At 42.2% G+C, this 57,871-nt stretch overlaps 3 protein-coding genes across 5 annotated transcripts; 2 read left to right on the forward strand and 1 right to left on the reverse strand.

The window, feature by feature from the left end:
• Nucleotides 1–19,269: 19,269 nt before the first annotated feature.
• Nucleotides 19,270–40,170, forward strand: ngfa (nerve growth factor a (beta polypeptide)). 2 transcript variants are annotated; one of them, XM_061270119.1, is made up of 3 exons: nt 19,270–19,454; nt 38,686–38,812; nt 38,887–40,170. In XM_061270119.1, the coding sequence occupies exon 3, from the start codon at nt 38,898–38,900 to the stop codon at nt 39,687–39,689; it is 792 nt and encodes a 263-aa protein (XP_061126103.1). In that variant the 5' UTR covers nt 19,270–19,454; nt 38,686–38,812; nt 38,887–38,897; the 3' UTR covers nt 39,690–40,170. The 2 variants fall into 2 exon arrangements, with proteins under 2 accessions (XP_061126103.1, XP_061126111.1); XM_061270127.1 differs by lacking the exon at nt 38,686–38,812.
• A 2,462-nt stretch (nt 40,171–42,632) lies between these two features.
• Nucleotides 42,633–52,557, forward strand: tspan2b (tetraspanin 2b). The gene is made up of 8 exons (XM_061272161.1): nt 42,633–42,869; nt 47,945–48,047; nt 49,980–50,077; nt 50,155–50,229; nt 50,311–50,394; nt 50,805–50,861; nt 50,938–51,030; nt 51,103–52,557. Exons 1-8 carry the CDS (start codon nt 42,801–42,803, stop codon nt 51,166–51,168), a joined length of 645 nt encoding a protein of 214 aa, XP_061128145.1. The 5' UTR covers nt 42,633–42,800; the 3' UTR covers nt 51,169–52,557.
• Nucleotides 52,558–52,935: 378 nt separating this feature from the next.
• LOC133149922 (mitochondrial glutamate carrier 1-like) lies at nt 52,936–57,603 on the reverse strand. Of its 2 annotated transcripts, none has more exons than XM_061272159.1 (9): nt 57,444–57,603; nt 57,015–57,140; nt 54,719–54,774; nt 54,341–54,431; nt 54,155–54,273; nt 53,867–54,062; nt 53,634–53,791; nt 53,488–53,563; nt 52,936–53,419 (listed from the first exon to the last, which is right to left on the reverse strand). In XM_061272159.1, exons 1-9 carry the CDS (start codon nt 57,464–57,466, stop codon nt 53,257–53,259), a joined length of 1,008 nt encoding a protein of 335 aa, XP_061128143.1. In that variant the 5' UTR covers nt 57,467–57,603; the 3' UTR covers nt 52,936–53,256. The 2 variants fall into 2 exon arrangements, with proteins under 2 accessions (XP_061128143.1, XP_061128144.1); XM_061272160.1 differs by lacking the exon at nt 57,444–57,603 and adding an exon at nt 57,224–57,368.
• Nucleotides 57,604–57,871: the final 268 nt, after the last annotated feature.

Here is a 57,871-nt window from a genome sequence, read left to right on the forward strand (position 1 = left end):
AGTGAGCAGGGGGCAGCCTCCTTATCAGATGACAAACAAACACACCACTGACACACCATTCAAGCGCCACTGCGCAGCACCGATCTGCAAATTTGGTTTTGTCTTGGCCCAGGTCCAAGACAGTCTGCTCCCCCAGAAAGGGTCAGTGCGGTTAAGAAGGCGCCTGCATGTTGTTTGATTGTCCCTTTCAAAAGGGGGACACCGGATCCTCATTTCGGGTGAGGCAGGTGAAGGACGGTGGGCAGTGCAGTTTTTTTCCGGCCCCTTTCTTTTTCTTGCACCCCCCCCCCCTCCACCACCACCACAAAGATCTTGTTTCTTATATACAGGTAAGGCAAGGTGGAGCTAGTGGCCCTCTCATATGTCAAGTTAGCTGTGAGCAAAGCTGTAAAATAATGAAAAAAATGGAAGTTTAACTGAATCAAAGCCAGACTATTAACCGCAGCTTTGATATGGTTAGCGTTTTTGCTTCTTACCAAGATTGAGCATGCCAAACCTCTTAAACATTTTGTGCCATTTATTTCACAACTTTGGAAATTTAACACTTCTTGTTTTAGCATCATCAGTATTTTTTCATAAAAAATTAGATTTTATTGATGGGCGCATTGCAAAACAAACGATTTAAAAAAAACAGTAATCATCAATGCCAACATTGGATGATTCGGGTTGTATAAATGATCCTCTGGCTCTAAAGCCCCGTCATAGGTTTCAAGTTGTTCCCTTTCCTTTATTCTTTGCTTCTGCTCTCTTTTTTTGGTTACATTCTTTTGGTATGTACAAAGCATTTTAATGAGTCACTGTGAGGTCAGGTTGGTCATGTAATAGTCACGCACCCCGGAGGCCAAATGTGTTCTGTAGGAATTTTTACAGTTTTAACACAAACCCAATTGACTTCCAAGCATATGGAATTCTAATCACCAGATGCGGCTTTTATTTTTTTATTTTTTTTTGCACTCTAGCTTCATGAATTCCAAAAAACGACCGCGGCTCTGATTGTGGCCTCACCACAGTAATCTCAAGTGCTTGTTTGGTCTGCCGGACGCCGTCCGTAAACAGATGATTATGTGTTTGATCGCACACAAACACAGATGCTATGTTGACTTGCAAATCTTTTATGCTTCCGTCCGAGAATCAAACATATGATGCAAGATTCTTTGTGCACATATATGTCAGACGGTCAGTCGCAGACATCAGATCTACACATAACAACATTTTATCAAGAAGGAATTAATTCAATTGAAACACCACAAATGTATTTTAAAAATTCTAGTAGCATATCAGTCACATACTGTACAGCGGATTGTGGCTATGGTACACATCCCACACATCTTTTTTTGTTTGACTCTTGCTGTAGACTGGCATTTCTGTGGTCCAGCAGTCAGAGTTGTGACTTTATGACATCCCCTCCCATTCATTACAGTTGCTGTATATGACTGTATAGCACCTTGAGGCCCAATGGATTCTGCACAGTTAGCAAAAGGCAGAAATTGGGGTTTCGCTGCGCTGGTGACCAGGCCAGGGGGTTAACCGGACACGGGGAGAACATGCAAACTCCACACAGGGAGGAATTGAACCCGCACCCTCGTAACTGTGAGGCGGACAGGCTACCCAGTGCATCACCAAGCCACCCAGACAGTCCCAAGCATATTTAAAGGTGGACAGGTAAAATTAGAAAATGCCTAAGTCAATTATCTGTCCTGGCACCTAGACAGTCCAAGCATATTTCTTTGCAGTGCCCCCGCGCCTCCCCACTTTCGCCGGCATTGACTACAATCCAGTCCGTCAATTTAGTCACTTTTGAAAAATGATTCAGCTTTATCTCCTGATTTCCAGCCACATCCCTCCAGATGTTTTTCATCTGCTCTCCAAGTTTTTTTATCTTCAGTCCATCATCTGGAATATCAAAGAACCTGGTTTTAGACTATTATTCTCACTCTTAGACCCCCAAAAATGTCTTGTGGATGGATGGTACACCTGCTGGCAGAAGTGAAGAACCCACATGATTTCGATCAACAGAGGTTTTGGGAAATACGAATGGTGTGTTAGCCTTTCCAAATTGAAACTCAAGCCCTACTAATGTCATACAGCCATACAAAGCAGCACGCTACCCATGCTGTGCTCCACATATGTGGGCTGGATTAGTTTACGAGCGCAATGTTTTATTTAGCACGTGTCAAAGCGCTTGCGCGTGTGGGTGTGTCACAAACGCACTGACCCCTGTCTGTAAAGAACCACAGAGGGATCGACAATGTACAATGTTCTGAACGTCACTGAGAAACATTTGGCAAAATCTGATAATGACGCATGAACATATGGAGCACATCAGCGTGTGTGTGTGCATATGCATGATCTCTTATTCAGTAGATGTCACTGCCTCGGTCACAACTCATCTGAACAAGGATGCAACATGACACCAAAGGGTTGAATGGCTCTCTTGTAATAACCCTGACATCATTAAAAATGAAAAGGCAACATGGCAATTACTACTTATTAGAGTTGGCCTCCCTCAGTCACATGTAGTGAGCGGTGAGTGTTTGCATCCATGTCAACCGCCAGAGCACATCCAGTCACATGTAACGTTTGAAAGCAAACACATATGGACAAATGTTTATTTGGTTGTAAAGTTGTAAATATGTTGTGCAACCAATCAATATCCAGGAAACCAACAGAGAAGTGGGAGGAAGTCATTTGGTCTCGGTCCTGTGTTATCGGGCCAAGTTTATCTCCCTGGGTTGACAACTCTGTTGTGTTTATTTCACTATGCACTTCACAACTCTGATAGATGTTTAACACTCATTATGGAGTCGTGGTGAATATTTGTACTCTACTTACGGACGGTGGGCTATTTGGCATTCAGGTGAAAGTTCATCTTTAAAAGTGAACTTTAGTTGATCCTTTCTGAACTTTTGAATGAGAGGGGAGTTGTGACTGTGGTTACCCTCACAGTTCCATGAGCAGGTTGCAATAGAGAAACGAGAAGAGTTAGAGAAAGGCATCAAACTTTGGAATATTTTGGTGCATTCATGGATCAAATAAATGCTGTAAATTTAGCTGGTTGAACAAAACAAAACAAAACAAAACATTGAAAGGTTGGACTTTATTCAAACGTTAAGAAGTCAAAATTAAATTACCGTATTTTTCAGACTATAAGTCACGTTTTTTTCATAGTTTGGGTGGGGGGGCGACATATACTGAGGAGCGACTTATTTTTGTGAATTATTTGAAACCGCGATAAACGAACCGCGATGTAGGAAGGGATTACTGTAATTTGAATTTCAAGTGACGTCAGCAGCGCGGCGCGGCGGTTGTTTACATAAAGGACAAAGATTCGATCACGGGATGACGAAGATGATGAAGGGCCCCACGTACTACCGGCATCATTAGCTACTTTGTTTGTAAGTGACACGGAGGACGAAGAGTTTGAAGGATTTAAGGATTTGGAGTGACACAGAAGGTTTGAAAAACTATTATGGCTTTTACGCACGCCCGGTCCTACTGTACGGAGCTCTCCTTCACCTCCGTGGGTGGAAGTCGGGGGCCGGCACTCGGCCGGGTGGCTGTCCGGGGACGGTGGATGGGGCTCGGACATGGCTTTTACTCACGCCCGGTCCTACTCTACGGAGCTCTCTTTCACCTCCGTGGATGGAAGTCGGGGGCCGGTTTAACAGGAAATAATTAAAGCACTGACATCTATAGATACACACATGTATATAAACATGCACATACATGATTAGAGCATATGATTCGTCTCTTTCAGGGCTCTTGGCAGCGAAGACGGACAGTAGGTCTTATTTAGTTAATCACCAGCGGGAATTTTGTCTCAGTAATTTTCCATGACCATTGGGAGACGTCCACCTCCGTGTGGGACACGTCTATAAACACCTGCTAATAGCCGCGGACACCTGTTAATACTTCACTGTGAGTTACACACACATGCGGTCTCGCTCTGAAAAGTCTACGCCTGCTACAGTCAGACGGTGATGCAGAGCACCTGGTCGCAATCTGTCAAGGTCAGGGGTTAAAATGATTGTCTTTAGTGTGTGGGGGGGAAAATGGTGCTTGGAGGGCCTAGGGAAGCAGGAAGGAAGCTGGACTTGGATTATAAAAAGGTTGGAACTTTCTAAAACTGTATTAATGAATTAATCCTGACAACTGTGACTAAAATGTCAGGATAATATGAGACTAATATAGAAAAGAAAATATTTGAATGACCACAAGACTGATTGGAAATACAGTCTCGGCATGACTAATTTTCGGAATGCCCTGATGCCTTTTTATCGGAAATGAGTTTGTTTGGAATGTTTAGACAAGAATGGAATCACCGTTTCCTTTTGTCCAAACGTCAGATGGTGCCAACTCAATAGTATTTAAGGCCTAATTGATCATCTGGGAAATGTTGTGGTCATACCAGTACAACTTGAATCTCTTTCCAGTAAAAATTGCTCGGATTAGATCACCATCAGCATATATGGTTTTGATTATAGACTCAAATTCGCTTTTCTTTTAAAACGTGTGGTTTCTCACACAGATGTGATTTTTTTTTCTAACACATTTTTGTGTGCAAACACTTGGACCAGCAAATAAGACAAACGGTGTAACTCTAAACTACTCTTGATACAACTTGTGCAGGTGGGCGTTAAATGGATGGAAATTCCAGAAGGATTCCAAACACTACGGTGATTTATGACACAATAGAAAAAGACAAATCTTGTAATCAGGACGCCATTTTATGACACAAAATCAATTCAAGTGATCCTATGCCCAGCCTCTTGGCAACACATCTTAAAGCTGACCTTTAACTCTGGAATGTAATGCTAAAGCCACACACACACCTCCTGTTATCTTTGCACTACCGATCTCCGGATAATCATCAGCAGCTGTCCGCTAACATAGTAAAACACAAACATTTGGAATTCCTTCTCACTTTCTTTGTCTATCAAACAATTTGAAGAGCGAGGCAGCGGACTGACACTGACAGCAGCAGACACTGGAACAAAGATGGCAACTGTGGAGGTCAATCTAAACAACTGCCGGCCCTTTGGCTGAAAGCCAAGTCCCATTTATACATTCCTGTAAACACACACAAACATAAACACACATCTTTCACAAATATAACATGAAGGCATTCAGACCCTGGCAGCATGACCTGTGTCACTCCATCCATCACTACCAGGCGATTTGGACCTGCCGGTTTACATAAGGAATGATGACCTAGTTTTGTTTTGGAAGGTAATGACTGGTTTTACCTCTCACATTTTGCATTTGACAAAAAATCTATACTATTCTGTTCTGTATTAACAGTTAGAATTGTAATTGGTATTCATTTTTGGTGGTGTAAGGTTAGATTTTCTTTGTGAAAAACGGGCCCCTTGGCTCAATAAAGTTTGACAAACACAAATTTAAATTTGTACCCAATTTGGACAAAAGCATAGGGGTAGCTGGAAATGACACCAACGGGAAGTCCAAAAAGATAAACATGTAGAGTTGTCACCCAACTTGCTTAGCGCACGTGCCGCACAGTCAAACGTGTCCGTTTCAGTTTCCAAGTAAGAGCAGGCTTTAGAATCTGTTAAAGCCAAAGTGAGTCTTCTAAACAGTTTGACAGCTCGAACCATTATTTCAGTTTGGTTTGCCCATTTCCTGTCAGTAGCAGGATGAAGTTGAGAATTAGTAACAACCGGATAACATAACATACATGCATAACATTTACCTGCCAGACGGATACTCTGCAATATGTGGATGAGATTAAACAGCAAGACTGAGTGGGGTCATTGTTGTGGTGTCATGTAAGATGCTCCCTGGTTTGTTGTCGGATTCCGAGACCGAGGCTACGTGCTGTCGCTGCCTCAGCCTCGGCCAACATTGTGCAGACCTGCGATGTGGCAATGGCAACACGTGACATCATTAATGAGTCGCTGGACATAATGCAAACAGGACATCCGTCATTCAGACACTGTTTTGTCCGGTTAATATTTGCGGAACTTCCTCCAACATTTTCCTTCTGGGCCCAAGTCTCGATTGCTCCCTATAAAGTGGGACATCGGCATGCACCAGATTTCCAAAAGGCGTGAACCACTTCAAGCCAGATGTTCCTCTGTACACAAAAGTGTCTCGGAATCTCAAAGAGGAAAATGTTGTCGTGTATCGTGTTTTGACGAAAACGTTGACTGGCATAAACCACTAATTTTGGCATCGTCAATAAAAACTACTATGTAAAAAACGAGGCTGCTGTATAATTGTGACTAAGACAAATACACCAATTTTCTGCCTCTGGTCCTTCTGCTCTGTGTTTATCATTTATTGTGTTACTGTAAATCAGTGCTTCTCAGTTATTTTCCGTAATAGAGCCCACAAGTACCAGCTGAGGAAATAGGTTGGAAAAAAATTAAGGCCCTTCCTCTGGATGACGTCAATAAAGTATGTGACACAGACTCAGTTTTATGAGATTTGGTTAAATGTGATGTCATTCAACAAGTATCTACCTCGTCCATAGGCAGAAAGGCTTGCAGTTCAATCACTTGCAGTCCAATCCTATTGTGATCTTGTTGTCATTGGTGGAGCTAGAGATTTTTCCTTGGGGGGCCAAGAATAAAAAAATAATTACAAATTACAAAAAGGTCTTCAAAAAATGGGGATAAAGACGAATTTTGTGTTCCCGACGGGGGAAGGCTGGAAATGTGGAAACAAATTCCTGGAAATAAATATTTTATAGGGGGCCAGTAACCCCACAAGACCCCCCCCCCCAACCGCCCCCCTCCTCGCTCCGCCAGTGGCTTTCCTGTGTGGTCCGACCGAAGTCAGACTATGTTAGTCAGACCTTTAAGTTTGAAGCTGGGGAGACATCTTTATTACTCTGAGGCCAGCGCTCACGTCACAACACTAAACACCAGCAGAACTTGGCCTAGCAGAACACCAGGACCTTCCACCCCCAGTTCTTTACATGCACTTCAATGTGTGAGCACATCCACTATTCTTAACTCCTCTGATAAGAATAATAAAAAATAAAAAAGCCATCTCTAATCATCGCTAAGATGATTCTATAAGTTGTAACAATAAATATCACCTTATAAAGCCAAGTGGAAAATTCAGCAGCAATTACTTTAATCGCAAACTCAACTGTTTTATAAAAAAACATCATCGGAGTAAATTGAGACGTGTCACCTTCACTGCGAGGAGTCAGACTCTGTCAGACATTGGAATCCAGTAGTGTTCCCCAAAAAATGAATTGTCTCCATCTTTGACCAAAGTGCTGTGCCGAGCACAAAGCCACCACATCTTTTCTCACTTAGAGAGGCTTACACAGCAGCCATCGAACTCCAGCGGCCTTCACTGATTGGAGAAATGTTTGGCACTGAGGAAGGGTGTGTTTGCCCATTCCTAATCACACACACAGACACACACAAATACACAAATGTATTTTTGGCCCATAATATACAGTTACACCCTTAGTTTGAAGAATTCATGACTAAAATCTCAACTGGGATCATGCAAACATTTTCACATCATTTTCACATTTTACAGTGACATTTCCTATCTTGATAATTAATTTGATATTTCAGGAAACGATTACAAATGAGACAAAGAGTTAATTAAATTGCTTGACACTGTTGCTATCGCACCTTTCATTCTTCTGGGAAGACTTTTGAATAGAGCTTTGATTTGTGGTGAAATTTTTATACAGTCATTCAAAAAGTTCCATCATGGGGTCAGGGTTAGTTTTGTTTTACACCACAGATCAGTTAGCTAGTAAAATGTACTGCTAAAGCTCTACTGTGCATTTATGGACCTAATTTGTTACAGTGAGGTACAGTCTAGCTGGAGCCAAAAATGGCTTTCTCATAACTTTTCCCACAAAGTTTCAAGGACATAATTGAAGCACTTAGCAACAATTTCACCTCAATCGTCTCGAAACATTCAGTCATTGTTTTTCTTTAGAGGTACCCGCATACATTTTAAGGCCATACATTTCTTTCACCCCATAAAGAGAAAACACAATAGTTTCTGTTCTTCCAGATTTCAGTTTTCCAACATGTTCTTTTTTAACTATTTCAAAAACCTTTCCCGGCTGTACAATGATGTGTTTTGTCCAAACCTTTTTAGGGCAAAGGGGGAAAAAACCTTACTGGTTGCATAAGTGTGCACACCCTCTAATAACTGAGATTCAGCTCTGTTTGCTATTAACAAATAAGAGCCAGTGTGCATACAGACAGTAAAAGTACAGGACGCTACACAGAACGGGGAAGCGAGTTCAGGATCCAGCACTGGATCCATGGAACAGCCTGGAGTATGAAGCTGTTTGAGAGTCTGGTGGTACGGGAGCGCAGGCTTCTGTACCTCTTCCCAGAGGGCAGAAGCTCGAACAAAGAGTGAGCGGGGTGACTCACATCACTCACAATCGTGGTCGCCTTGCGGGTGAGATGGGAGGTGTAAATGTCCTTCAAGGAGGGGAGCGAAGCACCAATAATCTTACCAGCCGTGTTCACTATGCGATGCAGGGCCTTCAAGTTGTAGTCAGTGCAGCCGCCACCCCAAACAGCAATACAGCTGGAGAGGACGCTCTCAATGGTGCCGCGGTAAAATGTAGTCATGACGGCCGGAGGAGCGCTCGCTCGCCTGAGTTTCCGCAGGAAGTACAGGCGGCGCTGGGCTTTCTTTGCCAGTGATGCGGTGTTGGTGGACCAGGAGAGATCCTCACTGATGTGCACCCCCAGGAACTTGGCGCTGCTCACTCTCTCCACCACAGCACCGTCGATGGTCAGCGGCAGGTGTTGGGTGTGACCCTTCCGGAAGTCCACAACAATCTCCTTAGTCTTGTCGACGTTCAGCAGGAGGTTGTTGTCCCTGCACCACGTGGTCAGAAGGTCAACCTCCAGCCTGTGTTGAGTCTCGTCTCCCTTGGTGATGAGACCCACCAGAGTCGTGTCGTCAGCAAACTTCACTATACGGTTGTTGCTGTAGGTTGCAGTGCAGTCATGCGTCAGGAGGGTGAAGAGCAGCGGACTGAGCACGCAGCCTTGGGGGGCCCCCGTGCTCAGCGTGATGCAGCGGAGATTTTGTCGCCAACACGTACTACCTGTGGCCTCTGACAGAGGAAGTCCAGTAGCCAGTTGCAGAGGTAGGTACTGAGGCCCAGCGTGTCAAGTTTGCTGATGAGGCGTTGTGGCACAATGGTGTTGAAGGCAGAACTGAAGTCCACAAACAGCAATCTCACATACGAGTCCCTTCTCTCCAGGTGGGTGAGGGCCGAGTGGAGGGCAGAGCAGATGGCATCCTCAGAGGACCGTTTGGCTCGGTACGCAAACTGGAAGGGGTCAATGGTGGGGGGGAGAACGGATCGGATGTGCTCCATGACAAGCCGCTCAAAGCACTTCATGATGATGGGCGTAAGTGCCACGGGGCGGTAGTCATTGAAGCAGGACGGAGCGGGTTTCTTCTCGTCTCATATTTTAATATTACAAACCCTTGTATTCAAACTGGGGTGTGTAGACTTTTTATACATACTGTACATTTCTATTTCATATCGTGAAGGTTTTTAACCAATCTTCCATTACAATTCCAGAATACTAGAATATACTTGCAGGCCAGACAAGGGATATTTCCTTCACTTTGTCTGGTTTTCAATAAGGCGAAGCTCATCTGATGACACATGGTCAGTGTTGAGAGACTGTAATCAACCTAGAGCCATAAATGTCTTTATTCAATACCCCACTGATTGGAAAGGTCTTCCCCACTCATCACCCATATTACCGTTTTTTTTCGTGTATAGTGCGCAAAATTTAACTAATTTATTGTCCTAAAATCTGGGGTGCGCATTATACATGGGTAAAAAAAAATCTAATCTTTTTTTTTTTTTTTTAAATTTTTTTTTTTTTTTTTTAAAGAAAGTCATGGTACAACAAAACCAACAACAGGACTGACCGACAAAGTCGTGGAACAAAAAGACAGGGTGACATTACCAAAGACAGGAACAGAAACCAAACAGACATCATGACAGTAACACATGCAATGATCCGACGGTGAGCGAGGGGCAGACAGGACTTAAATACAAAACAGGTTACATCGATTGAGGTGACACAGGAAGAGAGGGGCGACGCAAACAGAAACTATGGCAACCTAGACACATTGCAAAACTGGGGACGAGACATGACAAATCTCCCCCGAAATAAAACTTGAAATCACCTTTCTTCTTGTTTGTTGTCAATCGCGCATCGCATTCAGCCATCCTGCCCAACACACTTAGTAAAATTCATAATTGACGACACATCGTTTAATGCGATGGTGCAATCCTTGATGGTGTGTTATTGTCAAATATTGTTTGTTTTTTAATCTCCATCGCGGACCGGACGTCATACGGAGGCCGCCATTACAGATGCGCAGAACGGATGCGCAAGACACGTCAGCTATATAAAGAGCGAGAGTTCAGTTCTCCACCTATTAGTTTCAATTCACAGTTTAATTAGCAGTTTCAATCAGCAAATAACAAAATGCGTATTACAGGTAATATTCTATTTCACAACACTTTGCCTTGTTCCTTTCGTCTCTGCTGTTCACTTCAAACCAGCTCCATACGACCGCAATGCTCTCGTATCAGACGGTTGCTCGATCACCTGCTCGTTTGCTGTCTGTCACAATGTACCCTACACAAATCCGAAACATTTGTTGCGGCTCCGAGTCACGACGAGGGGCAAGTTTTGGTTTCCAAGGGTGTTTTTATTCCTCTTCAACGTCTCTCCCATACAGAGCCGCCTTTTTCACGTTCGCACGCCTTTTTCACATGCGCGCACGGAGCGCGGTGGTGCGTTTACGGGCAGTCGGAGAAATCAACGGCAACAAAAAAAATTGTGACAGCAAACGAGCAGATGATCGAGCAAGCCTTGTCTGATACGAGAGCAATGCGCTCGTATGGAGCGTGTTTGAAGTGAACAGCAGAGACGAAAGGAAAAAGGAACAAGGCAAAGTGTTGTGAAATAAAATATGACCGACCTGTAATACGCATTTTGTTATTTGGTGATTGTATTAAACCATCACATTCATTGTCAGTCAAGAAGAGAAGATGACTATATTGCTGAAGCCTTCGCTGTATCAAATTGATTTTTTTTCTTCCTCCAGAGTCTTATGTTTGACTCATCGACGTCAAATTGGCGCGCAGCTGCCCTATTGCCTAATTCTTCTGCCACTTCAATGACTTTCTTTCGAAATGCTACAGTATAACTTGCTCTCTTATCTTTTCTGATGAAACTGCTAATTAAACCGAACTCTCGCTAATTAGTAAATAGCTGACGTGTCTTGCGCATCCGTTCTGCGCAGCTGACCCATAGTGCGCATGCGCAGTCATACTGCTTTCGCGCATGCACAGTCATACTGCTTCCGCATGACGTCCGGTCCGCGATGGAGATTAAAAAACAAACAATATTTGACAATAACACACCATCAAGGATTGCACCATCGCATCAAACGATGTGTCGTCAATTATGAATTTTACTGACTAAGTGTGTTGGGCAGGATGGCTGAATGCGATGTGCGATTGACAACAAACAAGAAGAAAGGTGATTTCAAGTTTTATTTCGAGGGAGATTTGTCATGTCTCGTCCCCAGTTTTGCTATGTGTCTAGGTTGCCATAGTTTCTGTTCGCGTCGCCCCTCTCTTCCTGTGTCACCTCAATCGATGTAACCTGTTTTGTATTTAAGTCCTGTCTGCCCCTCGCTCACCGTCGGATCATTGCATGTGTTACTGTCATGATGTCTGTTTGGTTTCTGTTCCTGTCTTTGGTAATGTCACCCTGTCTTTTTGTTCCACGTCTTTGTCGGTCAGTCCTGTTGTTGGTTTTGTTGTACCATGATTTTCTTAAAAAAAAAAAAAAAAAAAAAAAAATTTATTTTTTTTAAAAATTAAAAAGAAATTGTACCCATGTATAATGCGCACCCCAGATTTTAGGACAATAAATTAGCTAAATGTCGCGCATTATACACGGAAAAAAACGGTAGTACGTTTTAGTACGACTAGTAAATTACAAGGTCGCATCGCTTTCCAACATTACGGTAACTGTAGTCAGGGGGCGTCACCGAATAGCTGTTGTACCTGCGAGGCTATTTCATTTCAAAATAGGCTGCTCCGTTAATGTTTTGAGTAAATCTACGGATCGATATGGAAGGGAAACATAGGTAAGTAGTACCAATGCGTTAGATCGAACTTTAGTCAGTTCTGATCATTTTATAGGAGATCGTTTGAGAAACGCGATTGTTTACACTTTGCTGAGGCTCATGGGAGATTGCGAGCTGAGGCTCATAGGAAATTGCCGATGGCTAATGCTATAACGATAGCTGCTATACGCGCGAGGCTATTTCATGTCAAAATAGGCTGCTCTGTTAATGTTTCGAGTAAATCTACGGATCGATATGGAAGGGAAACATAGGTAAGTAGTACCAATGCGTTAGATCAAACTTTAGTCAGTTCCAATCATTTTATAGGAGATCGTTTGAGAAACGCGATTGTTTACAGAGGGCTCGTTGGTTATTGGCTAGTGGGTGCATACCGCAACCCTAGTCAACCTCAGTTTGTTGCAGTAAAGCTTCTATTTTAATGCGCCTTATAGTCCGGTGCGCCTTATATATGGACAAAGTTTTAAAAAGGGCAGTTCATTGAAGGTGCGCCTTATACCCCGGTGCGCCTAATAGGGCGCAAAATACGGTACTTGTTTCACTCACCTTTACTCCAGCCATTTGAGAAAACTCACTGGTGCTGTCCGCTACAGCAAATTGCCCCAAAGAAAACCAGACGGCTGAACTGTACTATGTGTGAAGGGAACATCTGTCCATAGCTTACCGTGGCGTCAAGTCAAGTGCCAGATACAGTGAAAATCAAAGAAGATGTCTCTCACGGGATGGACCAAATAAATAACCCTCTTAAAGTTATCTCTTGACTTTATATACGTGATGAGCTCAGTCAGCCGGCGATACGATACGCATTTTCTTTCTTTCTGCATTTTCTCAACTTTTTGCTCTAAACCTTAGAGTCTAAGGTGTTCCATTGAGCAGTTGTAGTTCAGGCCTTTCTGTTTAAATGCTCTGGTTTTCTCTCACAGTCCAAACAATTCCTTTCCATGTCAAAATTGGAGATGATTAGCTGGGAAAAAAAGCAACTTTTTGAAAGAAACAATTCCCGTCATAATTGTTACATCGAGAAGTCTGGCGAGCAGTCCAATGTTTATGCTGCTTCTTGGCCAGAGTCAACAGCATTGGACACCAGCGTACATGCCACCCTGACCAGGATAAGCAGCAAAATAGAGATTTTTCCTCATGATACAGTGCAGCACCAAACAAAAGCCATGTGAACCAAAAAAGTTGCTATGAGACTCTCCAGAGTAATTCCGAGTGCATGTTTCTAAAGCAGGCCCAACATGAGCATCTGAAAAATTCTACAGAATATTCTACATGTCTCTGTTTATGACTGCATTGCGTTTGGCCTTTTCCAGGAAACATTGTGTTTTGGTTACTGGTAAATAAACAACAAAAACGGGTTCGCTCAAGTTGGATCATGTTAGAGTTCACGTGTAACCTTTTTTATGCACTCGGGCCCATGAAATCTCGAGCCGGCTGAGCTCATTTTCATGACGTGTTGAATGTGACAACGCTATTTTCTAATCTAATCCCTTGTGCATACTCACTCTGACATTGATCTCCATTAGTCTAAGCGCACCAAAGGACAGCTCAGGACAAAAGAACGAGCCTAAAAGCCAATAAAAGCTTTTGATAATGCTTTCTTCTCTCTAAATATTTAGTGGAGTGGAGCTCATTTCGTTACATTTGCTGTTGCTTTGAGTCATTAAATTAGGTTTTCCCAAAACATTTTCAACTCTGGGTCTAAATTAGAATGAATCCCACTAAATGTAAAAATATCGATATCTAAAAGGTGACGTAACGTGATGACAGAGGTGTCAAATCCAAGTCAAGAAAGAAGAAACCCTGCCACAGTTTGCCAACGGTACTTCTAATCAAACAAACAAGCCAGTAAACAAACTAGCAGGAGCTAACTAAAAAAAAATAATAAATGCATTTATTACAATCACAATTAAGGTAAAGTTATTTAGATATCTTAAGGGTGACGGAACGTGATGACAGGTGTCGAGAAAGAAGAAACCCTGCCACAATTTGCCAATGGTGCCACTAATCAAACAAACGAGCAAGCAAGTAAACAAGCTAACGAGGGCTAACTCGTTTACCTTCCATCCATCCATCCATCCATCCATCCATCCATCCATCCATCCATCCATCCATCCATCCATCCATCCGTCCATCCATCCATCTTCTTCCGCTTATCCGGGGTCGGGTCGCGGGGGCAGCAGCTTCAGGAGGGACTCCCAGACTTCCCTCTCCCCAGCCACTTCATCTAGCTCATCCCGGGGGATCCCAAAACGTTCCCAGGCCAGCTGAGAGACATAGTCTCTCCAGCGCGTCCTGGGTCGTCCCCGGGGTCTCCTACCGGTGGGACATGCCCGGAACACCTCCCCAGGGAGGCGTCCAGGAGGCATCCTGTTGAGATGCCCGAGCCACCTCATCTGGCTCCTCTCAACGTGGAGGAGTAGCGACTCTACTCCGAGTCTCTCTCGGATGACCGAACTTCTCACCCTATCTCTAAGGGAGAGCCCGGACATCCTGCGGAAAAAACTCATTTCGGCCGCTTGTATCCGGGATCTCGTTCTTTCGGTCACAACCCATAGCTCGTGACCATAGGTGAGGGTAGGAGCGTAAATCGACCGGTAAATTGAGAGCTTTGCCTTTTGGCTCAGCTCTCTCTTTACCACGACAGACCGGTACAGAGTCCGCATGACTGGCGACGCTGCACCGATCCGCCTGTCGATCTCGCGCTCCATCCTCCCCTCACTCGTGAACAAGACCCCAAGATACTTAAACTCCTCCACTTGGGGCAGGATCCATCCCCGATCCGGAGAGGGCAATCCACCCTTTTCCGATCGAGGACCATGGACTCGGATTTGGAGGTGCTGACCCTCATCCCGACCGCTTCACACTCGGCTGCGAACCGCTCCAGTGAGAGCTGGAGATCGCGGCCTGAAGAAGCCAACAGCACCACGTCGTCTGCAAAAAGCAGAGACGCAATGCTGAGGTCCCCAAACCGGACACCCTCCGCCTAGAAATTCTGTCCATAAAAATTATTAACAGAATGGCGTGCTGCTGACCTCGACTTGTGGAAGCAGGGCATGGGGACTCTGAGGCGGACTCTCTCCAATCTCTGGGGTCGAAGTCACTGAGGTAGTTAAAAAACTCCTCGGTGGCAAGGCCCCGGGAGTGGATGAGATCCGCCCGGATTTCTTAAGGGCTCTGGATGTTGTGGGGCTGTCATGGCTGACACGTCTCTACAACATTGCGTGGACATCAGGGACAGTGCCTCTGGATTGGCAGACTGGGGCGGTGGTTCCCCCCTTTAAGAAGGGGGACCGGAGGGTGTGTTCCAATTACAGGAGAATTACACTCCTCAGCCTCCCTGGTAAGGTCTATTTAGGGGTGCTGGAGAGGAGGGTCCGTCGGGAGGTCAAACTTCGGATTCAGGAGGAACAGTGCGGCCTTCGTCCTGGCCGTGGAACAGTGGACCAGCTCTTCACCCTCAGCAGGATCCTCGAGGGTGCATAGGAGTTCGCCTAACCAGTCCACATGTGTTTTGTGGACTTGGAGAAGGCGTTCGACCGTGTCCCTCAGGAGGTTCTGTGGGGGGTGCTTCGGGAGTACGGGGTACCGAGCCAACTGATAAAGGCGGTTTGGTCCCTGTATCACCGATGCCAGAGTTTGGTCTGCATTTCCGGCAGTAAATCGGATTCGTTCCCAGTGAGGGTTGGACTCCGCCAAGGCTGCCCTTTGTCACCAATTCTGTTCGTTTACCTTCCAGTTGATTAAAATTACACAATCACCTCTGGCTGAAGCTGATGTTTGGCTTTGTAAGAGGAGATATTAGGATAGTTTGAAAATGTTGCTTTTGGTCATACTTTGTGACCAAAAAATGGAACTGTGGAGTTGAACAATAAATAAAAGGTGACTATGTGGTCAGTTATGTTTACCACTCAGCACTTTACACTGAAGACAAAGTGTCTTCGTTTTAAGATGACAGGGGCATTTACTCCCCTTTTTACTCCAGCATAAGGAAGCAAGAGCCTCCATGTGAATTCCCAGGTGTGATTGCATATGTGGGAGTTCATCAACTAACACTGTTGAACCTCTGACAAAGACTTGCAAAGACGTTTTGGAGAAGTAAAGCCTCGCCAGCTGCTGCTTTGTTCAACCCCCAGGTGTCTCTTTTAACTCTCCATTGCTCTCATCTCTCCTTGTTCACCCGTTATATTTCGCCAATAATCCCACGCTTCACTCAGGCCAAGCAGGAATGTTTAACATCCGAGAAAGCCACATTTCAGGCAATGCGCGCATAGCCTATAAAAGCAGGATATTTATGGATCACTCACAAAAGTTGATGAGCTCTTCTTCCTTGGCTCATGCTCCACCCTTTCAGCCAAATCTGTAAAAGTCACTTGATTCCTGGTCATGGCTCATCTGTGGCTGGACATAGTCTACATTTCTCGACTGACACATTTCTGAACTCCTGCTCCCGAGTGGAGTAGTTGCATCGGACGGGATATCGTCTGATCCGAATGATGTCATGATTTGTGAAGTGCTTTTTTTTATTACAGTGGTGCTGGCAGGGTCAAGAGGCCACCGGTCTCAAACTTAAGCCTCGGGGGCCAGATTTGGCCCACCACATCATTTTATGTGGCCCAAAAAAGCTAATTGCGTTTGTCAACTTCCATGGCGCTCCATAAGATATTTGCCAAAATGTCATGTGCAATGTTGAGATTTTGCCAGGATTTATTTTTGCCATATTATAGTAAAAATAGTAGTTCAAACTGCAGCAGCCATTGCATGCCACGCGGTGCGTGAGAGTGCGTGCAGGGCTACGCTCTAGCTTGGGCATGCCACAGGCCGTCCTTGACGGGACAATAGCGGGATTCTACAAAGGGAGCCCGTGGGAGGAAGGCGACAGTGGAGTCAATGAGTGAGGAGGCTTCCAGATACGTCAGCACTTGGCCACCGCGAGGGTGTAGGAGGACAAGCCCGGCAAACCAACAATGTGCAGGATGTCACACATACACTATGCAAACAATCAAGCATGTTTGGTCTTTTGGGTGAGAACTTTAGGTTGAATCTAAAAATAAACAAAAAAACGTTTATAGGTGAACTTAATTTGAAGTCAAATTATTGAATGTAGATGTACTTTTTGTAGAAATTGCTCTTTTTTAAAACCCTTTTCACACTGCACTTAGTAGAGACACAACACAATGTATTCTGGCTTGTGGCTGTAGGGTGGCCAATAAATTTTCAGGGATGGCCATGGCCACCCTCTAGTACCACCCTTTGTAAAATCAGTGTTTTTAGGCAGCCTTTGAATTTTTTACTGTATCACATAAACTTAAACTTACTCAAACGTAAAAAGTTTCAGGTCCTAAATATAATTACGATGTGCCCTTTCATTCAAAGACAGCTATGCAGTGTTCGAGCGCATCAAGAGCAACTTCAAGTCCTTGCAAGAATTTATAGAGCAGTAAATTGATTATGACTCATCCTGATTATTTCTGGGAATTCATGTATGCGCATGCACTGTGATAATGATTAAGTTAACATATTCTGGAATAAGCACTAATGCACCTCGTCTTGATGTCAAACCATTGACAAACATTTTTGCCCTCCAACCTTTCCAACTCGTCCAAATGTGTTAAGATTAAAAACAGAAGATAAACTGTGTGCAGGTCTACGTGTGAAGCGGACTCGCTGACACCAAGTTTGAAATATGAGCATTTTAGCGCACTCCTGACCTCTACGACGCACCACCACCAGCCCGGTCCCCCCCCCCCCCCCCCCTCATAATTTCTCACCCTGAAACAACCTCAGAGTCGAGTGCGAGGGCAAAGTCCACCGTCTGGGGGTTTCCCCTTTCAGCCCTTGCCCCGATAACAAGGGCCTTGGCAAATCTGACAGCGACACGCTTGGGGCATTCGGCAAATGCTCGCCAGGGTTAGAACTCAAAAGCAAGGGTCAACATTCTTAAGCAGATACAAAGAAAAAGAGCGACAGACCCCTCTCAAGTTAGCACCTGTGTTATTTTTTCGGGTTTGCACCCTAATAAAGTTTCCTCATTAACACCAAAGCATCATCAACATATCAAGTGAAACTGAAGCAATTCTTTTCTCTCAAGGGGGAGGAGAAAGAGATGACACTGACACACAATCCTTCCTTTCTCTCATTTTTCTATCTGTCAGAGAGAAGCGAGGCGGGATGACTGCCTGCTCTGTCTGACAACGATACGGTTCGGGTCAAAGTGACGCCGTGCAAGACAGCAGCACTTTAGAAGCAAAAGAATGGAAAGTGACAAAATAAAGATGCCAGAGCAAGAAAGAAGCGGCACTGTTGTCTAGAGGTCCGAGCAGGGTGGGTGTGGCTTACCCTTAGAGGTGCGCGTGGGTTAACTTTTCATATTTCGCTTTGCCATCAAGCAGAAGTTGGGAATGAATATTGGATTGCATTTCTTGCATAGATGTTGCAGTCTGCACTACCTTTGCCCATCTGGAAAGGCATTTAAGATTCCAGCAATTATCTTGGGAAGGATTTGATACAAAAAGAGGGAACTCTGACATTGTGGTTTTGTTGTTGTTGTTTTTAAATTTCAGTAACATGCATTTCATACTTTGACTTACTCTTATGGCAGTTTGAGAATAAGTAAATATGGAATTCTGGTGATATAAACAATGTGTAAATTGAGACTTGGAGCAAGATAAATTTGTGCTGTTGTTTGCGCAGTACACTTGAAATTAACAAACATTACAACATTTAATGGAATAAAACACATTAGAGTTAATATATGAATGGGCTGCTAATACCGCTTACTGGCCTCAGTGAAGCCACCGGTGGCCATCTTACATTGTCACTCACCAAATTGAATACATTGATTTCGCCACAGCGTTTTCACATTATATTCTACTTACCTTTACTTTTGTAAATGCGCGTTTCACTGAAGATTTTTTAAAATCATCTGAACGCTTTTTCTGTAAAACAAAACAATCTACCTCTCAACACGACCTCTCACCTCCACACCTCCTCCATAAGGCAGCACATGGGAACAGACGGCACTAGGACCTGCAGTGAGGAACACCAACAGGGAGGGAGCGGTATTGGGACTCTTGTTACTAAAGTTTTAGAACAATCCATTTTCCAGGAGTGTAGGAGAGCGACACACACACACACAGAAGTGAATGGGCCTGGCTCTGGATGCACAGCTGTGATATCAGGAGCAAGGATCGGACTTTGGGATAATTTTGGCAAGAGAGTGTGCTGGAATATCAAAATAACTTTTTTTCTGGAGGTTTTCACTCACTGGGGAGAGAAGGAGCGCTAAGAGGGTGGTGAGTTTTTCATTTTAAATATAAGCATGTGTGGTGTGGATCTTGGATAGTCAAAAGCAGGAGAGAGTTTTTCTAGAGAAGTTGGCTTTACACCTTCTCAACACCTGTTATTAAGTGAAAGTGGAGCCTCTGAATTGACACTGAGCGTGAACCTTCTGCTGATGAGAGAAAATTTTCACCTCAAACACATGATTTCTTACTGATAAAAAGTGGGTGGGGTGGGGAAGTTATTTTTTTCTGGAATTTGGATATACAGACAGCTAAGACAACCTGAAGGGTGAAAATTGCCAAACTAGAGACTGGTTAGGAGAGAACTGGCAGGAACACGCAGCTTCTCCTAACTTCGATTAGAAGCTGCTTAGTGTTCCAAAACCCCCCGAGACATCAGGTTACCTTTTTTCTCTCGCACCCCTTTTTTTTCTGTCTCTCCCCCTCTGTCTGTCTGTCTGTCTGTCTGTCTGTCTGTCTGTCTGACTGACTGACTGACTGACTGACTGACTGACTGACTGACTGACTGACTGACTGACTGACTGACTGACTGACTGACTGACTGACTGACTGCTCATGTTACACAACCCTTGAAGGGCTTGTAGATTGGGATGAGCTCCAATGTCTTGTCTGAAATATGCCGTTGAGGATCCCCCTCACACATGTCTAGGTGGGGCCATGCCACTGTCATTGTTTATACCTTGACAGGTATACTGGATGTATGCGTTCCTTTCTGTGTATACAAGCGCATGCGTGTGTGTGTGTGTGCGTGCGTGCGTGCGTGTGCGTGTGTGTGTGTGTGTGTGTGTGTGTGTGTGTGTGTGTGTGTGTGTGTGTGAGTGTGTGTGCGTGTGAGTGCGTGCGAGTGCGTGCGTGTGTGTGTGCGTGCGCGCGCGCGTGTGTGTTTTCCTTTTTGGCTTTGACAAGAGTGGAATGTCAACCAAGACCCAAATTTACTATAAATCTTCGAGCAGTCATTACAAACCAAAGGCCTCCTCCAACCACTACTGACCTCTTAAGTACATACAGTTGTACCTTATATACAAGTTTTATTCATCACCCATCTTTCCACATTAAAATTCATAGAAATGTCATTTATCTGTTCCAGCTTCCACCTTAAAAACAAACATGTTTGTTTGTGTTAATATGGAATAAATACCACTCTCCCTTTTTTAAAGTATTTTATAAAAACCTAATTAAATAGAATGTAAAGAATTCAATTGTTTGTGACAGTGTTAAAAAAAAGTGGCAATTGTAAAAATGACGTTTTACTTTTTTGAAACAAACTAGTACAATTCCTTGTCAATTGATTTCTACCATGAACTTTCGGGGTTGATTTTTAACATTTATTTTGGTCATACTGAAAGGTCAAACTGACGTTTGGAATGTATTTTACTTTAGGACACAATACATATTGGAGACTTTTTTAATATTACACTTCACAAAAAATGCTTCTATTTCTACCGTAGGTAACTCAGAAAGATGCCGTAATATTCGTCGTTTTTCATAGAGGATAAAGAATATATGCCTGTGAGTACATGTAATGCTCCAGCACTGCTCCAGTTCAAAGTAAATTGCAAGGTGAATTGCTTAATTTTCCTTCAATATTTCTTTATTGAGCTGTTTCTATGATCACGGAAGTCTTTTTTTTTTCTTTCTTTTTTTTTTCGACCCCAAGTACAGTAAACACAAACTGGTGTTTGAATGGAAGGCAGATGGACAGTTTTCCAGTGCAGACAAAGATGTCTATGATTATTCATGACAGGCTCAGGTTTCCTTTGAAGCTGAATTACAGTTTTCCCTATGCTTGCGTGGGAGGGGGGTGGGTGGTGAGTCTAAAGAGAGAAAATGAGCTCCAACATCTATCTAGTAGTGGACAAAATATGCATTCATTATTTATATACGTAAATACAGTAGTCAAATCTCCATTCATATGCAGTTTAATCAAAATACGTAGGCTTGATGTGCAGGTTTTTTTTCTGTGCACTTGGTCTCCAGCCTCACGTTCCAAAGGATCTGTGACATTGGATGGATGGATGGATGGATGGACGGACGGACGGACGGACGGACGGACGGACGGACGGACGGACGGACGGATGGATGGATGGATGGATGGACTGATGGATGGATGGATGGATAGATGGATGGATGTCTTTGTTTGATTAAGTAGCTTGTTTAGTTTCACTCTGGGTCCAATGCTTTTAGGTTTCCACGGTTCTTTTTTCTTACCGAGCCACAATCAAAGTAGAAGACAGGTAATGTGACGAATTGAGGTCATGTCCACGCGCACAAAGCTGCCAAGTCGGATTTAGCACAGCAACAACAAGACATGAGGATAGAAAGGTGTGAGCCGTCTCGACTGACGTACGGGACACCTGGGCAGGGGACAAGCTGTGATAACACATTTGGACTGTCGATTTAACTGCGACAGTTTCACCTCAGGCTCATAGCCAAACTTTAAGCAACCTCTCACGGCTACAGTTGCACATTCCACCCAATAAATGAGATACAGAAAAGTAGCTGTATTTGCCCTGTAGTGTCATCTTGAATGGAAAAAAACTTTGCTTGCTTGCAAAAAACAATGTTCTTAAAATAATGAAAACTCACCTACATATAAATGTATTTTGGTAAATACGTTTTGAGGTCGTAATTACTTTTTAACAGTGTCTGGAATGTATAACTTGATGGCCACACTTACAGCCAAATAAAAACTTGCAGTACCAATTTAGCAAGTGAACCTAACTGCAATTTTATATGCATGACGCAGTCGAGCAAAATAGTATAATAGCTGTGCAACGCCTCCACAAACAGTTGCCACAAGGCCTTTTGATCAACTGGTGCCACCAGACAATTTGACATCTGGGGCAGTGCCAGTCGGCAGCGGAATTTTAATTCGGGAAGTGTTGTGTGATTACTTTTCATAACTTAAAGACATTGAATTAAAGAGATAACATCTTTCATTCAGAGAAAAAAAAAACATTCATATTGATGATTTAATTCAGCCTCTGTGGCGAATGAATCTAACGATTTATAATGTTGCCACAATGAATCACCTGTTACAATTGATCCTTACAGTTGTACTCCGAATTTAAATCCCAACTTGCTAAAGTGTCAGCACTGACATCTTTTAAGCACTCCTTGTTATTTTTTGCGCCACGTTGCTTTCAACGAGGCTGCCTCACTGTTTCCTTAACAGCAGCGGTGGCTACCAAAACAACATCTCGTACGTGCGGTAATTGCCTCGAGCTTTTTGGGGAAACGATTCCGTCTGAGGCATGTTAATGCATTCCAACTGAGTTTTAAGAGCATTTAGATAAGACAATAAAAACTGTGCAGTAATTCATTACTAGATCATTCATATTTAACTGAAACTAATGACAATGTATACTAAAGCCGTGGTTCTCCAACTTTTTACCCTTTTTACACTAAATAAAACAAAATATCAAAGTCAAAGTCAGCTTTATTGTCAATTTCTTCACATGCCAAGACACACAAAGAAATCGAAATTACGTTCCCACTATCCCACGGTGACAAGACATAGTTCACAATATACATAAAAGTAAACAGCACAAACAAATAAAAACAGGAAGGCACAAACAGTGAATAAATAAGAGTGATGAATAAATAATAAATAAACAAATAACATAAATAAGAGGAGCAAAAATGGAGCAAGTGTGCATACAGCATACAGTCAGAATCACATCGCGCAAAAGTACAGGACGCTACGCAGAAGGGGGGAGAGAGTTTAGGATCCTAACAGCCTGGAGTATGAAGCTATTGGTGAGCCTGGTGGTGCGGGAGTGCAGGCTCCTGTACCTCTTCCCAGAGGGCAGAAGATCAAACAAAGAGTGAGCGGGGTGACTCACATCGCTCACAGTCGTGGGCGCTTTGCGGGTGAGATCGGAGGTGTAAATGTCCGTCAGGGAGGGGAGTGAAGCACCAATAATCTTACCAGCCGTGTTCACTATGCGCTGCAGGGTCTTCCTGTTGTATTCAGTGCAGCTACCACCCCAAACAGCAATACAATCGGAGAGGACGCTCTCAATGGTGCCACGGTAGAATGTAGTCATGACGGCCGGAGGAGCAAAATATATTTTGTACCACCATAGTACCAACATCAAGTCATGTCAACAGGTTTTGTTTCATAATTATTGTACTACTGGTCAGTTCAAATTGATAAATACATTATTTTCACAGCTGTCACTGGCCAATGTTCAGTACTAACGATATCCTTTAAATGATTGGAGAGTGACTAAAGAACAAATACCAGCTAAAAAAGTTGTGGAGGCAGTTCAATTGCCATGAACAGGTGCTGTATGCGCGTGTCCAGCGCACATACACAAGACTGATGAGATGTCGAAGGAGAACGAGCTTGGCTTGACTAAGTCCTGCGACTATAATATTGAGAGGTTTTGACAACTTCCTCCTTTTTTGAATCGTAAACGTCTCCTTAACAGGGCTCCAAAAAGCCTGTCTCGGAAGGCGTTAGTCAGACAGTGTCAAAGTTTATCTGGTAGATAGACCCCTGATACTATAATGTTGAGAGTTTTTTTCCCATCTTTTATGAATTGTAAGCGTCTCCTTAACAGGGCTCCGAAAAGCCTGTCTAGGAGGATGTTAGATAGAGAGTGTCAAAGTATATTTAGTGAACTAAACCCCTGCTACTATACTGTTGAAATGTTTTGTAATAACAACTTCCATGTTATTTTTGCGTCATTGCTTTGGAAGCGAATGTGAGCGATAAACACCTGCCGGCCAGTCCCTCTGCTATGCATATATATCTATATATATATATACGTATATATATTAGGGGTGTAAATCGCGGGTTTACACGATACGATATAATATCGATATAAAGAACTACGATACGATATTTGCCGATATCTTAAAGCCTGCTGCGATTCATTCACGATATATTGCGATATAGTGCTCTACGATCGATTTTTTTTTTTTTTAATAAAAAATATAGAACAATATCCTGATTTATAACAATTCATACGCAAAATCAACAAGGTACTGCAAACTCTTTATTTAGGAAATTACAAGAGTATTGTAGTATACAAATTGCTTACTTTAACACTGAACTTTGATGTCGTGTTTTTTCTTTAAATGTGCGGCGAGATTTGTGCTCCCTGAATATTTGATCACCGCATGGCAGGATTTACAAACTGTGTCTTGTCCGTTGAGCCATCTTTTCTTTGGAATCCAAAGTGCTTCCAAAGAATGACTTGAAGTCAAAGGGGAGCCAATTTCCTCGTCTTTTTGGACACGAGCCATAGCACCAGGCCAGGAGCCGCGTACTAGTTGTCGACTCCCCTTTCATGTGCAGCAACGCCGCGCACTGCTCCCTGCTCCCGGAAAGAGGAAGCAAGCAACAATGAACTGGATTTCAAAATAAAGTCGCGTCTAATGTCCGAGGTCAAACACGGCGATATAAATCGATGTTTACCTTTAGCATCGATGCCAATAAATCGTAGAGCATTATATCGACTAATCGATGTGTATCGATGTATCGTTACACCCCTAATATATATGTATATATATTAGGGGTGTAAATCGCGGGTTTTGTCACGATACGATATAATATCGATACAAAGAACTACGATACGATATTTGCCGATATCTTAAAGCCTGCTGGGATTCATTCACGATATATCGCGATATAGTGCTCTACGATCGATTTTTTTTTTTTAAATAAAAAATATAGAACAATATCCTGATTTATAACAATTCATACGCAAAATCAACAAGGTACTGCAAACTCTTTATTTAGGAAATTACAAGAGTATTGTAGTATACAAATTGCTTACTTTAACACTGAACTTTGATGTCGTGTTTTTTCTTTAAATGTGTGGCAAGATTTGTGCTCCCTGAATATTTGATCACCGCATGGCAGGATTTACAAACTGCAGGTGTCTTGTCCGTTGAGCCATCTTTTCTTTGGAATCCAAAGTGCTTCCAAACTAATGACTTGAAGCCTAAAGGGGAGCAAATTTCCTCGTCTTTTTGGACACTAGCCATAGCACCAGCCCAGGAGCCGCGTACTAGTTGTCGACTCCCCTTTCACGTGCAGCAACGCCGCGCACTGCTCCCTGCTCCCGGAAAGAGGAAGCAAGCAACAATGAACTGGATTTCAAAATAAAGTCGCGTCTAATGTCCGAGGTCAAACACGGCGATATAAATCGATGTTTACCTTTAGCATCGATGCCAATAAATCGTAGAGCATCATATTGATTAATCGATGTGTATCGATGTATCGTTACACCCCTAATATATATATATATATATATATATATATACGTGTTTATATATATTTATATATACACATATCCATCCATCCATTTTCCGTACCGGTTAGTCCCCACGGGGGTTGCGGGTGTGCTGGAGCCTATCCCAGCCGTCATCGGGCAGTAGGCGGGGGACACCCTGAACCGGTTGCCAGCCAATCGCACGGCACACAGACACAAACAACCATTCGCACTCGCACTCACACCTAGGGACAATTTGGAGTGCTCAATCGGCCCACCAAGCATGTTTTTGGGATGTGGGAGGAAACCGGAGTGCCCGGAGAAAACCCATGCGGGCCCGGGAGAACATGCAAACTCCACACAGGGAGGGCCGGAGGTGGAATGGAACCCGCACCCTCCTAACTGTGAGGCGGACGTACTACCCAGTGCGTCACCGAGCCGCCTTACATATATACATATACCTAACCCTAACCCTAACCTGCTCAGAGAACCCTTCAATGTGGTCACACCTGGACCCCATTCAAGCAATTTATCCACAGAGCTGGTGTCTGTTTTTTTTCATCCTTTAAAAAGACTCTAGCTTGTCCTTGGGTCTGAATGTTAGTGTGAAACCTTATTTTTATGTGTGAGCCCTGCAGTTACCTGAGTGGTGATGGGTGGTCACCATAAGGCAGGGGTCACAAACTCAAGTGCGGCAATCCAACCTGTTTTAGGTGCAGCCCTACTACAGCACACCCGATTCAAATGATCAGCTCATCAGCAAGCTCTATGAAGCCCGATAACAATCCTGGTGAGGTAGCACGGTGGTGCACTGGTAAGCACGTCCACGTCACAGTCCCTGTATGGAGTTTGTATTTTCTCCCCGTGCCTGCGTGGATTTTTTCGGGCAATCCAGTTTCTTTCCACATCCCAAAAACATGCCTGGTGGGCTTATTGAGCACTTCAAATTGCCCTGTGTGCGTGCGAGTGCAGATGATTGTTCGTCTCTGTGTGCCCTGTGATTGGCTGGCAGCCGGTTCAGGGTGTCCCCCACTTACTGCCCGATGACTGCTGGGATAGGCTCCAACGCGCCCGCGACCCCGTGGGGATAAGAAAATGGATGGATGATCCTGATGATTTTAATCAGGTGTGTTGCAGTGGGGATGCATCTAAAACAGGCTAGATTGGTGCCAACGAGGACCAAACTTGGTGACCCTTGCTATAAGGCAAGTGGTTGACTTCACCACTCCAGTCCTTTTTGTATTGTCTCATATTGTTGATTTGTCACCCTTGCTGCTCCAGGTTTGTTTGATTGTCCTGAAAAAATATGCATTGATGGTCTTAAAAAAATGTGAACGGACTCAGCACATCTGGTGTTAAGTGAACCAGCTGAGCTGTTTGGTGTGGGCTCAGCAGAGAGGTGAAAGGTCGGGGTGTGACCTCTGGGTTACGATAGCTGTTGGTGGAGGAAAACTAAAATCTGGAGGTCCCTGGAACTCAGAATTGAAAAGCATGTGTGCCATTTTTTCTCTTGTTTCTGTATTAGCGCAATGCATCGTGGGAATTATACTTTACTAGTTGTTGCCCACTATTATTCTCGATGCATTGTTCAATATGTTGGGATAATGTTTGGATTAAATGACTTATTGCCTACTCCTTAATCATTACATAGAAATTTTAAATAGTGGACTAGTAACCCAACATTAGTTAGATTTAACATTCCAGACCACACAAGCATGAACACAGGACAGACGTCATCCAAAAAGTAACGACTCTATATTTATTTTTTTATTCATCCATATCCTAAAGCTTTGATCATCCATGATTCACTACTTTTCAAGATTCATTGTGAGATATATTGAGGGCACAATATAGGGCTGACCTGTCCAGCATATCCCCCGATATAGAGGAGAATCTATTCTCCTTCCACATCTAAGCAGCATTCTTAATTTGTAAACTCACTTTGATGGCACTATAATACATTTGTGGTGACGCAAATGGAACCAATAAAGCATGCAAACAACAAAAACAGAACAAGCTGGGGCTAGCGCAGCAACAAAGAAACACCTGGCTAAATTGGACACACACCATGAACCGATCAAGCTAAAAGCAAATGCAGGACAGCTAAATACACTCAGATTAATTGATGGAACGAAGCACAGTTGAGAAGAAGCCGACGGGATGGGAGGAACTGATTGGTTTGGGCAAGAGGAGCAAAGAAATGACACACAGTCAACCAATGCAAAAACAAGCAATGCGACTGAACAAATATTGAAAGTCTACATTGTAAATAATCAAATCCACGAATGGAAAAGCCCAATGTAAACGCGATAATCTGACTGTTTACAGATCACATTTGAAAGCCAATACAACAGAACGACGCCGTATTGCTTTTCAGCTTGCACTGTTTGCAAACTACATTAATAATCTAGCGTATCTATAGAAAACCAAGCAGTAATGTTGGCACATGTCTTTGCATTCAGACCAACTGACAGCTTTGACAGGTGCTTTGTCAAAAGAGATACATTTGCCTGTTTGTGCATGCTTGCATTTCCATGTGTGCAACTTAAATGTGCAGACGGGCCTGCTGAGTCCACATGCGGAGACGTGCAGAGTCGATGCAGAAATTAGCAAGATCAAATAATACTCTTGTGGTCTTACTGTGTCGGTTTAGTGCCGCAGTTATGTTCGAAATTGTTTCTGTAAATTTGTGTTGACATCGCCGCGGCCTCACTTTCATACCGTATCATCCATGGCTTGTTGGAACATGAAACTAATTTGCTGCTATTGAGAGTGCTGAAATGACCTCATATGTGCTTTGCCATATGCGTATATTTGTATATATATCGTATATATATATATACGATATATATATTAATACGATATATATATTAATTTAAGCTTAATTTAGTCCGATCGCGCAATGGATGGATGGATGGATGGATGGATGGATGGATGGATGGATGGATGGATGGATGGATGGACGGACGGACGGACGGATGGATGGATGGATGGATAAAATGATGAACTGTAGTCAGAGGCAACTGATTCTTTGTCTGTTCAAGTGTGTCAAATGTCAACGTGAGCACAATTATGTGTGTTTGTGTTGGATACGCATCAAACATGCACACGCCTTAGCCCCAAGTCGAGAATCCAAGCTGCTTATGATGCACTTATTCGAATTATGTCAATCTGGAATGCACACTACGTAAGATGATGAGTCATTGGACACAACTGCAAATTAATTTAAGCATAGACTTTTACTGACGGAAGGAAGCAATTTTTTGGCTTCTCCCCAGTTTTGTAGAGGAAGCAGTAGTTGTCGGATGTTTCCTAGGTGACGCCTGCGCTCACATCAATAAATATAAAACCATCTGCGCTTTAGTCATACTGGGAACTTTTGAGTGTAGATTCGCTCGCATGCCGCTAACAGACGGAGTGCGGGCCTGGGAGGTCTCACGCGGACAGGTGGTTGGCATTAGATCAACGGATGGTTGTGGGGGTGAGAGAGATTGCGAGGCAGCGGTGTGGACGCAGGCGAGAAGAGATGACAGAACGATGTGGGGACCACACAGAATTGAAAATGGCCTGCTTATGTCTTCGAGAGCCGGAGTGAGACCGAAGTAAAAGAAAAAAAGTATGAGAGAAGAAAACTCAGTGTAGATTGATTTTTTTTGTGTGTGTGAAAGAAAGCCAAAATTAATGTTTTAATTTACATGAAAATGTAGAAAATACAATCTGACAACGAGAAACTACGCTGAAGTAACAATGCATCAGGTACAACTAATTTGAGACCGAGTGCGATACTCAGTACAGATACTTGACAATTTCTGATATAGTACATCTTGTAATTGTGACGAAAATGTGTTTTGCTTTTATCAAATATTGTTCATAAACACAAACCTTTATAGAACACAGAATATGTTTTGCTCAAATGTAACAATCGTTATGATGACTGCCTTCATTTCAAGGGGCATTGCTAAGGTACCGATACCCGATACATCAGTTTATGAAACTCACGAAGGAGAACCAAAGAACACTAACACAAAACATCAGTGTCATAAACAATATTAAAGATTGGCAGATCAATTTACTGTGCAGTAAAGTTTGTGTACACAACTCAGAACAGTAACCCCAGCGCTAACAAAACATCACGTGTTACTTTGGAAACAATAGCGACAGTTTTTTTTTTTTTTGCCTCTGCCAGTAAAAGATTAATTTCACATCCATCAATCTCATGCATACTTTTTTTTCTCAGGAGAATCAATTGAAGAGAAAACAAACGTTAATTTATTAATTTAATTTATTAATTTTAAATTGGATGGATGGATGGATTTAAACTGATTTTTTTTACCATTTGATATGTTAGACATGCAAGCAAAGGCTTATTCTTATGCTTAGTTTTTCTCCCTTTGGTTAAACTAATTATTTACTGTATATAACATATTTCACAGAGCTTTAAATTGCATTAAAGAAGCCTTGCTGAGCACTAAACTTGATTTGTTACGATACAAGACTTTCAAGTCTGTGTACACTTAATTTCTTCAAAACGTAAATATCTTGTGTTTTATCTCCTCAGTGGCTCTGCACAGTGGGAATAATTCACGGTAACTGCTTAGTGCATTTACCTCTTCAGTTGTGAATATTCAAAGAAAGCCATGCACGCGTGCATGCATAACCCGAGGTCTGACGCAGAGCACACCTAATTCTGAGCACAGCGTAAGTCATGCGTCATGGAAAAATGACGTGTCCCCAAGAGTGAGATTTGGCCCTAAAGTGAAAGAAGGCTTGGGTTCAGTAGTCTTCCTCGGTGCTTATTATTTTGCTTTATTTTGTGTCCCTTTCAAAAATGTCATGTAGAGTCGACTTTAAATAAATGGGACCCTGGATTGTAAGGGCTACGCTTGTTGCTTTTCTAGAATCAGTCAATCAAGCAAAAAGAAATCATCCAAATGAATGACAGCAATATGTGTAACAAACTTTCAAATGTGGGGGTTTTTTTTGTATGACAACCCATTATTGCCACATCATTCTGCTTCAATTCAGTGGACATGGTGCTGCTTCTTCAAATTTGTGCAACTTAGCCAGCTGGGTGCAGTATATTACAGACATGGAGTTAAATGAAGGACATACTCTCACACTTGCTGAGTAAGTCTTCGCATAGGATAAATAATATATGCCTGTGAGTATTGCTGGATTATCTACATGTGTGACTGCAGAGTTTGCTTAGATATCCATGGAAAGGGTTATAACACTGCCAGACTGATACTATTTGTCAACCTGGCTATGGCATTTTTCATTGTTTGTTATCATTCAGCTAAATGGACTTGTGGTTAAAAAAAACAACCTCAAAATCGTTCTATTAGCTTTATGTTTAGATTCTCCGGAAGTTGCTTTATTCAGTTTGGAGTCTCATGCCAAACTACTTCTTGTTGAGTTGAGTTGAGTTGAGTTGAGTTGAGTTGAGTTGAGTTGAGTTGAGATGAGTTGAGATGAGTTGAGTAGGGTTGGGTTGGGTTGAGTTGAGTTGAGTTGAGTAGGGTTGGGTTGGGTTGGGTTGGGTTGGGTTGAGTTGAGTTGAGTAGGGTTGGGTTTGGGTTGGGTTGGGTTGGGCTGGGTTAGGTTCGGTCAGTGTGGGTTGAGGTGAGTTGAGTTTACACCCGCCATACAAAATTTAGATCTGAAATTTGTGCTTACAAGTCAAGGCGAAAAAATCTGCCAAATGATGGCTTATCTGAAAAAAAACTCCTAACTAAGGCTAACTGTATTATTTAAAAAAGAAAATCAGAGCAAGCTAAGAGAAATGGGGAGACAAATACCGTTTTTTTCCATGTATAATGCGCAAAATTTAACTAATTTAAAAAAAAAAATTTTTTTAAATCCGCATATGATACGGAGGCCGCCATTACAGATGCGCTTTCTTCTCTGCTGTTCACTTCAAACACGATCCATACGAACACAATGCTCTCGTACCAGACGCTTGCTCGATCACTTGCTCGTTTGCTGTCACAATGTACCCTACACAAATCCGAAACATTTCTTCGCTATTGAGGTTGCTAGCGCATGCGCAGTGATACTGACCGGCAGAATAACATCCGGTTGTTCCCAAAGATGATCTTTTTTCTGAAATAATTTTACGTTCACGGACTTAAGTAGGAGTCAAAATTTGGGTGCGTATTATACATGGGTACAGGCTTTTTTCCAGCATCAACATGCCATTTTTAGGGTGCGTATTATACATGGGGGCGCATTATACATGGAAAAAAACGGTAATCCCAAGAATTCTTCTTCGACTGCTGGGCCAAATCTCACATGCTCCCTCACCATGAATATGCTCACTGTGCAAATTCTGACAAGCCAATTCATAGCAGTACCAATATGAATTCGCAAAGGGCAAAAAGTCACCGCAATAAAAACAAAACTGAGTCACTGAGCATCAGTTAGTGAGCTTTGTCTAAAATATGCCCTTTGTTTTATGCAATCAGATTCCGGCGGATATTCCTGTCCTTTCCAGGAAGATTAGCCACACCAGTAATCAGTTGCTCATAGAGATTGGATTGTTTGCGTTGTCGGATTCCCTTACAGTAAATACGCAACATGTGCTGCAACAGCTTTGCTGCAGTGGGCTTTGCTGACAGGTGGAACAAAGATTTTTTTGTTCAACTAGATGAAACTACACAACTCCCTTAGTGCTCCAACTTCCCCCTGTCTTTGTTCTCAAAAGTTCCTTTATTTGTTAATCGGCCACCCTCTATAGCTCGTTGCCTCTCCCCATCCCTTGATATTGCCGACTTCTTCCTCTCCCTCCTTCGTCCTTTTCTGGGTCCCACAGACATGCCGGAGATTTTGGATTCTCAACAGCAAAGGGGAGTCATAAGTAGAGCCTTGCCAAAAGATTTAACACTTGTCTTGTGCGGATTGTTCAGCGTCAAGGTCATAAGAAAGTCTGGAAAACATGTTGAGGCATTGTCTTCGTCCCAGCTACGAGGCCTCCCACATCTGCCGGTCAAGTACTGGGAGGGTCATCAGGGAGTGGAGTGGGCTTGGCTCTAGCTAGTGAAGATGGATCATAGAAGGCCTCATTAGTGCGGTCACGGTGCTTTTAATGTGGTTTTGCTTCTCTTGCCAGAGGAACCTCTCATGGCCGGAGTGTTCCAAAACAGAAGTCAAGTTTATTATGGGGGATATAAATTGAGTTGCCTGTAACAACATCTTAAGCCAACATGTCAGGGATCAGTTTCATTAATGTCTCATTGCTCTCAAAGTGTGATAAATCCAAAGTGAGACTTTTGTGGGTTATGGAAGAATGACTGCTATTCCGCTTGATTGTAAAAGATCATTTCTTTTCCAGAGTAAGGAATAGTCCATGAGACATTATGTCATTATGTCAGCTAGGTCATTAATTTAGCAACTAAAAATATGTGCTTTGGGGTTTTATTTTTCCGACACACACCTGGGGAAGATAAAAAACCTGTTTTGAGCATTAGGAAAAGCAGCTGAAGGTAAATGTGAGTTGTTTACATGGAATTACAGATTGAAAAACAAGACAGTGTGGCTGTCAAATGAAGCACTGGTGGGACTTTGTTCAGCGGAGCTTCTTAAAAATTTTGTACAACTTTTGCTCTCAAAGTACCATCATTGAAAAAAACATTTTCAAACACAGATAATTCTTCAGACACTGCTGATGAGGATTCATTAGGTGTTTCCTGAAGGGGGTGTGTAGAAATCTTGAAAAATAAAATTGAACATCCAAGTCAAGTCAAGTCAAGTTTATTTGTATAGCCCTAAATCACAAGCAGTCTCAAAGGGCTTCACATAGACAAAAATTGACAATTATTCTCAAAGCATCCCCTGATTTTAAGCTCGTATAAAAAAAATCGGAAAACACCTAAAAGTCAAATATCTGGCCTGACACCTATAGGATCCAAGCATATTTCAGAGGGGGGGCAGTGCACCTGCGCCCCCCTTCCTATACCTCCGCCTGTGGATTTAATTCCCACAAAGTATGATTGTTTGATACTGTATCATTATGCACAGTTTGAATATTACCACGGCACTTAAAGGGTATGTCGACAGTCAGGTTGAGTTTTTATAAAATTTGAGAGGTTTTCTGACCGCACAACTGAGTTTACTTGCTGTGTACTACTGACTGACTGATTTTCAGATTCTCATGTTCATGGTTTCTTAAAGTTATTGATGTGAAAGTGAAGCCAGATGCAGAAAGACAAACGTCTAACTACTTCAAGGATTCCTGATTCAAGACAGATTCCTTTTACTGGGGGCTGTAAATGGCTTGCCACAACTTTGTTGACTTAAAATATTTGAAGCTGTCGACAATTATAGCATTATATCTTAAGCTTCAGGAAAAAATGAATACTGGTTTTTTTTTTTCAATTTTGTTTTTGGAAGATAGGAAGAAGCCAGAGTACCCCAGAGAGGCAAGACACGGCCAGATTTGAAAGCCCAAGCTCAGAATTCTGAGGCAGAGAGTCTAACCACTCGTAACACCATGCCGCTGGCCTATTTAATTCTGTGAAATTCTTAAATAATACCATAATACAATGATGTAATGTACAATTGATCCCCGGGCTTATTTTTTTTATGAAGGCACCATTTAGCAGGAAAATAAAAGTTTGTATGACATTTTATTTAAAATGTTAACAACAGCTTTGTTGGATCAAGATGGTGGTGTGTTTTTATTACATTTGACAGACTTGTTTGTCTGGTTTATTATTGTAAAATCCGGCCTGACAATTTTGTGAGTAGGAGTACAACGAAACTTGTTTTAATACCATTCATTAGTTCGGTTCACCCCTATGAGGTGAATTCCTTTAATTTTCAATTACTATGTCATTTGCCCCTAAAATGAACTTTCTACTTGTTGGCTTTGGAATTCTGGTGCAGTACAGATGGATTTGTTGTCACAGATTTGAAAGCGGGTGTGCTGACCTTTCATCCCTCACAATAATAATTTCCAGTTGAGGACAGAAAAAGGAAATGCGTTGGCCTCACTGGATGAGCGACACATTGAGTGAAAATGTTTAGCTTCCACTCCATTTGCTCGCTCTTTCGCCACAGCTGTCATGCTGACTTTCACACCTGCCGATTATCTGAAGCTGCTGTCATCACCTGCCGACGTGAGCTATGTTTGCTGGAGGAAGCCTTTTTTTTTTTTTTATAATTCAGTATCGCATGCTACGGGATGCTCAACGGACAACGGGTTTCATCACGCTTTTGACCCAACGTTTCGTGGTAGGAAAAGCCAAACATGAAATTGTGTCATCAGCTAGCTAGTATTTGTCAAATTTAGGCTGCCTTCTCCTGCCTTGGGGCCAAGTAATTACCTTCCTCTCTTGCCTCCCTAACAATTCCTTTTCCAGGTTATCATTATTATTATTATAGGCAATTAGCAGACTTAGATCAGAGGTGTCAAACTCTGGCCCAGGGGCCAAATTTGTCCCGCAGTGTAATTATATTTGTCCCGTGAAGACAAATTATCCATCGACTTTGCGTCAATACTAAAATGACAAATCCCTCACTTTTCAAAAATAGAAATGTTTCTAGCAATTTTTATTACCCTTCATCTTTTTAAAATTTGGAACAGTTCTTACTAGACTCTAGTTTAAAAACTAGTTATTCATCAGTTTATTGTGTAACCTACACTGTATATATTATGAGATGTTCATACATTTATTTGGGTTGACGGTCATAATGGCCCGCCGAAGGAAACTATGACTACGATGCGGCCGTCGACAAAAATTAGTTTGACACCCCTGACTTAGATGGTCTTCTCTTCAACGTTATAGAATCACGATAGACAAAACTATCCATTGATGGTAGAAAATGATACGTGACTCACAGGGAATGGTCTTGATTTACAGTGAGTGCAAGTCATCCCCCTATGGTGCTAATTTAGGAACCTTACAAGGTATGGTGGTAATTTAGGAACCTTACAAGGTATGACTCATACCATAAAAGCCAGATTGAATAACTGCGTTGTTTATGCTGGACTGTATTAATGTAATGCGAAGCATCGTGTGTTTGTCACTTGTGAGATGTTTTCACATATGAACCTGGAGACCCTTTTGGTATAATTGGAATTGCACGTGAGAGCAAAACCTTTTGTTTTTCTTGAGATTGCGGCCCGGGAAGATGCTCGCACACCACCCTGTCGCAGCTTTATGACTTCCATATGATTATATTGTGAAATTGAATATAAGAGAAACTCCCTGGACCCTTTTGGTTTTTTTTGCTTCAGATGAATGCAGGATTCTGAAATTGTGGTTGAAACGTTACACTTTTTATATTGTAAGAAGCAGACTCTCTCTGGAGTGAAATTATTTCTTTTTTCAGCAAACAATAAAACAAGCAACTGGCATCTTGGTGGACAGTCAGGCTCTAATTCCAGAAATATTTAAAGTTCTCAGGAGTATCTCACAAGTTTGTCTAACAGATGCGTTCTAGCAGAAATATTATTTTTGTAGCTTCAATTCAACTCAGCTTTATTCATAAGGCACTGAAACTCAACACTTTGGAGAACACGTTAACAATAACACAAACATAACAGGATCACAGACAGTCCACAAGGATGGGGAGTAGTCAGTAAACCGCACCGAGCTGTTTGCTCCCACAGCAGCATTCGTGCTGGCTCCACCGGCATTAAACACTAGTCACATATTTTTAACATTAGGAGTCTCCTGGCTCACGCCGGACCTTTTACAGAGATACTTTTTACACGTCAGCCTGGATCAATCAAATCAATGCCTGTTTGGACCTGCTCCATCTGCGTGCGTGCGTGCGTGCGTGCGCGTGAGCGCGCGCAGGCTTGTTCGAGCCAAAACAGTGGTTCCCCACCAATTCATCCCTTAATAAGATTATTCAGTATTGAAAATATCGAAGTATTATTGTGTATTGCAGCAACTTAGAAAAAAAGCAAAACGATTTGGATTTTCTCTGTCACGGCATTCGCTCACAAACAACTACTAAATGTAATCGAATATGTTGACTGATCTCGGAGCCATGAATGAGCTGACGTCACGCTGGCCTGCTATTTTTATTGTATTCCCACAAGGGGGAAAAAAATAAAAATCCCACTGACTGCAGTGTGAACATTTGACCAATAGAGGTTGCTAACAGAGCGTGTAAAGGTAATCAGTGTTTTATTTTATTTTTTTTGAGAAATGATTTATATCAGGAAACGATTGCAACCAATGTTGCCTCTAATTTTTCAAGTGTCTGTGCAAACACACTAGCTCCCTGTACACACAGTGGACCACTGTGCGCAACACTAGATTAAATAAATAGATAAATAAATAAATAAATGCATGCATGCGTGAATGAATGAATGAATTAATGAATGGTAGCGAGAGAGAGCGAGAGAGAGCGCGCGAGAGAGAGAGAGAGAGAGAGAGAGAGAGAGAGAGAGAGAGAGAGAGAGAGAGAGAGAGAGAGAGAGAGAGAGAGAGAGAGAGAGAGAGAGAGAGAGAGGTCTTTTGCGCTCTCCCGCAGTAGTGTAGCGATCCCCTGTCCCATCTTGAGTCTTTGTACAATTCCAACAGTTTTCAAATGTCATTTCTGCTGAATGTGATGCTTGAGGTAGCCAAACTTCCATCCAGTCCATATTTTTACCTCCGTAAACTCGCCCGCTACTTTGGTTTCACTGCATGTTTTGCATAGTAGACCAATCACACTCGAAAAAGAGAACGTCACACCCAGTTTTACCGTTTGCTCTTTTATTTGCACACACTCCGACAACCATTCCGTATTCAAAGGACCACCGTATCTCTTATTCATTTTGGCTTGGCGAGTGGATGTGTCGCTGCTCGTTCGTTTCGCCATGATAGGCGGTTAGCTAAATTAGCATTTGCAACTTTTGACTCCGCCGCACCTTTCTTAGCAAGCTAACTTGAACGGCACGGATGGGCAGGACACATTTTCAGGCACTGTCAATGCTATGAATGGCTATGTAGTATGTAGCGTAAGTGAACCATATTATATCATTGGCTGGATACCTGTCAATCACTAATTTACACTACAAAAAGGCACAGAAAGAAAATCATTCGTCCACTTAATTAGATTACGTCTAACATTAGATATTAATCAGTTTATGCTAAATTGTATTTTGTGTGTAGCATGGAGTTTCTTATGCGCAGAGACTGCGCGAGCAGTGCACAATTGCGCAGCTGCAGAGCTTAGACCAGGGGTGCTCAAACCTTTTCAGCTTACGAGCTACTTTTAAAATGACCAAGTCACAAAGACTTACCCACTACAATAAATAAAGTAAAATAAATGAATAAATAAATAAATAATATAGTGCGTGTATTTTTGTAACGCACTTAGAAAATGACATTGTGGGTAAAAAAGGCCAACTCCCATTTCGTATGAAAGTGATATGTTTTTGGCTTCTTACTTGATCCAGCAACCCCACTCATTTTTTATGGTCATAAACGTTTTGTTTAAAAGAAAAAAAACGAGTGCGTGCGTTGATTAGCTTATAAACTTTGGCGGTTTGTGCGTGCATGTTAAACATGCTGCGGTGACGGGTTGCAGTCACTGTCTATTGCGCATGTGCGGTTCACTGTGATTGCCTCGCGACAGGCCTACCTGTGTGTCAATCAAGCGATGGGCTGGATTCTAGCATACAGCATTTTATTTTATTTTTTTAAACGTCATGCGATCAACCAGTAGTAGCTTGGCGATCGACTGGTCGATCGCGATCGACGTATTGAGCACCCCTGGCTTAGAGGGAACACTGATTGCAAATTTGCAACCATATTTATTCTGTGATGTCACTGTGTAGATATTTTTTATCATTTGTCATTCTTTTGGATGATATACTCATTCATTTATAACTTAAGTCAGTATATCGCCTGTTTTTTTTCTTTTTCTCCATGACAAACAATTGTGCTTTTCAGACTCAAATTCTCATAAGTGTGCAGTAGATATATTTCAAGTGTTTTAATATGTAGATTTAAAGAAGGGATGCTAAATGTGTATACTGTGTTCCTTCTGTACAGTACGTGCGTGTTGCAGAGCTGTGGTTCAGGGGGATTCAGATGGCAGGCATAAGGGGGGCGGCCTGCACTGGCGTCTGGCTCTAGAGTCCACCGAGGGCTCCCCTCTTTAACTGGACACATTCCACAGGTGTGTCTTTTGGGGTGGAAAGTAATGTTGGCCGCTGTATCGCGCCGTCATTTGAACTCTGTGTTGATCCTCAGGACGTGTGCCCATGAGGTCGACACCACTGGTCCTGGTCCTCCTGATCGGCGTCCAGGCTGTACTGAACATGGGAGGTGGACTGGCCCAGAGTGCCAACCACAACGTGCAAGAGGAGACCACAGCCAATCAGCGGCAGACTCTGGCGGTGGCAGGGGACCGGCACGGGGAACTTCACAGGACCAGCCACCACAGGACCAAGAGGCGTCATCGGGTAGCCTCCCACACGCCCGACCCCTCCATCCCGGCGGTGGACCCCAAGCTCTTCGCCAAGCGACGATACCGTTCCTCGCCCCGCGTCGTCTTCAGCGAGGTGCCACCCTCGCATGATGCCCTGGAGGCTGAGGGCTATGACACTGAGGGGCGGAGAGGCCTACGGGTGAGGCGCAAGGCCGGCTCACACACCATGCACAGAGGAGAGTACTCGGTATGCGACAGCATTAACACCTGGGTGGGCAACATGACCCGAGCCACGGACATCGCCGGCAACGAGGTGACGGTGCTGCCCAATGTCACCATCAACAACGTCGTAAAGAAGCAGTTCTTCTACGAGACCACCTGCCGAACCCCAACACACAGAGCGAGGGCGGGGGGCCGAGGCGGCAAGCAGGGCTCCAAATCAGGCAACTCGGGCTGTCTCGGCATCGACAGTCGCCACTGGAACTCCTATTGCACAAACACGCACATCTTCGTAAGCGCCCTCACTATCTTCAAGGAGCGGACAGCCTGGCGCTTCATCCGCATCAACGCCGCGTGTGTGTGCGTGCTCAGCAGAAAGTCTTGGGCGGGGCGACTCGGACACTGACTAGGAAGGACAGCCCCCGCCCGGCCAGCTATGAAACTAGCACACACATTTCCCCCAGACGACCACTACAGCTTTATTGCCAATACTGTAAACCTTGTCCCCGTCTCACACACATACACACACACACACATACACACACATTCACATACATGGCTTCATCGTTCCAGCCCCATGGCACCCCTGCCCCTCACCCTACCTCAGCCCGAGAAGTCCTGGTCTGGACTGCATGCTATATTTATGACTTATACAGTGAAATATGAAATTATATAGTACGTGTGTAAATGTGTGTGTTTGTGTTTGTGTGTGTGTATGTGTGTGTGTCTGTTTGTATACACACAAAATGAGCTTTTATTGTTGTCGTTGTTTTGTTGTTGTTCTTATTGTTATTTATTCAACACATCTGTACTTGCCTGGTTTGTTTTGTCAATTTTAAATATGCACATTCAGAATTTCTACATGATGGATAAAAGGAAATGACCAACTCTACAGTTGTTTTATTGACTTCCTGTGCTGATTTTCTATTCTGCTAACCAGGTTGTTCTTGGATTCAGGTTTCTGGATGCATCATATCCAAACTCAGTTCATCTAAAATACATACTGAATTTTCATTACATATGTTTATTACACATTGCTCAATTCTAGAAAAGAGATCGCTTAAAAAAACGTGGACAATAGAGAGCCACCAACAGTTATCATATAACGTTCGTTAATTGGCCATTTTTCACTTCTAGTCAGGTGTTAGAAAGTGGCTCATAGACAGGCGCGCATGTGCTCAGCGTCAAAATAGGCACATCTTCATGCCAGGCCAAGTCTCGCTTACCAAAATTGGGAATTCGGCATTGTGTGATGCTGGGAGCCTTAGGTTGACCAAGGGGATTTCCTTGTTAGCTGCCTCCGGTGCACTTTAGAATTTGTTGACAGAGAGTAGACTAGAATTTGGACTATCAAAAAGCGGGACCAAATTGTGGTGTAACGCAGTTTCGGCAGATTTGATTGAGGTGCTGGCAGACAGATTCAAAGCTCTGCGAATGTCTTTGTGGATATCATCTTATTTCAATTATAAATATGTCAAAAGTGTGCATCAGTTCCAAACGGGCAAACAGGTCAGCTCAGTTCCCTCCCGCAACGTCGCAAACACCCCTTTCTACCCGCGCCCAAAAATTACACAGACAATAGAAGTGAAAAGGTAGGTGAAAATGCAAATTGTTTTTTCCATGCTCCCGCTTGGAGGAAAAAGCAGCGAAGACATCAGTGAAATGTGAAACAACACACACAGTACACTAGTTATGAATCACTACTCTGGCAAATATTTTAATCTGGCTAAAAAGATCATCTGCATTTGTAGAATTTCTCATCAGCAGAGAAGTTGCAAAAACCCGTCCCAAGATTCTAATCTGTGACCAGGATGACAGCAGAGGTGAACAATACACTAGTCCTGTATGTTTGTATGTTTCTAACCCTCCATCAATTTTCTCGCCTTAAATCAGCTTCAGCTCACCTGTGACCTTTTTGAGGATACGCAGCCCAAAAAAAGTTAATGGATGAAAGACTAGATTCACTCGACTGTAAATACTGTTACCGGAAACAAGGCCACGGACATGCAGCAGTACTACCACAAGATGACACTGTACTACCACAAATGGGATCTCAACCTTTTTTTTTTTCCCCTACTGTACAACAGTAAAATACAGCCATTTAGATATTGACATGTTATTAATTGGTCTTCTGCCATTCCACGTTGGCATCTGTACTGAAATTAAACTGTTACTACGTCCCTGCACCCATTTTGGGGTACAATAAAAAGGCTTGATGTATATTATCTGTAAGTTAGGGGTGACTGGACCCCAAAACTGTGTTCAAGGTGACCCAAGACCAGAAATGATGACCTCTCGCTCGTTGTATAATTCAGCATGTTCTGTACTAAACATGCTTGGAAGTGCACACAAGCAAGCAAACAAGCTTGTCCCCACTTTAACAGTGGTTCCATTTTTGGCACCATTCTAGTGAAGGTCCAGACGATACTGTATTGTTCTTGTTTTCCTTCCCAATTTCCCAAATGAAATCTAATCTGAGGTTTTCAGGAGGTCGAGATGTGAGTCCTCACATATTTATGAGGCTCAGAAAAGATGCATGTCCATGAGTCTACCTACGCATGTACCCCCAACACCTATTTTTGTCTGACTGCTCCTCTCCTACACGGTTCAGCTTGGCTTTGTTCCTCAGCGAGGACATTTTCAGAGCATGGCCACATTTCTCGAAGAGATAAGATAAACTACTATTTATTCCCTCGGGGTGATTTTTATGTTGGACCTGGTGGTGCTGATTATTTGCAGCAACACAAAGGGAGCAAATCAATTTCATCATAAGCTTTGAGTTGCTGTCAGGGTTTTAATGTAGCTTTTGTGTTAGCTAGAACTAGCGCAGCTTTTTGTCTTTTTTGTACGGTCAAATAAAATGTCGTTAGCTTTATTAGTGTGGTTGAAACAGCTGCTATTTACGCTCCATTCTTTTAGGAGTGTTTTCTTGTACTTAATGTTTTATTCATGCTCTTTAGAAATAAATTGTAGCAGCTTTACCATTAAGAAGACTGTTTTGCATATTTATATTAATATATTCATGAGGACGGGACACAAGTTGTGTCACACAACAATGTCCCCAAAAGAATCACCTTATTTGGAAAAAACTGTGACATTTTTTGTTTTTTTTACTTGCACCAGTCAGATTTTTTTTTTTCTTTTTCAAATATCTGCAAATGTTTGCAGCTGTAGCTACAATCTTTTAATGACGTATTGGAGAAATGAGTCGGAGCGTTTTTCTCTCTCTCTCTCCTCGTTTGAAAACATTTGCCAAATCCTCATTGCAGGCCCCCCTGCAGCCCGGCCCTCCCTTTCTCCCTCTGCATTATAGAAGGGGGCGGTCTGGAAAGAAGTGTGTGTTAAGTGTGTGTGCGCATGCGCGTGTACCAGAGGGAGAGAGCGAAAGAGAGCTACCATGAAATCGCTACTTGATGCATAAGTGTTGTGACTCGCTGGGACGATCCTTGTAACGGAACCAACTCCCATCAGCCCTCCTTTTAGGCCGTATTGTGCGGATAAGAGTAAAGAAGTCAACATGGGGAAAGTGGAAGGAGGGATGAAATGTGTGAAATATCTTCTGTTCGTGTTCAACTTCATCTTTTGGGTAAGTGGCCGTGAAGATAGCACCGGCGCGAGCTGCGCGTGCACGCAGGTGCAGCAAGTGCAGCTGTGACTCGTGCATGAGGTTGTTTACATACAAGTTGACTCTGTCCGTCGCTTAGTGTGCGGTGGGGCCTAAAGTGTGATTTTGCGGTCGGTCAGTGCGGTTTGAGAGACAGAAAGAGCTTTTTGTTGTTATTTAACTGCGCAAATCAGATTTTCCAGAGCAGGAAAAAAAAGTAGCATTCATTCACGCAAGTTTTTTTTTCTTAAGGAAAGAATGAATGAAGAATGGAAAATTGTGGGTCAGCTAGGGAAGCCAAGTCAGTAGTTGGAAGCCACATGACCTCGTTAACACAAAATGTATAGTTATTTGATAAAGTCAGCGTACATGAGTCATCTCTAAGCTACTGGGACATTTTTAGCACAAAACACTTCTGAATGAGGCTCGGCAGTCAGGTGGACATGAAGGGTGTGCGCGTGCGTGCGCGTGCGTGTGAGTGCGTGACACACACACACTTTTCAAACCCGAGCAATGTTCTCCAATGGAACTTTTCTTTGTTTACGTGAGAGAGAGCTTTTCCAGCAAGTGTCTTTAGAGGAGGCTCAGTTTGAATAGATCCATTGTGACAATGGGACAATAGCATCACTTCAGCCTGCTGCTCCAGCCCGGATAAGCGGCTCGGCTCCAAAAAGCAGCAACAGCCCCCTCCAGTTGAGTTGATCTAACCCCACATAGAATAATTAATCTTGTATCTTGATGGAGTACGGCTGATTTAAATAAATAAAAAAAAAAGGCACACAAATAATGGAGGCTAGAAGACAAATGTGAGAGAAGATGAGGGTGACAGAGGTCATTGGGGGATTGTGAGGGATGTTGGCGTGTTGCACCGGCTCACATGGCAAAAGAGGGTCAGCCGGCATGAACTTGACCCAGATAACGCCAAAAAACCAGTGTGAGGATAACAGAATGTCATGTGGCTGCTGTGTTGACGTCACAGCACCGCAAGCTATTATTTTGCTCGCTTCAAAACAATAATCCGTCGGAGCAGAAGGGCAAAAGCTCGCTTGATCTTGATTTTCAGTTTCTGCAGAGATTCTCTTGCTATTAAGATGTTTATTTTGTGTGTGTTCCATGTAAAGACTAACAGCAGAAAATCTTGCTGGTATGTCTGGTTGGCGTAGCTGCTGTTTTTAGCAACAGTTTATCCAGAGATATAAACAGTGCAAGATAAAGATTGCTCAATAGAAACATGCACTTTGACCCTCAACGGTGAAAAATATTATTTTTAACATGTCTGTTTTCCAAGAGAAAATAATTATGTATATGTGTATATATATATATATATATATATATATATATATAGCTTTCCCAAAATATAGACCTTCATCTTTTAATTCTATGTATTGATGTGCTTACATTCACTGCAAAGTGATAACGATGGTTCTTTAAATTTTAAACAAATTTTAAAATGTTGTTATCAACCCTGCCAAGTTTGTGTAAAATAAAAAATGAGACAATAAAAGCATGAAAAAAATCACGCCTTTCTCTGCATTTTTAAACGCAGTAGGCGTGTCCACCAAGAATGGACTTAAACCACACCCCCACTCAACTTTCAATCACAAATATAAATGAGCGCGTCTTTGTCTAGCATCTTTCTTATGCCTATACAAGTCTTAGCAATTAAAATAGATCCATTGAAAGCCTCCGATGGCGGGAATATATCCCATCTAGTTGTTTCGTACAGAATCTACACACTCATGGCTGACAACGAGGCGCTCTAAAGCAGAAAACATGTTTACTATGAAAAAATCGTATTGATAATACAGAGACGTGTCTTTATCCCAAGCATTCACTAAAGAAAGAACACTATAAACTTCGTCTGTTTTCATTCGCCCATCTATTTCATTTCAAAATAGCACTTTCACTTTATTTTACACTCAATTATAAAAATAAATAAATAAAATAATTCCACAGACTGTCCCTGAGTGTGTCCATTCTGCTCTCATGGAAATTCCACTTATAAAGACACAATTCAACTGCTCTTTTAAAAGTTGCCTTTACACCAGTCCCCAAACTTTTTCCTGTGAGGGCCACATAACTTTTCCCTTCTCTGATGGGGGGCCGGCGTCAGTTTGTAACAGAAAAAGTGTGACGATCGTAGGTGAGCTTAAAAAATTTATTGTTTTCCAGAAAGCCACACATAACCAAATAACGGTTATTTAATAACCCTTTCCAGGTTCTTTACAGAAAAAAAGTCAGGAAACAAATAATAACACTATTAATGAAATAAATAATTACTAAATAACCCTCTGAGTTCTTCACAGAAAAAAAAGCCATGGAGCATTAACTTTCTGTTTTATCTTAACAGATAAAAGTTCAGCTCAGTTGTAAGAGCAGAATCTCTCTGACACATATGAGCAGTCTCTTCAAGTTCTTGTGTTCCTTCCTTATAATCCTTTTGTAGGTTCCAGTAGGCTTGTAGACACCGCTGTCTTTTTTGTTAAAGTTTGCTAGTGCGTCATAGTCTGGAGTAAAATTTGTTGTGGCAATTCTTAGGCGAGATCCGAGGTGTTGGTCCGTTTACCTCGATCTGTGACGGGTTGATGTTGACGTTCATGTGGCTGAACGTCACGTCGCGTACGTCGAGCCAAATTGGCGACTCGCTTTTAAACGCTCGGCACTGTGTCCACCTTGCTTTTCCTTGGGCGACTCATTTTAATGGAAGGATTCCAGGGGAAGGTTTGTGGGTGGCTTTAGCGCAAAACTGCATCTGAAAGCTCAGCGCGCGAATTACAAGAATGCTGTCGTCACAGCCCACGCTCTAAATTCGGGACTGATACAAATAGAGCGCGAGTCATCATGTCCGTACTACTGAGTACGTACACGCACTTGTGAGTGTGCACCGAGCTTTCTGACACGGCTTCCGGTAGTAAATGCGCAGGCGAGCGCTTCCCCATCTACTGGGGAAACGCAGTCATTGCAGGCAAAATGACCAAAAAAAAAAAAGTTTAATAATACAATTTGTTCAGGGTTGGCGGGCCGGATTAAACGGTCCCGTGGGCCGTATCCGGCCCGCGGGCCGTAGTTTGGTGACCCCTGCTTTACACCATCAAACAAGTATTTCAACTTAAATATAGATTTATATCAACTTCCAGAACGGGCCCGGTGGACAACTAGCTCGTATGTCAAGTAGTATGTAGTTTAATTACGCACAGCGAAGTAAAGGTGATAACAAACACCCACCCTTTTATTATCTTATTCATTGTGGTTGTCACGTTCCCTCTTTTTGTGCGCCAAAGGAAGACACTGGGTCTTTGTCCTCTAGGCTGGATTGCGTGGGAGGGCGTGGAACAAGGTGGGGTGGAGTTGGGTGAGCACAGAAGGGAAAGTCAGGGGGTGGGTGGAGCCCTTTGGGATGAGAGACGTAGGCGGGGATTGGGTGTGTCTGCTGTTAGGAAGGGTAATGATTCAAGACAAAAAGTATTGGGAGGGGATTGATGACGGTTTGGTGCCTTGAGCTGGTATTTATTACCACAGAGCTTCTTCCCCAGAGCGCATATTTTAAATGTCATGTTGACTGTTAGTTCCAAGCAGTCGAGGGGTAACCAACAACTTTGGATCCCCAGGTAGCTTACGTAAGCATCTCCTAGTGGGTGGCATTGGAGTTCATTAGGGCTTCAGTGCTAGCAATAATTTCAAAATTTCACAGAGTTGAAAATCCTTAAAGAGCAAGGGTCTTCGTTCGCTGTCAGAGTAGCAACAGCCAAATTTGTGCCTTCAAAAATCTCACAGGAGTACTTTGACGTCTGGCTCGTCCAATAAGGTTTGTGCAGAGAAGACTTTTATTCAACGAATGAAGGAAAATGTGAGCAGCATGAAACCACTTTTCCAAACAAACAGGAGGACCTGGTTTAGCTCAAAGTGCCACACTGCTGCAGTTGCACAGCCAGAGATGGTTAGGAGTGTCGTAAACGCTCTTCTTAATGCAATCCGGTGGTCAACACGGCAGGTCGTATATCTGACAAATACTCCGTCTTAGGTCATGATTTTATTTTGACTGCACCAAAATTACACTTGTACTGTATATACAACTGCTTAAGTGCAAAGGGTGGAGGGCCCGTCTGGAAACTTCCTGTAATTCTTCGTTTTATTTTGGTGGAAAAACACAATTAGGCAGAGCAAGAAAATAAGTTCTCTGTTCAGCAGAAAACATTTACTGTGTTTCTTTCTTTTTTAAGACTGTTGCTGAAACAAAGCAACAGTATCCTTCCTCAATAGTATACAAGAAATCATGTTCACAAGACGAGTTATATGTTTTTTCACTGTTATTCTCACCATTAAGTTTCATTTGTCTACTGATTTCATTAAAAGGAAGTCGACCACAATTTTTTGTAATAATTTATTCTGTGCAGCCAAACTAGTTAAAACAGTGTTCTGATTGTTTTGTTTATGGAATATGAATTAAACAGGCAAATTCCAGCTGTTTTTTATCTATCTCGGAGGCGGCCATTTTGCCACTTGCTATTGACTAAAAATGATATCATAGTTGCCAGATCTCAGATCACAACCAATTACTGCTCACCAGTTGTCTGAAGCTGAGCTGTGATTGGTTGGGACTCGCAAGCTGCCAATTGTGATGTAATTTTCATGTGGCAGTATGGCCGCCTCTTGAGATGGATAGAAATGAGTGATTTTTGCTGCTTAACCCATATTCCACAAATTCAATATTAATCACAATGGCGCTTTTAGACTAGTGGATGCACATAGGAAGACATTGTAGGGCTTGTTGAGCTGCGCGCCGTTTTACTGTGTGACTCGATGAAAGAGTGCGTTGGAGACAAGAAAACTTCCCTTTTTAGGCTCTTCGTAGCCGCTTTATTTGGAACTATGTAAACTCGCTGAGGGTTTCTTTCAACTCACATTAGGCACACTTGCGCCTCAGTGTCATACAGATCACTGGTTTGGTATGGTTTGGCCATACAGCATGTTTGTCTGCCTCTACTGAGTGTATTTGTACTTTATAGTTGGAATTGCATTTAATGTGATCCTAATCTTTCTGCTACATCCACCCACAGCTGATGGGCTCCTTTGTTCTGGCAGTGGGGCTGTGGTTACGTTTTGACCCGGAAACTGTGTCCCTGCTCAACGGCGATAAGGCTCCAGACACATACTTCATTGGTAAGTAGCTTTACTTTCCATGTCGCTCACGTCTAATGTCTGGCTGGGTGACCCAAAAGCCAAACTAATTAATTGTTATGATTGCAGTGGCGCCTTGAGATACGACTTGACTTCATTCCATAACCAGGAGTGTAACTCAAAATGATAAATGTCATTAATCCATTTTATTTAATTAATCAGTCCTGAGAATGGAGCAATAGTTGGTACTTTGCTGTCACATTCCTGTTCAGCCTTAATACTGGTGACAAAAAGAAGCCACGCGGCTTTTTCCTTATTCTCCGTCTGGAAAAGGGCTTAAATTGTTGCCATTGACATGTTTCCGTGCTATTCTCGGCTAAAGGCCGAGATCACTCGGGATATTCCTACCACCGTCTTGTGGTCAAACGCTCAGTGACCACACACACAAAAGCCACATGTGCTCTAATCTTGGGTACAACGGAAAAACATTCACATGAGACCTCCTGATTTTTCCCCTGTAGTCTCCTGTAATTAGTAAGGGAAGCAGGCTAAATGATGGCAACAATAATGTCAAATGACATAACTCGCTGGCAAAGAGGAGCATTTAGAAATAACCTTTTTGTAGCCAATAATGTATTTCAGGAAACGTGTGTGTATTATATTTGATCTCTCGGACATTCGTCATCAGTTTTTAGCTTATAAATTCGTGACTGTAGCGTCTGAGGCGAAGTAGTCTCAACAATCGCAGTCTGAATCATCCCCACATTTGGGTGATTTTGCTTTCGCCGAGCGCGACTTGTCTGGCCTTCAGAGCAGATCCTTTCAAAACAGCAAACCGCAGAGTGAGCTGTTAAAGCAGATGTGACAAGTGTGGTCAGGGCTATGGAAGAGAGATGTTCAGCTTGGACAAGCCAGTTACGCCCACAGAAGTGATAATAGCATTTATTTAAACAGATCACTGACTCTATAAACAAGGACGGCACAAGAGCGCACAGAGCGTCATGTGACCAACGGAAATTTTTTTTTTGCTATTGGAGGCCCACATATGATCACAGACACCTCATAACTGGAGGTATAAATGAACAAATAAAGAAATAAATATGCTATATAATATAATAATACAATTTAATATTTAATAATTGTTCATGTTTTCCACATAGTTCAGGTCAGACAGTTTTGTAAGTGTTCCAAACGGTTTCAAATGGACACAAAAAATAACTTAAGTCTCCCAGTTGCAACGAAGAACAACACTGCATTCAACTGGGTTATTGTGCTTGTGTAAAGTTCTTTCGTTGACACCTGAGCCCACATCACCTGGGGGCATACTGGGGTGTAGCCTAGCAACACAAGAGAACCAAACCATCGTCAGCTTGCTTCGTCCCTGCAGACCCGCAATGTACTTTTCCAAACGAGTACCTTTTATGGGTGTCGTCATCTCACTTGACGATTCCCCAAATGAGTTTTTTTGTGAGGCATTTATTGGATCTCACTCTGCTTACTTGCAAATCAAATCAGAAATTTTGGATAATCGTCACTTTTGCTTTTTGTTCGTTACATTCTCAAAATGTAATGGCACAAGGAAGGTCTTGACGATTTCATCCGTTAGTCTTATTTATGCTGCCCCATGTTGGTGAAAAACAGATATACAACAGGAAATAAAAGCATTCACATGTTTTCCTCATAGGCGCAGATAGCGCTGGGCATGGGGGAGAATTATCCTAGCAGTTTCATTAGAAACACAATCTGTCCCCCACACTTAATGCAAAAACAAAAAAATCCAGTAAAACGAAGACGAAAAGCAATGTATGGCTAAAACATGATCACCCGTCCCCCACAGTTTTCCCCATTTGGCCCATGAAGCTTCACTTTTTTTAATTTATTTTTTTGGGGGGACTGATCATTAGTAATTCCTCACACAATTTCAGAGTGACTTGAGTGATATAGAGTTAAAGAAAAATTTCCCTCTTCTTGCAGGTGTATATATCCTGATAGGAGCTGGCAGTCTGGTGATGTTAGTGGGTTTCTTTGGCTGCTGTGGAGCTGTTCGGGAATCTCAATGTCTACTGGGTTCAGTGAGTCCATACGGAACCTCTGATCTTGTAACAGTATAGTTTTTTAATGATTGCTTTTCTGTGTGGATCTCTTCCAGTTCTTTGCCTGTTTATTGATCATCTTTGGCGCTGAGGTGGCAGCAGGCGTGTTTGGATTCTTAAACAAAGACAAGGTACATAAAAAGCATAATAACTTGGTTATGTCATACTCTTATTGTCGTATGTGTGCCTGTTAACATTTTTCTCACTTTTAGATCATCAAAGACGTTCAAAATTTCTATGCCACAACCTTCAATGAAAATAACAACAGCACATTGATGATTTCGTACCAGAAAGTAGTAAGTTGGGGGAGACTAAAATAATGTTTGTCTGTCAATATCCACACAAAATGTTTTTCATATAAAAAGCTATGCTTCCTTCTACTCCTTTTCGAGCATTCTATGTTGTTGTTTTTTCAGTTTGATGGTTTATTGTTTGTTGGTTTGTTTCATGGACTTCGATATGGCACATTAAAGTGTTATTTGTTTTATTAATTTTTTTCCCTATTTTCATGTTTTAAATATGTTCAAAATAAAGATATATCAAGCAATCATTATATAGGTAGTTAAATTTATTAGATTTTTCTGAAGCACTTGCTAATAGTGATAACTGTGCTTGAATTAGCAATGAGTATTTTGTTTCGATAATGATAATAATAATGATGATAATAGTACTGCATGATTGTAAACATTTTGCATTGTGTTTTTAGCTGAATTGTTGTGGCACGCTAGCTGACAACTGCCCAGCTCAAGAACCGCAAACAAAGGTAAGCTTCTGTTCTTTTTCTTTCATACTGAACTGAGCGATATTTTCTTACGTCCTATGCACATGACATCATGTAGATTATGCAGGACTGCGAGACAGCTATCAAGGATTTCTTCAACAGTAAACTCTACATCATTGGGTACGTTGGCATCGGCATCGCTGGCGTCATGGTGAGTTGACAAAAGTCATGTGATGTGTGCCATTTGATGTTCTTTTTAAAAAGCTGCCTTTTTCTCAATCAGATCATCGGGATGATCTTCAGCATGGTACTCTGCTGCGCAGTACGTAACAGTCGGGAGGTCATATGAACGAGCCCGGCAGTCCTTATTCAAACCTCATGACGCATCCGTCATCTGCCCAGCGATCCGGGGATCAGTACAAGTTCCCAGCTGCTCTCAATGGATCTCCCTTTTATTTTTGTAGTCTTTTATTTCACAACATCATAGCATGGGATGCCCCTTCTTAGCTTTCAGATGGTCAACCGCAAACAAATTTAAACCGACATACTTTCACAGACATTGACGTAAAATACCTGTTTGAGTCACGGTAATGCAAAACTGAAGACAATTTGCTATGAGGGATACATGGTAGGTTATTTCATATCCAGCTCAATGTTTGATGTTAATTCTAGGTATTTTTGTTTAGGTTACGGTATGATTTTGTTTTATCATTAATTCCTTTTTATTTTCTATTTCTATTTTTTATTTTAACATCAGATTTTGTTTTTGTTATTTTGAAATAGAGACCAAACATTGCCTGCAGTGCAATTTTAGAATTTGTGGGAACTAAAAAAAAATCAACACTTTCACACTGAAGTCATTTAGTTGGATATAACCCAGTGCCATAAATATCTAATTATTGCCACCCCTTTATTTTACCATCTGTAAATCTGGACCTTCATGCAAGTCCATGCAAAGAAACTGTGACCAGGCTAAACAAAAACACAGACCTGTTTCTTTTTTCTTAGCATCACGGTTGAGAAATCCACTCTTTGAAGACTATCAGCAAATTTGCCGATTCATTTGCTTTCCCTTTGTGCTTTTCAAACTTTGTCATTGTTGGTTCTTCTTCTTCTGCCACTTTGCGCTCCATTATGTAAATATCCACCAGGAGAGAGGGACGGGGGTTGTAGCTGTACATTTTTGTGGCTAATTCAATCGCACTGTGTGTAGATAACGTTTTGTAATAGTTGTTGTACAGTCAGCATTTCCGTCAAGAACTAATCCACATGGCCGAAAACCAGCCTTTCAATGTGCCTTTTCTCAGTGACAAGCTGTTTTAGCGACAATGTGCTGTCCGGATGTAGCGGCTAGATGTACAGCACGCACGATTGTGACGTTGGACTGCATTTAATTAGCACATGTTTTCAACAAGTAGCACATGGTAATTCAACTTTTTAGTTTTTGTATTAGTTTTTTTTTTATTATTGTTGTTTTAGTTGTGTCATTCAACTGTGTTTCCTAGCCCTAAATGTCTTTTTTTGATTATAGAAGTAATTGAGCAATGTTGGACATATCTGAACATTAATTTTTAGTTAATAGCAACACAACCATGAGCTGTGATGATTGAAGGTTAAACAAAAAAAATAATTGGACATGTCAAGCTGTCTTGTAGTTTGTGTTTATTTATTTTGGTACCATTTTGGGCTTCTCAGGTCAACACAGTAGTTTGAAGTTAAATAAAGTATTTTGAACCTGTTTCCTTCATGTTATTTTTAAACTGTAATGTATTTTTATTATTATTGTTTGTCTTGTGCATTTTGATTCTTGCTTTGAGTCGGGGAAGTTTGTGATTTCCACAGTCGGACAAATTTCCTAAATAACTGTATTGGATCTCCCCACTTAGTTGGAAAAGGTACTGTACTAAGCAGAGTAGTAAAGACAGCTGAACACTTGACTTATGTGAGTGATCTTGCAGAGGCCTCACCCAGGCTAGAGTTACTCCAACATTGCAGCATGAGCGCTTTCTACAGCCACAAATGTGCCCACGCGAGTGCTGCGTGCACTTTGAGGTAAGGCGACACTTTGCATCTCAATGTTTGACTCGTGCGAAACAAAACAAACGCAGCGCGTGAGTCCAGAGTGAATCAGAATTTATTTTTCCTGTATTTACATGTGTAATTCTAAAATGAATCTGAACATAACGACATGGTGGTTGCAAAAATTTTTAGTCCCCCAATTTGAGTTTTTTTTAAAAATTTGTTACATTTTCTCCTTAAATTTTGAGAAAATATCAAATCTACAAGATATATTTACAGTTGTATAAATCCTAATTTTCATTACTATGTGAATGGACTAGGGTTGGCTCATGAAAATGAAGGCGGAGTCACGCGCCATTTGGGCAAGAACGTCTCGTAACCCCGTTCCCCATTATTAACAGGATCCCCCGAAACCTGTCTATGCTGAATAGTAGATACTATATGGTGTGTAACCAAGCAGCAACTCCCCGATTCCTACAAAGTACACGACCTGGGCGATGCCAAAGAGAGGTGCGATGACAAGGGCCCGGCAACTGGCCCCCTTAAGAAAAGCAGAGGGACCCTCTTTTCTCATGATTTTTCTGCAATGAAAGCAAATATTTCATATCATCTCGAGTTAGGATTCAGCTCCTCCTGAAAGTAAATTTACCTGACGCAGTCGACCACTCCACTATACGTTTCCTCATTTGTCCCCTTTTTTAGAGATTGTAGTCTTGTTTTGACCACTATGAAGACAAACGCAATCAGAGATGCCCTTGCTGTGTGGCCACATTTCTTAAACAAACAAACACTAACCATCGCAAGGGCTGACAGCCACAGCTGCAACGGATCCAGCCAAGCATCCAGAAACAAAGGACCAATAGAAAGGCACCGATGGGTTTTCTGATGAGTGCTGACCGAGTTGGTGCAAGTGTGCGAAAAGAGGGAAGTAAACAACCGAGAAGGGAATGTCCCTAAAGAGAAAACAAACAAACAAACAAATGTGTTAGGCACTGGGGAAGGCGAGGCAGGTTGCAAAATGGTCTCACCGCATTAATGTGGCCCCGAGTCCTCTGTACAAGCCCGTGACACCTTTGGTCTTCAACAGGTCTCGTGTGATCTGCGTGGCTGACACCGTCCTGACCTGAGGCGCAGGGCTCGTGTTGTAAGAACGACTAAGGACTGTGCTGGTCCCGCCCATCTTTAGAGATGACGCCACACTGGGCATCACCCGCTGCTGTGCCGCTGCATGGCGGAGGGAGATAAATGTAGTTTCTTCTTACTGATCAAATGTCTGTATGCGTGCGTATGTTTGTATAAATAATTGCCAAGCTCACCTAGCCTGCCGGCATCTTGAAGCTGGATCTTGAGCATCTCCATAGGCGTGGTAACAACCACTTGGCACATTCCCGCACAGCATCCTGCCAACATCTCCTTAAACACCGTCAGCTTACCACTGACGACACACGCGTGAGTTCAAACAAAGAAAGCAAGATCCACTTTTTGTTTGTTGGACAACTCACCCATCTTTGCTGAGCTGGTGGCGAAAGAAGTCATTGGCGGCAAGTTTAATGGCCTTTTCAGGAGTCACTAGGGTGAGATTGACGGCAGCGCCTACAAGGCGGATTTTATTAACTCATTCACTGCCATTAACGACTATAGACGTCAAGCATCTATTTTAACTGGGCTGGCACTGAATGAACATAGTTGCAAAGTAATGGAAAATTATAAACGCTTTGTGATGCATTGGCAATTCCTAATACCATTATTACGAACCATTATTCAAACCCTTATATTGAATTTGTTGACAGTTGTGAGGAAAACATTTCTCCTTCTTTTCATTATGCTAGTGATGTTGCATTATTATTTTCACCAACAACAATTAAATGAAGCTTACTTACCTCTATACATTCCAAAGTAACCTTCAGATTTTACTGTCTTTACAAGACAGTCCATCCTGGCAAAAAAACAAACATATTTTTATATACCGTAATTTTCGGACTATAAGTCGCGGGTTTTTTCATAGTTTGGGTGGGGGGGCAACTTATAATATGGAGCGACTTATATGTGTGTTTTTTCAAAAGTGAAACCGCGATAAACGAACCGCGATGTAGCAAAGGATTACTGTAATTTGAATTTCAAGTGACGTCAGCAGCGCGACGCGGCGTGGCGCGGCGGTTGTTTACATAAAGGACAAAGATTGATCACGGGATGACGAAGATGACGAAGGGCCCCACGTACTACCGGCATCATTAACGGCTTTGTTTCTAAGTGACACGGAGGACGAAGAGTGTCAAGGATTTAAGGATTTGGAGTGACACAGAAGGTTTGAAAAACTATTATGGCTTTTACGCACGGCCGGTCCTACTCTACGGAGCTCTCTTTCACCTCCGTGGATGGAAGTCGGGGGCCGGCGCTCGGCCAGGTGGCTGTCCGGGGACGGTGGATGGGGCTCGGTCATGGCTTTTACGCACGCCCGGTCCTATTCTATGGATCTCTCTTCCACCTCCGTGGCTGGAAGTCTACGCCGCCACATGGCTGGAAGTTTGTTTTGTTAAATAAAGAGCCGTTTACCAAACCCACGTCTTTACTTGTACTTTGTTAAGGCTACAATATAGTTATATACTAGATCTGTGGAATAACGACGAGGCTGACGTCAGGGCTCACGCGCGGCGTTGTTGACAAAGGACGAGGAATTTGTTCGATGGATTTAATGATTTAGAGTGCACAGATGGTTTGATAATATTATTGCTTATATAATAGTTATTTGAGTTCTAATTTATATATCGTTATATGGGCCTGTGGAATATTTTGAAGTGCAAGCGCCGTCAGCGGCGCCCACCCATTGTTGACAAAGGACGATCGATGGATTTAATGAATTGGAGTGACACAGATGGTTTTATAAACGTGTTATTTATGTAATGTTTTTTTTTAAATAACTGAATGTTACGTCAGGCCCGTTCTCAGCTCTTCGTTTGTGTTTATGTCGCGTTAGCATACCTATTGTTTAGCCTGTTGTTGCTCGTTCATGACTGTTCTTGGTGTTGGATTTTGTCGAATAAATTGCCCCCCAAAATGCGACTTATACTCCGGAGCGACTTATATATGGGTTTTTTTTCACTTTTTTGGGCATTTTATGGCTGATGCTACTTGTACTCCGGAGCGACTTATAGTCCGAAAATTACGGTGTGTGTATATATATATATATATATATATATATATATATATATATATATATATATATATATATATATATATATATATATATATATATATATATGAGTCAAAGTCAAAGTCTGCTTTATTGTCAATCTCTTCATATGTCCAGACACACAAAGAAACCGAAATTACGTTTCCTCTATCCCACGGTGACGAGACACAGCACACGACAGACATACAAGTAAACGACACAAAATAAAAACAAGAAGGCACAAACAATAAATAATAAGAGTGATACATAAATAATAAATAAACAAATAACCCAATAAATAAGAGGAGAAAAAAACGAAGCAAGTGTGCATACAGCAGACAGTAAGCATAGCGCAAAAGTACAGGACACTATGCAGAAAGGGGGAGAGAGTTCAGGATCCTAACAGCCTGGAGTATGAAGCTGTTGGTGAGTCTGGTGGTGCGGGAGACTTATAAGTATATATAAGTGTATATACTTATATATATAAGTATATATATATATATACTTATGTATATAAGTAGCAAGTATATATTTTTATATATATATATATATATATATATATATATATATATATATATATATATATATATATATATATATATATATATATATAAGTATATACGTATACATATAAGTATATACGTATATATATAAGTATATACGTATATATATAAGTATATATAAGAAAGAAAATTATAGCAGAAATGAAAAGATTACCCAGACTACTGAGGGACATGATACCAATATGCTACATTACAGGCATATGTAAAAAAATAATAATAATCATTAAAATGCTGCAAGAAAAAACCCACATTTGTTCCAGTACCGGTAATTCACCTCAAAAAGTGAAAATCATAAATGGTATGATTTAATTACCCACAGAGTAAAATACCTTTACTTTTTACCCATAATTGTGGGAATCTCTGCTTATAGATGAAACATTTGTCAATAAATGTGTTTGGGAGGGGTTTGGTATTCATGCATGTAAATGGAGGTGGTGTTCTTACATATTCTTGTAGAGTTGCTGCCCGCTTCGTTGGTTTTGCAGGCGCGTCTTGGCCAGGTCGACTGGGAATACACAGGTGACACCAACCATGCCTGCAATTCCTCCGTTAATCAGTTTTGCTGGCAAGCTGAAATCAGGAAAAGTCAAACACAAATACATATACCAATCATTGCTACTCTTATTATTTGTAAACAGCAAAGGTCTACACACCCTGGTTTTGTGTGCACACTCTAACAAGTAGGATGTGGTGAAGAGTAGCACAGTGTTGGCACCACAAGTGAGTACAACCACTTGGGAAACAACTGTGATCATTTGTGGTTTGAGTGCACATGCATTATTAGTAACTGTTTTCAGAATTGCAAAATTGGTTCACCTAATTAACTAACTAAAAATTAAAAGTAATTACACATGGACGGCATCTTCCTCCTACCTCATCTGTTGCTGGTGGGTCATGATTTTGGGTTGTTGTGTGTGCAAAAGCACAACGGCGTAAGATGAGCTGCTAAGCGTCTCAGTAAGGCTCCGCGCAAGGCAAGAGCAAAGAGTGGCTCTGCCTTGTATATATAGACAAGTTTAACACGACCCTTCCAGGGATGAATTCCACTCTCATCACTCACGCCCCCTGCCATGCTAGCCAAGAAATGGAGCCTGGGTCCTCACTGGCCTGCCAAAAGCAAACCACAATCAGAAAGGTTGTCAGCCGGAAATACTTTCTAAATCAGAGTCTTCTATTTTACAGCAATAATAAAATGACTTGTCAACAGTTCTATTCTAAGAAGTGAAAGCAGTCATTAGTGAATAGCCGGCCCGTAACAAGTGTTCGATGACCCGTAGGTGAAAGAAAGAAAGAAAGAAAGA

The sequence above is a fragment of the Syngnathus typhle genome, linkage group LG2, assembly GCF_033458585.1.
Source record: "Syngnathus typhle isolate RoL2023-S1 ecotype Sweden linkage group LG2, RoL_Styp_1.0, whole genome shotgun sequence".
Classification (NCBI taxonomy): domain Eukaryota; kingdom Metazoa; phylum Chordata; class Actinopteri; order Syngnathiformes; family Syngnathidae; genus Syngnathus; species Syngnathus typhle.

Excerpts from the sequence above, each read along its gene's own strand:
- ngfa (XM_061270119.1), top strand. The coding sequence starts at position 38,898 with ATGAGGTCGACACCACTGGTCCTGGTCCTCCTGATCGGCGTCCAGGCT.
- tspan2b (XM_061272161.1), top strand. The coding sequence starts at position 42,801 with ATGGGGAAAGTGGAAGGAGGGATGAAATGTGTGAAATATCTTCTGTTC. Across the intron at positions 48,048-49,979 it reads TCCAGACACATACTTCATTG|GTGTATATATCCTGATAGGA; the intron begins GTAAGTAGCTTT and ends CTCTTCTTGCAG. Across the intron at positions 50,862-50,937 it reads CTCAAGAACCGCAAACAAAG|ATTATGCAGGACTGCGAGAC; the intron begins GTAAGCTTCTGT and ends GACATCATGTAG.
- LOC133149922 (XM_061272159.1), bottom strand. The coding sequence starts at position 57,466 with ATGACCCACCAGCAACAGATGAG. Across the intron at positions 54,274-54,340 it reads CACCAGCTCAGCAAAGATGG|TGGTAAGCTGACGGTGTTTA; the intron begins GTGAGTTGTCCA and ends GTGTGTCGTCAG. Across the intron at positions 53,420-53,487 it reads GGAGTGGTCGACTGCGTCAG|AAAAATCATGAGAAAAGAGG; the intron begins GTAAATTTACTT and ends CTTTCATTGCAG.